The sequence below is a fragment of the Vulpes lagopus genome, chromosome 6, assembly GCF_018345385.1.
Source record: "Vulpes lagopus strain Blue_001 chromosome 6, ASM1834538v1, whole genome shotgun sequence".
Taxonomy (NCBI): Eukaryota; Metazoa; Chordata; class Mammalia; order Carnivora; family Canidae; genus Vulpes; species Vulpes lagopus.
The window spans coordinates 70,424,990-70,489,495 of NC_054829.1; the positions used below are offsets into that span (position 1 = coordinate 70,424,990).

At 48.8% G+C, this 64,506-nt stretch overlaps 5 protein-coding genes across 13 annotated transcripts; 3 read left to right on the forward strand and 2 right to left on the reverse strand.

Annotated features, from left to right (window-relative positions):
• Window positions 1–215: 215 nt before the first annotated feature.
• Window positions 216–5,411, forward strand: LMLN2 (leishmanolysin like peptidase 2). Its single transcript, XM_041757826.1, is given in 14 exon segments — window positions 216–519; window positions 1,046–1,130; window positions 1,220–1,271; window positions 1,575–1,812; window positions 1,894–2,105; window positions 2,316–2,400; window positions 2,547–2,692; window positions 2,768–2,939; window positions 3,276–3,345; window positions 3,421–3,517; window positions 3,621–3,893; window positions 4,120–4,349; window positions 4,513–4,686; window positions 5,204–5,411. Coding segments are annotated over 14 exon segments (2,346 nt in total).
• A 143-nt stretch (window positions 5,412–5,554) lies between these two features.
• On the reverse strand, window positions 5,555–8,708 carry C6H14orf119 (chromosome 6 C14orf119 homolog). 2 transcript variants are annotated; one of them, XM_041758163.1, is made up of 2 exons: window positions 8,454–8,708; window positions 5,555–6,894 (listed from the first exon to the last, which is right to left on the reverse strand). In XM_041758163.1, exons 1-2 carry the CDS (start codon window positions 8,696–8,698, stop codon window positions 6,465–6,467), a joined length of 675 nt encoding a protein of 224 aa, XP_041614097.1. In that variant the 5' UTR covers window positions 8,699–8,708; the 3' UTR covers window positions 5,555–6,464. The 2 variants fall into 2 exon arrangements, with proteins under 2 accessions (XP_041614097.1, XP_041614098.1); XM_041758164.1 differs by having other exon boundaries at window positions 5,555–6,910; window positions 8,454–8,634.
• A 73-nt stretch (window positions 8,709–8,781) lies between these two features.
• ACIN1 (apoptotic chromatin condensation inducer 1) lies at window positions 8,782–44,771 on the forward strand. Of its 6 annotated transcripts, none has more exons than XM_041758156.1 (19): window positions 8,782–9,108; window positions 10,529–10,594; window positions 12,423–12,534; window positions 12,938–13,057; window positions 23,007–23,095; window positions 24,776–26,026; window positions 26,501–26,716; window positions 27,666–27,781; window positions 35,211–35,352; window positions 38,892–38,934; window positions 39,800–39,933; window positions 40,031–40,183; window positions 40,700–40,841; window positions 41,365–41,510; window positions 41,909–42,016; window positions 42,155–42,262; window positions 42,504–42,828; window positions 42,940–43,040; window positions 43,836–44,771. In XM_041758156.1, exons 1-19 carry the CDS (start codon window positions 8,797–8,799, stop codon window positions 44,160–44,162), a joined length of 4,011 nt encoding a protein of 1,336 aa, XP_041614090.1. In that variant the 5' UTR covers window positions 8,782–8,796; the 3' UTR covers window positions 44,163–44,771. The 6 variants fall into 6 exon arrangements, with proteins under 6 accessions (XP_041614090.1, XP_041614093.1, XP_041614094.1 ...); XM_041758159.1 differs by having other exon boundaries at window positions 39,803–39,933; window positions 40,067–40,183; XM_041758158.1 differs by having other exon boundaries at window positions 8,903–9,108; window positions 40,067–40,183.
• An 861-nt stretch (window positions 44,772–45,632) lies between these two features.
• On the forward strand, window positions 45,633–55,782 carry CDH24 (cadherin 24). 3 transcript variants are annotated; one of them, XM_041757730.1, is made up of 13 exons: window positions 45,633–45,784; window positions 47,290–47,594; window positions 47,787–48,081; window positions 48,236–48,355; window positions 48,429–48,596; window positions 48,754–48,941; window positions 49,335–49,588; window positions 50,561–50,697; window positions 52,954–53,075; window positions 53,153–53,264; window positions 53,504–53,752; window positions 54,317–55,348; window positions 55,459–55,781. In XM_041757730.1, exons 2-12 carry the CDS (start codon window positions 47,394–47,396, stop codon window positions 54,814–54,816), a joined length of 2,346 nt encoding a protein of 781 aa, XP_041613664.1. In that variant the 5' UTR covers window positions 45,633–45,784; window positions 47,290–47,393; the 3' UTR covers window positions 54,817–55,348; window positions 55,459–55,781. The 3 variants fall into 3 exon arrangements, with proteins under 3 accessions (XP_041613664.1, XP_041613663.1, XP_041613665.1); XM_041757729.1 differs by having other exon boundaries at window positions 45,651–45,784; window positions 47,275–47,594; window positions 55,459–55,782; XM_041757731.1 differs by having other exon boundaries at window positions 45,651–45,784; window positions 47,275–47,594; window positions 47,901–48,081; window positions 55,459–55,782.
• Window positions 55,783–59,095: 3,313 nt separating this feature from the next.
• PSMB11 (proteasome subunit beta 11) lies at window positions 59,096–60,184 on the reverse strand. Its single transcript, XM_041757827.1, has one exon. It carries the CDS (start codon window positions 59,930–59,932, stop codon window positions 59,096–59,098), a length of 837 nt encoding a protein of 278 aa, XP_041613761.1. The 5' UTR covers window positions 59,933–60,184.
• Between the last annotated feature and the right edge of the window lie 4,322 nt (window positions 60,185–64,506).

Sequence of the window (64,506 nt, forward strand, 5' to 3'; positions counted from 1 at the left end):
GGCAGCTTTGGTCTTTGTGGTTTACAGCTGACCTCCTGGAGGGAACTGTAGATTTTGTCAACAACACTCCACATCTTGAAATCTTGAAAAAATAAGCAAGAGTGGTGGAGAGGGTATGGAGAGAGATAGTAAAGAGAGGGAAGCCAGAAGTGAGCAAGGCGGGGAAGAAAGAAGAAGACAGGATCCAGCGCAGGTTACGGAGGAACACTTGCAAGATGTTGCTGCTGCTGCTGCTCCTGGGGACTGTCGTGAGCAGATGCCTACATGATGAGACACAGAAGTCTGTGACCCTTCTCAGGCCCCATCTCTCCCAACTTGCCCCAAACTTCCACTCTTCCTCCCTCACCCTCCCTGGTTCCCGTGATCCCCAACCCCTGCGAATCCGAATCTGCTATATCAGAGATCCTGCATCAGCCGGAGCTTGGGATCCTGAGGGAGCCGAAATAAGAGGGGGACCCGAAGCCCTGGCCCTGGCTGCAGCCAGACAGGCCACTCAGCAACTCCAAGGGGTCCTCGCAGGTGATTGGAGAGTAGAAGGAGGCAGGGAGGGCTGAGAAGCAAAGGGCTAGGGGGGAAGACAACCAGAGAAAAGGAACTCTTAAGATGTTGAGGTGAAATTGACCACTTATCTTTTTTTTTTCAAACATTTTATTTAGGGGCAGCTTGGGTGGCTCAGGGGTTTAGCACCTGCCTTCGGCCCAGGGCGTGATCCTGGAGTCCCGGGATCAAGTCCCACATCGGGCTCCCTGCATGGAGCCTCCTTCTCCCTCTGCCTCCTTCTCCCTCTGCCTGCGTCTCTGCCTCTCTCTCTGTGTCTCTCATAAATAAATAAATAAAATGTTTTTTTAAAATATTTTATTTATTTACTCATGAGAGAGAAAGAGGGGGGCAGAGACATCAGGAGAGGGAGAAGCAGGCTTCCTGGAGGGAGCCCGATGTGGGACTCGATCCCAGGTCTCCAGGATCAGGCCCTGGGCCAAAGGCAGGCACTAAACCACTGAGCCACCCAGGGATCCCAACCGCTTATCTTTTTAAGTTCCTCCAGTGCAAGGCCCCCTGCTTCTGAGTCGAGACCCTGCACAGTACTGCCATGCTGTCTGGGGGGACCCAGACACCCCAAACTATCACAGGTGAGTTCATGCCCTTGAAAATGTATATACTGACTCTTTAGGGGCACAGAAATGTCTCCAGCTCACCTACAGATATTCATTCTTGGCAGATGCAGCCTCTTAAACCCAGAGTACAAGGGAGAGACTTGCCTGGGGGCAAAGGTGAGGGCAATTTCTCAGATTTGGGGATCTGAAGATCTCCAGCCTGCCTAGTCTTCTCCAAGACAATTAGCACCAAAGTCACTTAAAGTGCTTCCTAACAAATGTAAATTCCTGAGCCCCTTCTCCCCTAGGGAATTTATTAAATGGGGGGTGGGGGGGAGTGGCCAGGAGTCCCTATTCTGACCAGCTGCCTAAATGACCCTAAGGCCCACTAAAGATAAAGACTGTCCACTCCTCACTCCCACTACCGTTTCCTATTGTCCTCACCTGCTAAGCTAGATGTTTCATTTCACTCCGGGCCAGATCCCTGATGCCCATCTCCGTGGTTATGCATTGTGGCCAGAGCAGGGTCCCCCACAACTGGTCCAGCCAGATGGGCCTGGGGTCCGAGACACTGATTTTCTCCTGTATGTGTTGGTGGCCCACACTTCCAAATGCCATGGAGAGGTAAGACCCTAATCAAATCTTTTCCCCTGTTCTGCCTCTCTTAATCTTAAGTATCATGGGGAGGGGAAGGGAGCACAAAGGCAGTTTTTATTAAGTTGTCCTTATTTGAGGTGACTTGGTCATGTTGATGAAGTTCGGGTGGGAGCTAAGCCCCTTCAAGCTCATCCTTGCTGAGTCCCTGGGATGTCCACTTTCAGGAAGATCTCTTCTGTGTACCCCACTTCCCTGCTTCCCATCTACCTTGTCCTGGCCCATCCACAGCCCTCTGTCATAGCCTATGCTGCCTGCTGCCAGCTGGACTCAGAAGACAGACCCCTCGCTGGCACCATTGTCTACTGCGCCCAGCATCTCACCAGCCCCAGCCTCAGCCATCGTGACATCGTCATGGTGACTGCTGCATGATGAATAGGATGGCGCAAACAGGTTGGGGGAAGGGGGCAGGTCACTCAGCTTCCCATGGAGTGGAAGAATCTACTAAGGATTGGAGGAGAAGCTGCCTCAACTCTAAGAAGAGCTGATTGGGCAGAGGGACTAGAGAGTGGCTAGTCAATCTGCTCCATCCCCCACCCCCCTCACCCTGCAGTCATTTGTCCTTAGGTCACACTACACGAATTGCTCCATGCTCTGGGTTTCTCCGGACAGCTCTTCAAGAAGTGGCGGGATTGCCCCTCGGGACCCAGCGGTAAATGAGAGGAGTGAGGGCAAGCTTTCCTACGATGTCAGCAAGAGGGGATCACTACCATCCCACCAACTCCTTCCTTCCGGTGCTGCTCTACCCTTCCTAAGTCTTCCTCTTCTCATATTGCCTTCTTCGTTTTTTGTGCTCAGTTAGGGAGAACTGTTCCACAAGGCAACAAGTGACACGGCGAGATGAGTGGGGACAGCTGCTTCTAACCACCCCAACTGTTAGCCACAGCCTGGCCAAACACTTGGGAGTGCCAGGGACTTCAGTGGGTGTTCCCTTGGAAGAAGAGGTGAGAATGAGAACACCTGGGGGTGCCGGAAGGAACGGGGAGTAGACAGGTGGCAACCAGCTACCTCCTCCCTAGGGCCCTTTGTCTTCACACTGGGAGGCCCGAATGCTCCAGGGTTCTATAATGACCGCTACCTTCGATGGTGCCCGGCGCACTCGACTTGATCCAATCACTCTCGCTGCCTTCAGAGATTCTGGCTGGTACCAAGTCAATCACAGCGCTGCACAGGAGCTGTTGTGGGGCCAGGGTGAGAACAAGGAGAATGGCAGAGGGGCCCTCGTGACCTGAGTCAGTTTGGGGGCAGTGAGAGAGATTGGGAGGGATTATCTGCTGGTGTGAGGGATGCTTGGGGCTTCGTTTGTTCTTTTTTTTTTTTATGATTTTATTTATTCATGAGAGACACACAGAGAGACAGAGACACAGGCAGGGGGAAAAGCAGGCTCCTCACAGGGAGCCTGTTGTGGGACTCAATCCTGGAACTCCGGGATCACGCCCTGAGCCGAAGGCAGACACTCAACCGCTGAGCCACCCAGGTGCCCTGGCTTTGTTCTGAGGGTTCTCTCTCTTCCTGTCTCTCAAGCAGGAGCTGGCCTGGAATTTGGCCTGGTGACTACGTGTGGGGCTGGCTCCTCAGACTTCTTCTGTACTGGCAGGTATGAGCGCTGCATGGTTGAGGGGCTGTAGAGCTGTCAGGGACCCTAGTGTCAGATGCCATCCCTTCCCCACAGCGGAGTGGGCTGCCATTACCTGCATCTGGACAAGGGAAGCTGTTCCTCTGACCCCATGCTGGAAGGCTGCCGCATGTACAAGCCCTTGGCCAATGGGGTGAGATGACTAGAGAATAGAGTGAAACTGAGTGGGCCCAGAGCAGAGTCAACTTCCAGGGCATCTAGGCAAACATTTTTCTGCCTCCTGCCCCGCCCTTCAGAGTGAGTGCTGGAAGAAGGAAAATGGATTCTCACTGGGGGCAGAGAACCTCCATGGGGAAATCTACCATTCCCAGAGTCGTTGCTTCCTTGCCAACATCACCTCACCACTGTTCCATGAGGCCAAGACCAGGCATCCCTCTCAGATCCCATACCTGAAGGAAGCAGAGCTCACTGGCCGCTGCTACTTACATCAATGCACAGAGAGAGGAGCATACAAGGTGCAGGCAGAGGGATCACCCTGGGCCTCATGCCTTCCTGGAAAAGCTATTCAGGTGGGCATCGTAAGTGAAAAGCTATGCAGCACATTGGCAAAAGGAAGTTTAGAAGTGCTTGTACAGTAGTACTATCCAACCTATTTCGATGTTCATTCATTTTTTTTTTTTTTTTAACCAGGTACCCACTGAGTCCATGACCCTGACCTAGGCTGTACTTTTTCCTGGGAAGGAGGGCTTGAGCAATTATGATCAAAACTATACCCTGCTATGTATTTCCTTGCAGATACCTGGGTACTATGGTCTTCTCTTCTGTCCCCGGGGTCGACTGTGTCAAACTAACGTAGGTACCAGCGCTGTTACTTCACCACCTGTGAGTCTTCCGATCCAAGATGGGTTATTCCAGCTGTCTTTACAATTAGCTGGGCCCCCTGGCGACTCCATGGGGAAGGGAGAGCTCGAAGAGCTGACTGAAGCAGTACTACAGGCCCTGGTGAGCAGAGGCGGTGCCAGCAGGTAAAGGGATAGTACAGGCTGAGGATTCATACAGTGGGCCAAGGGAACTGCATAAGTGGGTTACTGAACAACTCTTCAACTCCCATTCCTAAGCCTGTACCTGTTTCAGGAGTTACTCTTCCAGGGACTCTACCTCCCTTAAGAGATCCAAATGTCTCTATAGGTGCTATTTCCACAGCCCCTCCATTACTGCTAGCCTAGTGTTCACCGTGTACATGTGGAAGTCCTCTGGCTGCCGAGGGCCTTCAGTTGGTATGCTACACAGGGCCCTGACCTTGACTCTCCAGAAACCCCTAGAAGTACACTATGGAGGAGCCAGCTTTACCACAGAACACAAGTAAGACAATATTCCAAGTAGTTTTCCTTCAAATCCAGGAGTCCAGATGTTTGAAATTGCATTAAGCACTCACTCCTATGTAGGTCCTAAACAGGGTTATTTCAGAAAACTAATGTGATGACCTCAGGTCTATCACTATGGGACACCCTTCCCACCACAGTAATGGAGTTCCTCACCTCTAGAACTTCCTTAAGTACTAATGGGGCACCATGTCTAGCTACCCAAACACCGTAGTCTAACTCTTCCCTTAAATCATTTCCCTCACCGCCAGGTTAGCTTCTAACAACTTAAGTTTGCTAGGAGACTCGGATTTTTTTTTTTTCCTCTTCTTTTCTAGGAGACTTGGATCTTGGTCTTTTTCCTACATTCAGGTTCTATATTCCTCTGATTTCCTTTGTAGCTTACCGATTGGATGAAGCAAGGTTTCATGAGCTCTGTGTATTATGATAAAGGTGAAGCCCTTCACCTCCCAAACCTGGGCATTATTCCAAGCCAAATATTACCTCTATGTTCCTAGGTTGCTGGCTACCTTGGACCATAATCCCTCCGTGACCCATCCTGCACTGTCCATGGGACTCTGCCTAACACTGCTTATCCTGGTGGGTGCACTGGGGACCGTGGCTTATCAGAAACGAGCTACTCTTCGGGTGGCACCATCTGCCCCTCACCATTCACCAGAGCTCCAAGACACAAGAGACCCAGTTGGAGGAATAAGGGAGGTGTGATGTTACCCAAAGCATGACAGGGTAGATAGGGCAGATCATTTCTTGGAAGACAACTGGATGCAAAGTCTACCTTTTCTCAGAATGCCTTTCTCTAGGTATCACCTCTATACTAGCCTTGTAATGAAAAAGAGCTAGAGACATGGTTCTGAGGATTCTTTATTTTGATACAAAAAATAAACCCTTTAACCTATAGAGTGTCACTTGTTTTCATATCACAGAGCAAAATTACAGAATAGGAATCTGTTACCAGCTCCAAGAATATCACATATACTTTAGAAGTCATTGCTATTTGGATTCAAACAAACATCAATGTGGAAGGAGTAACTAATTTTTTCCCTCTCCTGATTTTTTCATAATTTTACAAAATCATCACTAGGAAAGCTAATAGTTGGCATATCACACAATTATGCCAGAATCTGGAAAGGGCAGTGAAACCAACCATGTGAATCCAGTTAAACTATAAAAACATGACCTTTTATTGTCCTTCTCTCCTGCTTCTGGAGTAGGAAAGCTTTACTTAAGAGCCCCACGGGCCAGCAATATGCTTGAGTTATTTTTTTTTTTTATGCTTGAGTTATAATGTGTAGGTTCCCTCTCATTATACTTGCAAAAGAAGCCACAGAATTCTTCAGAGTCTGATATGTAGAAAGGAGCAAGCTAGGAGGCAGACTGGATTTACTTGGATGGAAAACAATTATGTGAGCAGTCCAGTTGATAGGCTGTTAACATTGAAATAACCAAGGCTTGGGGCACGTGGGTGGCTCCGTCGGTTAAGCATCCAACTCTTGATTTTGGCTCAGGTCATGATCTCAGGATTGTGAAATCAAGCCCGCTTAAATCAGGCTCAGTGCTGGGCATGGATCCCGCTTAAGATTCTCTCTCTTCCTTTGCCCTTCCCCCGCCCCCAAAGATATAATCAAGCCTGTACAGGTCAACAAGTTCAATCAGCTGATTGGAATACCATCCCTAGACCTTTAAGCGACACATTTGAAGTTCTCACAGTAAAGTTGTGGCTCCATCAGCTGTGATTATCTTCTTTGATTTTAATGTCCATCAGTCTTTACCAGCTGTAGCAGCCACTGCTTGGTAAAACTTTGCCACGAAGTCTGGCTCACTGACCTCCAGCTGCCTGACAAATTCATTGCGCTCCTGCTCAGCCCAACCTCGAAACCACTGATCCCAAAGACGCAGCTGGCACTCAAAGATACAAGGTGGTCGGTTTGCTCTAGACACACTAAGCTGCTCCAGCCCTTCCAGCAGTGGCTGTAATTTTCCTGGCACTGCCTTAGCTACCAGGTCCTGTAGGAAACGTTCACGCTGGGGACCTGACCAACTGGCAAACCAGTGAAGAATACACTTCATCTCCTGGGAAGTGATGTAAGACATTGGGGGTGGGGAAGAGTTAGTAATACTATCTGGTACTGAGGGTAAAGGAGGAGGGAAGGATAGTGGCATTGAAGAGGAAGATGATTCCAGCGGCATCCTGAAAGATAAAAGCACTGTTATATATTCTCTAGATAAGTAACAAAACACAACTTCCCAAAAAGGAATCTTATCACAATCAGCATCTACAGATAAAATTACTTTTCACCAATTTACAGGAACACAACAGGGTACTTCATACTGGTTATTATCCAATTACCTTAGAGAGGTCACTCAAGAGTAACTTAATTTCACATTTGCCAACCTTCCTCTTTTTGAAACCATCACTCTCCCCAAAGACTGCTTCTCTCCATTATTCTTATAAAGAATCTAAAAATAATCTACACATTTCTTGCTCATTCTCTCTGGCCTACTTTTATGTTCCAGGTTGAGTAAAGAAAAAAAAAAAAACAGTGATTAACATTGGTGCGTCTCATCTTAGAAAAAAGGAACACATTTTTAAATCTAGTACATGCAGCCAATCTGGACCTAGATGTTAATCATTCCAGAGCTATCAACAGTGAGAGAAGAAAAAAAAATCATACGTGATGGAAAGAGTGTTTTGTTTGTTTGTTTTGTTTTTTAAGATTTTACTTATTTATTCACGAGAGGCACAGAGAGAGAAGCAGAGACACAGGCAGAGGGAGAAGCAGACTCCCTGCAGGGAGCCTGATGCAGGAATCAATCCGGGTCCTGAGCCAAAGGCAGACACTCAACCGCTGAGCCACCCAGGTGTCCCAGAAAGTCTTCTTTGTAATGTGCATATAGCCTCTGAAATATGCCAAGAACTTCATAACATCCATTACTTCCTTACATTTCCAGTAAAGCACCAGGAAAAATTGAAGACCAGAGTAAGTGCCTTACCCAAAATAAAACACAGTGAGAAAAAATAGGAGAAGCCAGTTTATTCTAAACTGGAAAATGTCTAGTTAGTTTGGTAGCTTAGGACCCTAACAAGTGTGACACTACTGTAGATGTAGGACAATTGATGTCTTTGCACATTTTCCTTAAAGTTTAATGTAAAATACTCATTTATGCCCTGCCACTGATTTGCATCAGTAATGCAAATAGAAGGTGAGACGACTTGAATAGGTTTCCAGTTTGAATTTCTAACAATGAAAACCTTAAACTACTTATCAGTGACCTATTTTATTGTTCTGCGGCAATCTGGGAGTATTTGCAGTGACAAGGAAAGGAAACCCTATACTTAAAATTAACATCAATCAGTTCAATTCCCAAACAGTCCGAGACTGCCTTTTTCACAGCGGCCCTACAAGAAGCAATTCCTCCTTAAGGAACTTTATTCTCTTATTCGGGGTAAGGAAAAACTTTTGCCGAGTCTTGCGACATGGCCTCCACAGCAAGCTCAAGTTCAAGGATTATGACTTCGTTCACAGTCTGGGCCCAAAGACACGGTGCTGCCACTTGCCCGCTCTGGAGGCCAGGTAGCCTGGCATCCAAGGACCCAAAGAGCAACGTAGTCTTGGATCGGAGTGGCGGGGATGCGGAAATGGGGAGGCGGCAGCTGTACTGGCAGCAGGACGGCAACTGTGCCCTACCTGGGTAACCCGCAAACGCCGAGTCTGACCCGGCCCAGGGAGGGGCTTCTACTGCGCTTACCTCCCCTTTCCTCTCACAGGGAACCCGGAGACCGTCACAGAGATGCTTAAATTCCAACTGTCGCCGCCGCTTCCATGTTTCCTGAAAACCCTAAGCAGGGCCAGCCCGGCAGCCCACGCACTTCCGGCCGCGGACCAGCCCCAAACACCCAAGCGCCTCAGCGCCCCAGCGCCCCAGCCGTAGGTTCGGAGAGAGCCGAGCAACTCCGATTCTGTTATGCCAGAGTCGAAGGCTTCCGAATACATTCGATTCAAAGCCTCGGTAAGACGAAAATAACCGAGCTCTGAAAGCAGAGAGAGGGCGGGGGCGCGGCTGGGAGGAGGGAAAGAACTGATTGGTGCCGATGTGGAGACGGAAACACCCGAGCAGTTCCGGAGGAACCCGGGGAGTTTTGAGTGGTAATCGAGGGGTTGACTATGGCAGTGGGCGGGGTCAACTCGGTACGTTCCAAGGGCGTTGGCGGAAATTACCGAAGATGCCCGAAGCCGTCGGGACGGACCCGAGTACCTCACGCAAGATGGCGGAGCTGGAGGAGGTGACTCTGGACGGGAAGCCTCTTCAGGCGCTGCGGGTGACCGACCTGAAGGCCGCACTGGAGCAGCGAGGCCTAGCGAAGAGCGGGCAGAAGAGCGCCCTGGTCAAGCGGCTCAAAGGGGTGAGAAGTCGGCGTTGCCGGGGTGTCGGAGGGGAGCGGACCCGGTAGAGACGGGGCTCTGCCGCGGCGCAGGCGCAGTGTCCGGGCTCCGCGCGAGCTCGCTCAGGCCGCCAGCGCGAGCCTCCGGATCCGCGCGCACGGTGGTTGGTGAGGCTCGCGCTGGAATAGAGATAGCGCCGGTTCCCGCCTTAACGGCAGCGGCGCGAGCCCAAAATGGGAGGGTGCGCGCTACTCTCTCCGAGTGTCTTAAGCTCCTTCCTCCTTCCCCCACCCCCTCCTTGTTTGTGTCTGTGGTTTCGGCGCATGCGCTGCAGAAGGAGTTAAATCCCACTACTACCACCGGCGTAGCTGGCCTGAGGGGGGCGAATTGGGCTGGGTCGGAGTTAGGGGTACAGTTGGGCGGAGGGGTGAATGGGTTGGTTGTCGGTGTCCGGAAGAATAGGATCGGGATGTAGAGTAAAATGTCTGCCTGATTAGATCAGGAGGTGAGATAAAGAGAAACCTTGATTTGAAGGGACTCGGTTATAGAGGGGTGTATAATTTATAGGGCATCCAGAAGCAATTTGGGCGGTAAGAGTTTGGTGAATATTGATGAGAGAGGGGGCAGGTTGGTATATGATGGGCGTTTTGAATCGATTTGAGTAGCTTAGGGTTGGATCGTCATGAGGTGGGTGGATTTGTGTGTATAGATTTGGTGTAAATGGTGGGAAGAGGAGGATGTCTTGGTCTTAACTGGGGTTAATTAGGATACATGGCCTCTAGTACATATTAGTGCTGGGTTGGATCAAGGGTTAGTTTGACAGACCGTTGCCTCTACAGAAGCTGAAGGTTTTGTGTATGTAGTTTGAGTCAGCCATAATTTAGAGTCTGTGGTCATTTTGTTCTATAGCCTCCCTTTTGAAATTTTTATAGAGTTGATAAATCTACATGCCACTCTGTTGGAAACAATACAAGTTCATTCAAGTAGATCTAGTCCTGGGTAACTGAGCAAGTAATTCAGTCAAGCCAAAACCAGCAGCCCTATGTTGGTTTCCTGTATTTGAAGCTGACTTGAGTATTTGAAGTCATTTTACCTGCATGGCCAGATTTAGAAGGGGCATTAGTCAGAAGTATAGAAGATAATAGGGACTGTAGTGCTGGTTCTGTCACTGTAACTGATTTTATTACATAGCCAGGTCACTTGATTTTCTCCATGTGCCTGCATTTTACATTTGTACATTTGAGAGCAGTAATGGTGGCTACGTTTAAGGGTCTTCTGAAGATGAATGAGAACAGTATTAGTTAAAGGGCTTTTAGGTCCCTGGGAAAAGAGTACAGTTTAACCATGTATGGTTAGTCACTGCATTCAGTGAAGAGATTGGGGAGGGATGGGGGGGGGGGGTTTCCTCTAGTTTCTGACTTTTGCCCTTCTCTGTACCAGGCTCTAATGCTAGAAAATTTACAGAAACACTCAACACCCCATGCTGCATTCCAGCCAAATTCCCAGGTAAGAAAAAAGGTTCGTTAGCTAGGGTGGGCTCTTTCGATGCATAGACCTATTGAAGGACATAATGATGTATATTTGATGCTTAATTCCTCACTGGTGTTTTCCTAAGTTCCCTGGGTTGGAAATGTCCTCATACCAGGAACAGTTGAATTTTAATAAGGAATTCCAGAACTGAATTAGAAGAGCTGTTAGTTAATTTCTGATACTTGCAATGATGTATGCAGAAAGATGGGACTCCAGTTGATTAAGTATAGTACAAGAATCCAAAGTCATTTATTTGCCATTGATTTGGGGAAAGTAGTTGATGTCTTTGAATGTAGTAGATATGAAGTAGACAATCAATAGGGCAGTGTAAGGAAATACTTGCTGATCAAGAAGTCTGGTGTTGACGAAGATTTTCCAAGAATTCAATCCTTTGGAAATTACCCGCCGTTACCAGTGTTAATGCTAACTATGCACTTACTCCCAAACATCATTAATTCCTTGGTTACTTAGGGCAGAAATTTAACCTTTGGAGGTCCTGGGTCCTTCAGTTCCTATGTATAACACGAGAAGGCATTGGACTGTGTACATAGCTTTATACTCCCCTCTTAACTAAATTAGATCTATTTTTATCTGTTATGTATATTGAGTTTCAGCATAAGATTTCTTTAGAAATCATTCCACGGTTTAAAAAAGTGAAACTTTTAGACTGTGTGACCTCATAAGATCATTTTCAGCTCTTAAAATCGCCTCATTATAGTGTGTTACGTACATAAAGGAAAATCCAGGGCTTTGTTAGTGCAGTTTTGTGCAGTTCTGGAACTAGATGAAGTCCCAAGATACTGTGGAAAAACAAGAGAGCCTTCCTAGTCCCTTGTTGCCACTTCATTAAGCTATATCATAATCTAGTAAGTTTACAGATGTTTAGTTAAGAATAAGTTTAAGAAACTATATAAGTTAATCAGTTTGTCATTCTATTCCTTTTGTTCATCGCATTATAGTCTTTGAAGCTTTGCTTTTATTAACCTAGGATTTTTGCAGCAAATGCATATCTTTTCTAATACATGCAACCCATACTTCATCAATGTCCGTTGAGTACCAAGAGACCTGTTTCTATTTTAGATGAAAATAAACATTTACCTTGCTTGGGAAAGAGGACTGAAAACAAGCAATATGTATTCAGATTTTTTCTTGAGTTCTAGTAGGACTTGCTAAGCAAGAAGGCTCTGGGGAGGAGGACTTGGGAAGAGAAAACTGAAGGACAGAAGAATGCTGTGGGAATCTGTATTGCAGAAAAAAAGTTGGAAAAGGAAGTAAGCTTCTGGATTTTAAATAGTGTTACCTAGGATTTCTTCCCACCCAAAGAAAATAGAGTTAAAACTCTGAAAGCTGAACGGTCATCCCCTTTCTTAATCTCTTGCTTTCATCCTTTACTGTACTTCAATTTTGGAGACGTTTGACAAAATGGTTCCAGGATAGGTGGAGATTGACCATTTTTATCAACAAAAAATGACATGGTATAAACTAGTATTTTTTCTTGTTATTATTAAAAGGAAGATTTAGATTATATTTAGATAATTTAGATTTTAAGTTACTTGGGCATCACTGGTTGGGAACTAAATATTTAAAATAAGAAATTATGTGTGGTTCCTCTCTTTGCCATCCTTTATGAATCATAGGATTCTTTATTTTGGTTCAACAAAACTTAGAAGAGGGCCTTCAAACATTTTGATAATCCTTCTTGGATTCAAATATAAGAGGAAGACTTTTGCTCCGTGAAATTTTCTTCCCTGTGTTTTCCTGGTTTGCTTTCCTCGACTTTTCTTTTTCCATGTCTTCTACACAGATTGGCGAGGAAATGAGCCAGAACAGTTTTATAAAGCAGTATCTGGAAAAGCAGCAGGAGCTTCTTAGGCAGCGTCTGGAACGTGAAGCCCGAGAAGCTGCAGAACTTGAAGGTAAGCCTGGACTGTTAGAAGGAGTTTTTCATTCTTAACTCCTGTCACTGAGTAAGATAGGCCTGTTTAACTAGGCAATTTCAGGAATAAGTCAGGCTGAAACTGCTACTTATTTGCTTTGGTAGTTAAGCCAAGTGAGTTGTTTGTTTACCTTTTGTCAGGGAAGAAAACACTTAATTTAACTATCTGTTAGAAGAGGATTCCTGCCAACAGGATGAGTAAATTAAGCTACCCTTTAAATGAGGTAGTTCTTAATCCCAGGGAGTTTTTTCTGTGTACAGTGCTCTTTTTAGTATATGCTCTGTGTCCCATGACTTTGCTTGATTTCCTTCACTCCCCTACATATTCCCACATGATGAGCCCTTCACTCCCTCCCTGCCCCGACCCAATCTGTACTTTGCAGAAGCTTCAGCTGAGTCGGAGGACGAGATGATCCATCCTGAGGGAGTGGCTTCCCTGCTGCCTCCTGACTTTCAGAGCAGCCTGGAGAGACCAGAGCTGGAACTCAGCAGACATTCGCCCAGTACGTATCTCCCTCCCCACTGCGCTGTTTTGTCAATCCTGCGTAGTTGGTGGGGGGAGGTAAGTTACGCCTCTCATGCTAAGCCTCCACTGAAGTCCTAGAGAAATTCTGTGACACTGACACTTCACATCTGTTTGTCATGGGAATTATGTCCTTTTGGAAGTCTGCTTTCACCTCTGTGTCGTGTTAACCTCTCAGAGTGTTTTCTAAGGCAGTATGATGTTTCTTCTCCTCTGTACCTCTTGAACCTCCTGTGCCTCTGGATTGAGCAGCAGTCATAACTCTTCACCAGTTGTACAGATTACTTCTTGCACACTCAGTCATACCACCCAAATGGGTATCTGCTGTAGTTCATTAATTCATTCAGCAAGTTTTTGTTGAGTGCCTGTTGTATGGTAGGCACATGCTAGGCACCAGGAATATGGTAGAGAAAAGACAAGTTCCTGCCTGAATGAAATGTATAGCCTAGGGAGGAGATGGACATTAATCAAATTATTATATAGTTACCATTGAGCTGTGTGCTCTGAGAGGCAGTGCAAAATATCATGTGAGCATATTACAGGGAGTTCTAATGCATTGTGTGGAGTTGTTCAAGCAAAATTAGCTTTTCACATAAAAATTAAGCACCCAGTTTAGTATCTCGAGCAAAAATCTGTAAATGCAGCTTTTATCTTCTAAACTACCTAAGACAGTATACTTTTAGGAGAACATGTATATAAGATGTGAATGGTAGGTAGATATGTTAAATCAATGTGTACAGTAAAAGTATTTTGAATCTCAATGTTAGTGGTCATAAGGTAATCGTATCTAATATTTTTTAGAATGTGTAGAAGTAACTAGCTCTTCTAATTAATATAGAATTTGAACATAGATTTTTAGAAAATACTTAATGGTAGAAGAATAATAAGTTATTTTAGAGATCTCTTTTTTCCTCAAGTACAAAAGTAGCAGAGCCTCATTGATCCATTTTGCTCTTTGCACTCTTTTCCCCAATTGCAAAGCCAAGAGGAAGGGGAAAAACTCTTCTGAATTAGTTTGTTTCTTTTAAAATAGTCAAGAAAATATTTATTAAATTTCTATTATATACATATCTCCATGCTAGAGTATATGGGGAGTTAGCACATTGTAAAATCTTTTTGGGAGAGAGAAGATAATTGCACATAAAGCCAACAACTGAAGGTGATGTGTTTTGTTTTATTTATTTATTTATTTATTTATTTATTTATTTAAGATTTTTAAGATTTATTTGTGAGAGACAGGCAGAGGGAGAAGGAGGCTCCCTATGGGGAGGCTGATGTGGGTGGGACTCAATACCAGGACCCTAGGATCATGACCTGAGCCAAAGGCAGATGCTCAACGACTGGGCCACGCAGGTGCCCCTGAAGATGGTGTGTTTTAAAGCGACATATAAATAGTGCAAACACACAGACCATAAAAATAATAGAATAAGGGGATCCCTGGGTGGCTCAGCAGTTTGGCACCTGCCTTTGGTCCAGGGCGTGGTCCTGGATTCCTGGGATCGAGTCCTGCATCAGGCTTCCGGCATGGAGCCTGCTTCTCCCTCTGCCTGTGTCTCTGCCCCCCCCCCCCATGTCTATCATAAATAAATAAATAAATAAATAAATAAATAAATAAATAAATAAATAAATAAAAATTTTTAAGGGTATATTGGATTAATATTGCAAAGGGTTTTGAATATCAAGAATGAATATGAAATTTTTTATTTTAAGGGGGAAACCACTGAAAATACTTGATAGCATGATTTGATAAGCAACTCTCTTAAATAAGCCTCTCAAAAAAAAAGTTCTCTTTCAGTTCTAAATGTAATTTGAAATGAAAATGAGAAATGGATCCTGAAATAGAAATAAGATTTCAGGGGATCCCTGGGTGGCTCAGCGGTTTCGCACCTGCCTTTGGCCCAGGGCGTGATCCTGGAGTCCAGGATCGAGTCCCGCATCGGGCTCCCGGCATGGAGCCTGTTTCTCCCTCTGCCTGTGTCTCTGCCTCTCTCTCTCTCTCTCTCTCTCTGTGTGTGTCTATCATAAATAAATAAAAGTAAATCTTTAAAAATAAAAAAAATAAAAAAAAATAAGGTTTCAAAAGCAAAGATTTAAAGGATAACCAGTCCTTTCAATGTTTTTTATCATCAACCAGACTCTTTCTATGGTGGTAATTAATGAAGGGGGTGGGGGGGGACAGTAAAAGAGGAGGAAAGAGAGAAGCAAAAAATATAAGAGATGAATGTAGTAAATTGTAGAGTACAGCTAACAGTTGCCACTTCTGTTCTTCTTTGTACTCTCTGCCATAAACTCTCTTACCTCTGATCTTGGCTAGAATGTGAATCTCATAGATGTGGTACAAATTTGGTCAAGGTCCTAAATGGAGTGATGATTGGGAGTTCTAGTGGTGTTTAGTTGGATCAGTTGCAATGCCTGGAGTTTGCCCAGAAAATTAGGTTCTTTTAAGATGTGCAGTGTTAGTTTATTAGTAGGCCAGTAAACTATCGGGATCCCAATTTATTTGGATGTTTTGGGGGTTCTCTCTTTAATAAGATTTTTTTTTTTAAGATTTTATTTATTTATTCATGAGAGACACAGAGAGAGAGAGAGAGAGAGAGAGAGAGAAAGAGAGAGGAAAAGACACAGGCAGAGGGAGAAGCATGCAGGGAGCCCGATGTGGGGACTCGATCCCGGATCTCCAGAATCATGCCCTGGGCTGAAGGCGGCGCTAAACCGCTGAGCCACCGGGGCTGCCCTCTTTAATAAGATTTAATCAAAGATTTAATCAAAATCTATTATTGTTAGTAATAATAGTTTGCTAATCAGTAGTGGCACCCACCTTTTGGGAGGGTATTACTGTTCTTAAGAATATGACTTCCTGGGCCTACCTACCCCAAGAATCTCAGGAAATGTGAGTCCAGGGACTCTGCATTTTTTAAAAGTCCACTAGTAGTTCTGTTAATCAACTCAATTTGTGAATGACTAACTCAAAGAATAGTTTTTCAGTTTTGTAATTAATCAGGATCTTTGGCTTATATTCCAGCAACCTCCTGTTTGTGTGCTGTAGACAAAACCCTAAATAGGGAGAGGAAGAATTTTTTTTTTTTAAAGATTTATTTATTTATGATAGACATAGAGGGAGAGAGAGGCAGAGACACAGGCAGAGGGAGAAGCAGGCTCCACGCACCGGGAGCCCGACGTGGGACTCGATCCCGGGACTCCAGGATCGCGCACTGGGCCAAAGGCAGGTGCTAAACCGCTGAGCCACCCAGGGATCCCCAAGAATTGGTTTTTAACATCCTTCCTGGCTCTTCTTGACTACTCTCTTCACTACTTTCTTTAGAATTTTCTAGGGTTTTGGGAGACAGTATCCACCTTCCATAGTCAGAGTTGTCTGAGTTTGCCTCTAGATCATGATTGGGTGTACTAAAATCCTTATTGCTTAAGTTAATTATTTCAAAAAGAGTCCCAATCTAGGAAAATAGACATTTAAAAATGGATATCAGGGCAGCTCGGGTGGCTCCGTGGTTTAGCTCCGCCTTCAGCCCAGGGCGTGATCTTGGAGACCTGGGATCGAGTCCCACGTCAGGCTCCCTACATGGAGCCTGCTTCTCCCTCTGCCTGTGTCTCTGCCTCTCTCTCTCTCTCATGAATAAATAAATCTTAAAAAAAAAAAAAAATGGATATCAGGATACCGCTTCTTTAACAAAGGTATAGCTCCAGGGAGTCTTAACCAGTCTTTTGCTTATAGGGCATATAGTCCTCATTTATTTTTCTCATATTAAATTTGGAAGCTGAGATTCTAGAGAAATGCTAGTTAAGTTACTCAGCTAACATGAGTCAGATTTAGGTTTGTCGTCATTGCCAGATCTCCATTCTCCTAATTCCTCCTTCTTATTCATACCCAGATACCTAGATTCCCTTTGTCCACAGGCTTTGCTGTTATCTCTAGCTACCTTACTTGGGTCCTGCAAATCCTGCCTAGGATTTTTCATAATGAAGAAACTACTTTGCTATATGGCTCTTATAAACATTCTTCGCTTTATTGTCTAGCGGCCGAAGGCTTCTGATTTTGGAATCTTGGGAATCTACATTTACCCTTGCTTTTTAGCTCCTGAAATACATTTTTTAGTTGCATTGGCTCCACCCTTTGCTAAACATACTCAGTTTCTGCACATATTAACATCTGGCTTAAGATACTTAGGTGACTATGTGCCTGTAATAGATGTCCCCTTTCCCAGAAGCTTGTATGCATCATGTCAGTTCTATACAGGGAGCTAGAAAGTGAGTCCTCGTTCTCTTTTATCTTGTTTTTTCTTCTTTATATTTTGTATTGCTTACTAATTTCCTGTTTTTATGTCTGAGGGTCCCCTCCAGTTGCCATTTTTTTTGCAAAACAGTCATAACCAAAACTTACTGAACAGCCTACATCTCATTGGTGACTTATTACTTAAGTGCTTCCAGAGAAGTAATCATCTAGAATTCTATCACTGCAGTTTTACAGCATCAAAACAACATTATGATCCAATGGAATAGCATTTAGCTTTGAGTAGGTCGAAAAAGAGGCTCTTTGCTTGTACATACCTAATTTTATTTTATTTTTTTATTTTTTTATTTTTAAATTTTTATTTACTTATGATAGTCACAGAGAGAGAGAGAGAGAGAGAGGCAGAGACACAGGCAGAGGGAAAAGCAGGCTCCATGCACCGGGAGCCCGACGTGGGATTCGATCCCGGGTCTCCAGGATCGTGCCCTGGGCCAAAGGCAGGCGCCAAACCGCTGCGCCACCCAGGGATCCCCTAATTTTAAAATCATAACTCTAAAACTTTTTTTTTTTAAGTTCCAGGATTTTTGTTTTTTTTAATTTTTTATTTATTTATGATAGAGAGAGAGAGAGGCAGAGACACAGGCAGAAGGAGAAGCAGGCTCCATGCACCGGGAGCCCGACGTGGGATTCGATCTCGGGTCTCCAGGATCACGCCCTGGGCCAAAGGCAGGCGCTAAACCGCTGCGCCACCCAGGGATCCCGGATTTTTGTTTTTTAAATAGATTTTATTTATTCATGAGAGACGCAGAGAGAGAGAGAGAGGCAGAGACACAGGCAGAGAGAGAAGCAGGCTATCTGAGGGAGCCCGATGTGGGACTTGATCCTGGGGCTCCAGGATCATAGCCTGAGCCAAAGGCAGACCCTCAACCACTGAGCCACCCAGGTGTCCCGTCTAAAACTCTTTGACCTGTTTTAGCATATTTATCTCTGACCAACTTTACAAAACATGTCTTTTTCCCACCCCTTAATTACATTTATTTATTCAGAGCACACAGGTGCTTACTGAAAGCTGTTAATCACCACACAGCATCTTTTTTATTTTTTTAAGATTTTATTTATTTTTATTTATTTTTTTAAGATTCTATCTATTTTTTTAAGATTTTATTTATTCATGAGAGACAGAGACACAGGCAGAGAGAGAAGCAGGTTCCATGCAGGGAGCCTGATGTGGGACTTGACTCTGGGACTCCAGGATCACGCCCTGGGCCGAAGGCAGGCGCAAAACTGCTGAGCCACCCAGGGATCCCCAACAGAGCATCCCCAAAGATGCATATATGCACAGTTATATGTGCATATAACTCCTGTTTTTAGATTAAAAAGAAAACGAAGGGAATGTTTCTTAGAACTTGGATCGATAAAAGCCAGTACCTGAGGTAGCTAGACCTATGAATTTTAGCTCTTCATAGGATTTGAAGAGTATGTTTTTCTTCCAGAGGATGGGATTTTATCCTTTTGAAAATATTTATTTTCTTATTACAAAAAGTAGTAGGTAAAAAAAAAATTTTAAGTAGTATGTGTTTATTAAAGAAAATTTGGAAAAACTAGAAAAAAACTATTTTTTGCATCATCCATAGTCCCACAAACTAAAAAACCTGTATTGATACTTTGCTATATAATTTTCATCGTCTTTTCTTTGTCTACGTAAAGTTTAAAATATCTGCAACATTAAGATCTATATTATTCCTTTGACCTGGTTAACTTTTTTTTTGAGAGTACGCTAGGGGTGTGGAGAGGCAGTAGGAGAGGAAGAAAATCTTTAGCAGGCTCCACACCCAGCATGTAGCCCAAAGAAGGGCTCAGCTCCATCTCACAACCCTGAGGTCAGGGTCTAAGTCAAAATTAAGAATCCAGTGCTTAACCAGCTGAGCCACCTTGGTGCCCCTCTCCTTTTTCTTTTCTAATTCTTAAGCATCTGGATAATTTTAAGACTTATTTTTAAGATTTTATTTTTAAATAATCTCTATACCCAACATGGGGTGTGAACTCACAGCCCTGAGATCAATAGTCACATGTTCTACCAACTAAGGGAGCTAGAGAAAGGTACAGAGATTTTCTGTATGCTTTCTACTCCCACACCTGCATAGCCTCTCCCATTATCAATATCCCCCACTATTGTGATACATTTCTTAAAATTGAAGAGTCTATGTTGACAAGTCATAATCACCCAAGATGTATAGTTTACCTTAGGGTTCACTGTTGAGTTGTACATTTTGTGGGTTTGGATAGTTGTATAATATGTACCCATAATTCCAGTGTCATGTAGGGTATTTTCACTGTTCTAAAAATCCTTGATACTCTGCCTGTTGGCCTGCCCTCTCCCCTACCCCAGCCTATACCTTTTTCTCCTATTTAGTTAAACTACAAAAATAACTTCATTTTATATTCGTATAGGACCTTTATCTAAAATTAATGGAAAACAGTTTTCTTTCAGTTTTACTCATCTTGTAGTTTAACCTATTCCAGTTATTTAATTATGATATTATTATTGATTATTACTATCACCACATTATTTATTAACTTCTTAGATTATCCCTCAGTATTTGTTAGAGAATCTGGACTGCCAGCATATGTCCTAACCATAGATCCTGTACAGACATCCATAATGCAAGTCATTATTCACTAAGATATGAAATGGCATATTTTTAGAGATCCTATTAGTGAAGTGATCATTGAGTAAAGTTTTATAGAATATGTGCAATGTCTTAGTTCATTTTATGTTTTTTTCTTTTAAATTTTTATTTATTTTATTTTTATTTATGATAGTCACAGAGAGAGAGAGAGAGAGAGAGAGGCAGAGACAAGCAGAGGGGGAAGCAGGCTCCATGCACCGGGAGCCCGACGTGGGAATCGATCCCGGGTCTCCAGGATCACGCCCTGGGCCAAAGGCAGGCGCTAAACCGCTGCGCCACCCAGGGATCCCCGTTTTTTTCTTTTACTTACAGAAGCAAAGACAAGTTCATTTTAAATTGCTGGGATATAGAATTAAGACCTTGGGTTAGAGCTCACACGTCTATTTTATTTGCTCTGATTTAGTATAGGACTGGGTTTTGTGGATCATTAAAGCCTTTTGTACTATATTAAAATCGAGCCCAATCTGAGTTAAGTATCTGGAATATAATCATATTTAGGCTGTTTTCTTTTTCTTTTTTTTAAATATATATATTTTTAGATTTTATTTATTTATTGAGACAGACAGAGAGAGAGAGAGAGAGATTGGCAGAGACACAGGCAGAGGGAGAAGCAGGCTCCATGCAGGTAGCCTGACGTGGGACTCGATCCCGGGACTCCAGGATCACACCCCGGGCTGCAGGCAGCGCTAAACCGCTGTGCCATCGGGGCTGCCCTTTAGGCTGTTTTCTAAACTGGTTCTCATCAATATTTGCATTCCTATTCTGTGTAATATTTTAATACTGGTAGGAAACTCAGAAATCTTTCAGTCCATCTCTGCCTTTTCCTTGGTCAAGACATTGAGACCCAAATTTGGTTGTGTCTGTGTGTGTGGGGGGGTTGTTTTAGAGAGAGAGCACACTTGCATGAGAGTGGGGATGGGGAGAGGGAGGAAGAGAGAATCTCAAGCAGGCTCCATATTGAGTGCAGACCCCAGTGCATGGCCCGATCTCACAACCTTGATATCACGACCTGAGCCAAAATCAAGAGTTGGATGCTTAACTGACTGAGCCACCCAAGTGTCCCAAGACCCCAGTTTTTTTTTTTTTTTTTAAGGTTTTATTTATTTATTTATTTTATTTATTTATGATAGTCACAGAGAGAGAGAGAGAGAGAGGCAGAGACACAGGCAGAGGGAGAAGCAGGCTCCATGCACCGGGAGCCTGACGTGGGATTCGATCCCGGGTCTCCAGGATCGCGCCCTGGGCCAAAGGCAGGCGCCAAACCACTGCGCCACCCAGGGATCCCTAAGGTTTTATTTTTATTTGAAAGAGAGCAAGGGCACTCATACATAAGCAGGGGAAAAGCAGAGGGAGCAGTGGGCTCCCCACTAAGCATGGAGCCTGACATGGGGCTCAGTCAATCCCAGGGCCCTGGGATGATGACCTGAGCCCAAGGCAGACACTCAACTGACTGAGCCATCCAGGCGCCTGGGCCCCAATTTTTTTTTTCTTTTTTTATTTATGAGAGACACACAGAGAGGCAGAGACACGACACAGGGAGAAACAGGCTCCATGCAGGGAGCCTGATGTGGGACTCGATTCTGGGTCTCCAGGATCACACCCTGGGCCGAAGGCAGGTGCTCAACCGCAGAGCCATCGGGCGTCCCTGGGCCCAAATTTTTTAAGTGATTTATGCACAATCACCTTTTCTTATGGAATGTGAACAAAATTTTGTTTCTAGTTTTACATGGAGTTATTATTTGAAATGACCTAGATTGGTGGTTTTCAAGCTTTCTTGAACTTATTTTTCCTTTCAAAAAGAATCCCACCTTGAGCACTTTATATAAAAACATAATTAAGGGGTACCTGGGTGGCTCAGTCAGTTAAACATCTGCCTTCAGCTTACGTCATGATCCCGGGGCCCTGAGATCAAGCCCCACATCGGGCTCCCTGCTTTGCGGGAGCCTGTTTCTCTGCTTATGTTGTACTCTCTCCCTGCTTGTACTCTCTCATTCTCTCTGTCAATTAAGTAAATAAAAGTCTTTAAAACAAAACTAAATAAATAAAACAGTAATTGAAAGGGCCCATTTCTGAAGCCCTGTCCAGTGGCTTGAAGTAATTTCTAGGAATATTAGGGCCCAAAAACAATTCATGTAAGTACTTACTTCATGAGATTATTTTACAAACTGGTCTGTTAATCATTATATTTTGTTCAAAACTAGTGGTAGCGGGCAGCCCTGGTGGCGCAGCAGTTTAGCACCTCCTGCATCCCAGGGCGTGATCCTGGAGACCCTGGATCTTGTCCTGCGTCGGGCTCTCTGCATGGAGCCTGCTTCTCCCTCTGCCTGGGTCTCTGCCTCTCTCTCTCTGTGTCTCTATGAATAAATAAATAAATAAATAAATAAATCTTAAAAAAAAAAAAAAAAAAAAAACTAGTGGTAGCAATAGGCAATCCAGAAAAATAGTGATAAAACACTTTATAGAAATAAGCATGTTTTGTATTTGTACATTCCTGCTAAACAGTTTGAAGCCCCTAGTAGTTATTTTACAGTTATTTGAGTTATGTCTAATATGTGAATTGTCTTTGGGATATTGAAAATACTCCAGACATGCACAGTAGGAATAATCAATAAGACCCTTAGAACTTTTTTTTTTTTAAGATTTATTTTTTTTTTTGGAAAACAAGTGCATGTGAACAGGGAGAGGGGCAGAAGGAGAGGGAGAGAGAGAACATCCTCAAGCCAACTCCCCACTGACTGCAGAGTCCAACTCAGGGCTCAGTTCCAGAACCCTGAGATCATGACCTGAGCCAAAGCCAAGAGTTGGCTGCTTAACCAACTGAACCACCCAGGCACACACCCCTCTTAGAACTTTATATAGTATTCTCCGTAGAATTTAAAGAAATGAATATAGATACGTATTGACCAACTCATATGCTATAATTGAATTTTAGAAAGCGTCTTCAAATGAATGTTTACACCATGAATCTGACTTGATTTTCTTTCATTTGATAGGAAAAAGCTCCTCTATTTCTGAAGAGAAAGGTGAATCTGATGATGATAAACCAAGGAAAGGAGAAAGACGATCATCCAGGGTCAGACAGGTAACTCAGATACCTGTTAAAGCTTCTGTCACCTCTCTGGGTACTGCTTTGTATATCTCCTTCCATCACTTTTTCAGAGTTGGTGTCTCTTTAGATTTCTATACTTCTCTCTCATTCTCTCTCTCTCTCTCTCTCTTTTTTTTTTTTTTTTTTAAGATTATTTATTAGGGAGTGCATAAGCAGAAGGAGGAGCAGAGAGGGAGAAGCAGGCTCCCCATTGAGCAGGGAGCCCAGTTGGGGGCTTGATCCTAGGACCCTGGATCATGACCTGAGCCAAAGGCAGACGCTTAACAGACTGATCGACCTAGGTTCCCCTGTAATTTTCTTCTTTCTCCTCTTTATCTCACTTTTTTGTGTGTTATTGGGAGGAGCGGTGATTTTATTTTTGTTTGTGTTTTTTTGAAAAGCACTTGTTAGCATTTAATGAACCTCCCTCTACTTGGCTTCAAGCTAGTAGGATGCAAGCCTCCCCCCACCCTTCATCTTCTCAGCTTTTCTACTGAACAATGACCTCATGACAGGCTGTTTGGGGAGCTTTCCCTTCTTCAAAACTTTGTCATAGCCTGACTACACCATGTCAGTGATAGGAGCAGCTCCAGTCTTGTTTTTGGCAGTATTTACCCTTGTCTGCTCACTAACTAAAGTCCACAGTGTGTTGGGGTTGACAGATGGGCAGAAGCTCTGACTTCTCTTAAGTGGTAATGCCTCATTACCAAGGTGACCTAGGTAATATTTGTCAGAGTTGATCCCATGTTGATGCATGCCACCAGCATTACCTTGGCTTCCTGGGTGTTTCCAAGGACTTGCCAATGTGGCCGTGGCTCAGGTGGCCGAGGTCTTCCTCAGTTTAGATGGCATATGGGCAGCCCAGACAAAAGAGTTGTTTTTTTGTTTTCTAATTAGGTCTGTTCAGGTTTTTAAGCAAATATATGAAAACTAAAACTTAATTATGAAAGTTAACAGGCTGGTCTGTATTTCTAAAGTACATTATTAGAAAAGATAAAATTACTCAATTAGAACTTTAAAGCCAGGGACACCTGGGTGGCTCAGCAGTTGCGCATCTGCCTTTGGTTCAGGTCATGATCCGGGAGTCCCGGAATCAAGTCCCACCCATATCAGGCTCCCTGCATGGAACCTACTTCTCCCTCTGCCTATGTCTCTGCGTATGTCTCTGCCTGTCTCTCTCTCTCTTTCTCTCTCAAATAAATAAATAAATAAATAAATAAATAAAAACAAAAAACTTTAAAGCCATATGATACAGTGTTAAGTGAACAGAACACAAAAGTGTATCTGTGGTGTGGTTATGACTATGAAAAGAAATGAATAGGGAAAAAAGTCAATATACCCAAATGATAAAAGATAATTATATTAAGTGATGATAGATCAGTTCCCCCACCCCCTTCCCTTACTACTTTCTAGATGTTCAGTGTGTATTTATTTTTAAAGTTTGAAACTAGAAAATGAACTAGTAGCAGTTTCATAAATTGTATTCCTTTTGTACTCTATATTGATTCCCATAACAGCTTGACAAGTCATGCTTGTTTACTGCCACACTTGTTTGTATGGATGCAAGCCTGTATCATTGAGTTTCTCCTTTCTGTGTGTATCTTCTGAGATACTTTTTTTCCTGTGTTGATAGAGGCAAATATACTTGGAACCATTGTATATCTTTTCTTTCAGGCAAGAGCAGCTAAACTCTCTGAGTGTAGCCAGGTGACCGAGGAGGAAGAGGATCAAGAAACACCTTCCAGAAATCTGAGGGTCAGAGCAGATCGAAATTTGAAAACAGAGGAGGAAGAAGAGGAGGAGGAGGAAGAGGAAGAAGAGGAAGAGGAGGGACAAAAATCTAGGGATGCACCACCTGTCCTGAAACAGTTTAAGGAAGCAGAAGAGGGGGAAGAGATGCCCAGAGTAAAACCAGAGGAGGTGATAGATGAGAGACACCAAAGCATAAGATCCCCGGAACAGGAGGAGCTAGAGAGAGGAGGAAGAGTTACAAGGTCCCAGGAAGAAGCGAGAAGAAGTCATGTGGCCAGATATCAGCAGGAAAAAGAGATGAAAACAGTTTCTTCCCTTGAAGAAGAAAAACAAACAAAAATTTCAAAAGGCTTGGAGGAAAAATCAAAGTCCCCTTCCCCTCCTCGACTGACTGAAGATCTGGAGAAGGCTCCTCTTGTGCTACAACCAGAGCAAAATGTTGGTGAAGAGGAAACTCCTCCGCCTTTACTTATCAAGGAAGCATCTTCACCACCACCTAATACACAACTCCAGAGTGAAGAAGAAATAGAGCCCATGGAAGGCCCAGCTCCCCCTGTCCTCACTCAGCTATCTCCTCCTAATACAGATGGTGAGGCCAGGGAGCTATTAATATCTCCACATACTGTTCAGTTGGTGGGACGCCTGTCTCCTTTGTCAAGTCCTGCAGACACCAAAGCAGAATCTCTAGCAGAGAAAGTGCCAGAGGAGAGTGTCCTGCCTCTAGTTCAGAAAAGCACACTAGCTGAATGCTCAACCCAGAAGGGTCTTGAAACTGAGTCCGAAAAATATGTTCAGCCATTCCCTTTTAAAATTGAGGAATTAGCACCAGCCAAAGGGATCACCGAGGAATCTCTGAAACAGCTGTCTTTGGAACAGAAGGAAGGTAGAAGGGCTTCTCATACTCTTCTTCCAAGCCACAGATTGAAACAGTCAGCTGACTCATCCTCAAGCCGATCCTCCTCTTCATCCTCCAGTTCTAGATCAAGATCTCGCTCTCCGGACAGCTCAGGCTCTCAGTCTCACTCATCTCTAAGATCCAAGCAGAGAGATGTATCTCGGGCACGTACTCATACCAACCCTCGTGGTAGATCTGAGATGGGCTCCCGATCAACATCAGAGTCTAGGTCACGTTCCCGTTCCCGTTCTCGTTCAGCTTCAAGCAACAGCAGAAAAGTAAGTGTGGGAGAATCCTGGGTGCATTGATGTTTTGTCTGTATTCCAGTGTTTTTCAACCCTAGGAGAACCTATTATAATTTCTGGCAGGAATGGGAAAAGCTTCCTTTATTCCCCAGGTCAGTGATTATGTTCCCATTATTTCTGAGTCTAATTTTTAATTCCTTGATCCCTACATAGAGTCCTTTTTCATTTTTTTGAGTCTCTTTGATTCTAAAGTTGAATCATTTACCTATCTCCCTCAGTAGACTGTAAACTTGAGGATATGGACATTCCTTTTTATGTGTGTATCCTAGTAACCCAGCATCTAGCTGAGACTTAATAATTTGCCAATAATCTAGGAAGTCAAGGAGGTCACGGACTCAAACAGGAATAAACATAGGGACAGAAGGGTCCAGCGGAATTGGGAAACTCAGTGACATATTGAATATATACCATATAAAATAATTTGCCTTATGTGCTTCATTTCTTTAGTCTCTGAGCCCTGGAATCTCCAGGGACAGCAGCACCAGCTACACTGAAACCAAAGATCCCTCTTCTGGGCAGGAGGTTGCAACTCCACCTGTGCCACAACTGCAGGTCCTTGAGCCAAAGGAGAGGACTTCCACCTCATCCTCTATCCAAGTGAGGCGTTTGAGCCAACCTGAGCCAGCTGAAAAGCATGTGACCCAGAGGTTACAACCTGAGCGGGTAGGCTATTATGTCCCCTCCATAGGAGGAGATGGAGGATTAGGCATGATTTTCCTTTTTGTCTTAGTTATAAAACTGAAAGGTCAGTGTAGATAATGTTCATTGGAAAGGTAGATGGTTGGGGATACCTGTAAGGTTCCACTGAACTCAGTTCCAACTTTCTGGTTGATGAAAGCTCTGTATGAGGCTAGGCAGCAGGGTTCTTATCTCCAGGGCTCCCAGGGTCACTTCCACAGAATGTCTCTTTTTTTTCTGCCCCAAAGGAAGCCTTTTCTCAGTTTTCTCAAGAAAAGAATTCTAATAAAATAATTGCTGGCATAGAAATTCTTTAAGCAATGCTGAATTAAATTCAGTTTTTGAATTTGTTATTCCTAAGTAAAAGTACTTCTATAAGTTTCTTATATTTCTTATCTTCAGGTAGGTCCTTAGAATTTCATCTTACTTTTCTGTGCTTTGTTGTAATTTAGGAAGTAGAGTGTTAGGATGATGAAAACTCTGGAAATCCTAGCCTGGTTAGTGTTCATAGGAGAAGAGATTCAAGTATCTGAAGGAGGGCCAGTCATACTAGGCCCCATCACTTCCAAGGCCTGTTCAGCCTAAGGATTCTAGTCTTTCAAAAAATTGTAAACATATTTAATTTTTCTGAGTATGTGTTAAAGGGGAGTTAAAATACTTTTAAGTATTTAGTTATATGTTCTTAATTTAAGGACAAAGTGGTTTTTAGTGTCATTGGCCTAATAAAGTTATATAAACCTTAAAAAAAAAAAAGAAATTCTTTAAGCATCATTCTATTCCACTTTCTAAACTAAAATAACAAAGATATATAGGGCTAAGTGTGGAACTACTACTGTGTAAGTTCTAATCTGCCTTACCAGCTCCAGGTTAAAGAAAAGAACCAAGCAGATTTAAGTATGTTGCTATGGGCATTTTGCTATGTTTGTCCTGACAGGGGAGCCCAAAGAAGTGTGAAGCTGAAGAGGCAGAGCCACCAGCTGCCACACAGCCCCAAACCTCAGAGACCCAGACTGCTCACCTACCTGAATCAGAAAGGATTCATCACACTGTGTAAGTAATCTCTCTCAACTAGGGTATAACAAGGAACTGGGAATATGGAATAAATAGTTCTTTGCTCCCTGGGCTTCTTTGACTAAGTAGTCCTCGTTTCCTTCTAAAACATAAAGGCAGAGCTTTATCTGGACAGAGGCTAGGCTTCAGTGGTTCTGTTGAGAGGTGCCACCAGAATTTTTAAGGTAGTCTGAAAAGTGGTGGTTAGAGCATATGGAAACCCAATTGGTCATCTGACCAAAATAGTTCCTTTAAGGAGCAGGTAGCGGAGGCTTTGTTTTCCAAACTCAAGACAGTGTAAGGGAGTTGACTCGGGGCATCTTAACTTATAACTCACATTTACTAGCTATATCTGAGTCTGGGAACAGTTTAATAAAGCATACCAGGAATCTACCAAGAAAGACACAGGAGAGTGTTGTGTTTGATTTCTGTTTTCCCTAGTTGTTAGCTGTTTTTTTTATTAAGCACAGTCTATCTTAGTTCTTATTAGATATACAGCAAAATATGAAGCGTGTATCAATCAAGTCAGAAGTTTGTTTTTGGACCCCTAAGGCCCTTGGTTTGATTTTTACCATTTTCATAATTAATGTGAGCTTTTTGTTCCTTACATTTAATTCTAGAAAAATACAGGTAAGAACACAGGTATATCATTCATGCATTATTCTGAGCTAGGTACTGAGCTAGGTACTATTGCGTTAAAAAGCCATTGAACCCAAGTTCCTGGCTTCAGAGTGCTATGGGAAATGAAAAGCAAAACATTGCAGAAATACAATTGCTTACTTTAGTCATCAAGAATCCTGTACTGCTTTAATGAACATCCAGTGTAGACAGTTGACCGAAAGTTGTTCTGTGTTGGTTTTATGTCATTTTAACACTAATCCTGCCAGTATGATTTTCCCCTTTATGTAAAAGTCTAATAATTTACACTCTTCTGAGAGCTTCAGACTATCTTTCCTCTGATTTTCGAGGGTGGTGGGCAGGTGACATTTATTATCTCATTTCTTTTTGACTTTAATACTAGTTTTATTCTTCTTACTATCTATGTAGCTTTCGCCTTGGGACATACCCTTGCCTTGTCTATTCTAATGGTCTTGCCTCTGCTGCCATCTTGTGGCTGTTATTTTTTTGGTTTGAAAGTCAAAAGTTCACTATACTTCCTTTGAAAAGTTTTTGTTATTTCCCCTTTGGGATGGGTACATTATCCTTTGGAAGGGGGTTTTTCTTCTAGGACCATAAAGTGAAAACCCAGCGGATTCTGGAAAGTGTTCAGGATTCCCCAACTACACCATCGATGAGGAAATGGGGTGACACCTTGCCTTCCATATCCAGCAACCAGAGATAATACCTGCCTTCTCCTAACCCATCCCAAGGGGGTACATATCCTTTGTATAAAGGCAGTTTTGAAGTAGGTGTTGACAACCTACTACTAATTGGGCCTGAGGAGCTGCCTCTTATACACTTTAAGAAGCAAGTAATTTTCTAAAAAGGTTTTTCTTACCCTAAAATTCACTTGGTCTATGAGATCCTGGCAGCAAAACAGCACTTGATGCTATTTTGAAACATCTTTATTTCTGGACTTTTTAGCATGCAAGTCCAGGACAAATGAAGCCTGGAGTCATGTACAGAGTTTTTCTCCCCACATAAACGTGCCTTTGATCTTCCATTTTATGACCGAGGTAATCTAGTCATATTTATTCCAACAAGATGATAGGCAAGTGACACCTTGGGCTAATACTGAGACTGTCCATTGTTGCCTAGGCAAGCTTCAGTGGAGCAACGTATAGATGAGAAATGCAATCTGAGCTCAGGAGTAGCTCACACACATCGCCTTTACCTACTTTCCCTCTGCCTGGCTTCCAGATGGCCTGTTCAGCAGCCTAATAAAAAGACATGCCCCAAAGCCTAAACTCATAGGCTATTATGACACTGGATCTGGTAAATGAATCTTTGAGAACATCGCCTACATTTCTCAAGGCCCTGCTGCATCTGATTCACAACACTCCTAGTCTTTCACCCCTCTAGAGTCCTAGTTTTCAGCCTGGTGACCTCTGGAGCCCCTGGCCAATTAAGTGGAAATGACTGTTTGTAGCTTAACCTTGGTTTTCCTGTCTGTCTCAACAAGACATAGAGCTAGGCCCTGTTGATTCAGTAAAGTGTTTAAAAAAAAAAAAAAAAAAAAAAGATTTCAAAGACCTGTCAGCACCTGGAAGAGATTGCTTAACTTTTTCTGTGCTTTGTTAAATCCTTTCTGATTCTGATTGTGCCCTGAGGAATTCTAAATTTATGAGGTAAGGTATCTCGTCATTGGTTGGAGAAGGAATTTGTGAGCCCTCAGTCTTGTTTCAGTTGAGCATGTTCTAAAACCCAGTCTTCTGTCCACTGTGGATATAACAAAAGTGTCCTCATACAGCAGAAAATAATGCTACTCTGTTTTTATGTTTAAAAAAAAAAATAGAGGGGGGAAGAAAAGAACTTTTATGTGAGCAACTGTATCATCCAGCAGTAGTTAATTCAAACCTGAGTTTTTCTAAATACAACCTTCCTGAGTATCCAACTCTCGCAGGCAATAGTAACTTTGGGCTTTTGGCTTATGCTTATTGTCCTTTTGCCTGAGTACAAATAAGGAAATAGTCCTTTAAGCCAGTGTGACAATGTAATGGTTACTCTCTAGAGGACTTAACAGTGCCAATATGCCAAATGATGCATCATTTTTAAAAGCAGAATTTATTATCATCAATAGCGTTTGTTTACTGAGAAATTGGAATTTAAGGTCATACTCCCCAAATCATATTGTCCTTGGTCATCTTAGAACTAGTATACCCCTGCAAATATTCTATATTTAAGTCTCACTGCTTGAGAGTTGTCATATCTCACTATTCCATATCAGATCCTCAGCTCATCCTCATGAATTTTCTACAATAACTAAAGTTCAAACATAAAACATACATGCCTGTAGAAATTTGCTTTTCTATTAGTTTCTCTGATTCTTATTTAGATATGAACTATAATGTGATGTTATTAGTCTCCAAGTAGTTTTGTCCTTTTCTCCTGAGCTACAAATGTTTTGTGTGCTGTTCAGTTATGGATAGATATCTCCCACCCTCAAGTCCCCATGCAATTTCACAGTTTTTTCAAAGATACAGAAATATTTGTGCAAGAACTTAAGTGTGGGAAGGGAGATGCCAGGATGGATGCCTTTTGTTTTAAAAGGGCTGCAAAGAAAAGCTTCATGGGGCTCTGACAAGTAGCTAACAAGGCTTTGGGACTGGTCCTGCAAATAGATTGAGTCCCTTTCCAGGGCAATTTTAAGGATTCCTCTTTTTCTTATGAAAATAAAGTCTTAGGAATCCTGGATTCCACAGAATTGTTCGTAGGGAAATAGATGGCACAAACTCAGTGTGTCCTAAAGCCAAGGATAATGTGGTAAAATTCCTATTCTTGAAAAAGAATTTCCAGTGAAAGAGAAATTGTTCCTCTAAGGAAGCTACTTCTGGAGAGGCATATTTGGCAGCTGAAACTATTTTAGGACAATTGATGGGCGGGGAACATTTATTTGAGGATGTTAAAAGGTAATATCCTCTGTAGGGATTCCATCTAAAAAGAATTTTAAGAAAACTTTGGGGGAAAAAAAAGAAAAAACTTTGGGGCTCCTTTCTGGCTTAGTTGGTAGAGCATGCAACTCTTGATCTTGGGGTCATGAGTTCAAACCCCACATCAGGTATAGAGCTTACTTTTAAAAAGAAGAAAACTTTTAGTTCAGCAAGCGATTATTACAGTGTCCACTTGGTACACACAATGATGGCCTAATTGAGAAATATTTACTGAGCATTTCTTTGTGTTAGGCTGTGGGCCAGGGACTAGGTAGGGTACGTAGTCCCTGACCTTGAGGAATCCTGCAAGGTGGAGGTGAGAGGCAAGTTATCCAGCGGTTATTATACAAAGTGAAAGGCCCTTGCTGAAAACCTGTCAGACCAACTACTGAATGCCTTCACATCAGAGAAAGCTCAGTCTACTCTTTAAGAAACCTCCCTAAGTGGTATCAATGAGATAATGGTCTATTAAATGTACATGTGTTTATGAATATCCTTATCCTGACTTGGAGTGTTGTCCAAGCCAAACTCTTAAAGGCAAAGCCTTATCACATTGTTCCATGAGATCAGTATTGTTTTGATTCCCACTTTACAGATAAAGTAATAGATATACAGAGAAGACCAGAGAGACTTGCCCAGTATCATAGAATTTATATGGGAGCACGGTTGGGCTATGATTGGGCCATAGCCAGTTTGACTGCAGAGCTCTGTCTTATTAGCAGATGGACCACAAGTGAAAGGGAGCTTTTAGAGTAATGTGTAAACATGACCACTTTAACATGTAATTGGCATGTACAAGATTTCAGTGGGGAGGCAATTTTATTCCTGGCTGAAAGCTCTGGTATTACAAATAGGATAATACCAAGCTTTTGATTAAAGACCCAGGAGCTTGTCTTAGCTTTAGACCTCTGCTGCCACTGGGGTGTAAAAGGAGCACCTTTGCAGTCAACAAAGGAGTCTTTGAGCATCTGCTGAGGGCTTTTTTTTTTAATGGTTAGAGTCAGCTTCGTATTTCACATTTAGTCTGGTGAAAATGCCCATGATTAATAATTTCCGTTTAGTTCCCAAACACTTTGGGCCCAGCAGACCTCCCCCAACCCCCAGCCATGTGTAACAGCTCTCACTTCAGCTGCTTGTCTGCTTTGGAGCCCCCACCTTGGAGCCCTTGCTCCAAGAAGTGGCCTTCATGCTTCAGCTACCAAGGTCCCCTTGCTCTGTTTATCCTTTTCCTTTCTGGCTCCAGTGGACCCTGGAGCAGGGTGACCTTATTAAAGACTCTGTGAAACAAAGTTGTCTGTCATCTCTTCAGAGACACCTCTCCCCCTCTCTGCTGGTAATTCAAAAAAGGAACTCTGCTCTGCTCTCCCGCCATCCCTGGAGAAAGGACAGGTTGGAGTAATAACACGTGGTCATTGCTTGGGGGTGAGCAGCCAGCTAGCTGCTGTAGCGATTGGATAGTGCCAGTTCTCATCCCACCTCCCTGCATGAGCAGCTGACTGGCTTCTAGGATAGAGGGAGGTGGGCACATAAAAAATTGCTCATGGCCGTCCATTCTGTGTCTCTTTCAACTTTGGCTTTGTTGTCTTCCTTCTTTAATCATTTTTCACTCCCAGCTCTGCTGTTTCCCTTCTTTCTATTCTCCGGACTCTTCCAAGCAAGCAGCTGTAACTTTGTATGTCCTCTCCACCCAGCCCCCTCCCCCGCCCCTGGGATAAGGAGAGCGCACCCTCTCCCTGCGGGCTTAGGCCTCAGTGGCTGTTGTAACCTGAGAAAAGAAGGAAAAAGGCCAGGCCTATTGAGCCAGCAGTGAGCTCCCTGTGGCCTGCCGGAGGATAAGAACCTTGCTCACTCAGCGCCCTCCCTCTTCTCTTTTCCCCTCCCCTGCTGCAGCAGGGCCCTCCCCCATCCGCACACACGGGCTGCTGGGTAAGTGGCAAGATGGCTCCCCTGCATGTCTCCGGCTGATCGCTGCCGCTCCGCCAATACAATAGAGCCAGCCACTACCAGCAGCCTGGCCCTCTTCCTCCTCCTTCTCCAGAGAGACCAATCCAGCCGAACTCGGGGTTTGCCGTGAGGACTTAACGCTTATCTCTTAAAAGCCAGATCTATTTTAGCCTCCCCTCACCACCACCACCTCCCCTTCCATTTACCATTTTTTGGATCCCCAGTTGCTGCATCTCGATTTTCTCTCTCTGGATCGGGTGGCTGGGGAGGAGGTGGTGGGCTATTGGGACAAGGAAGGTGTTGTGGGTTCTTTTTTTTTCTTTTCTTTTTTTTTTTTAGGATTTTTTTGTTTGGTTTTTATTATTTCTTCCATTCCAGAAAGGGATAAACAGCACTTCCAGGGGGAGAAAAAAAATCATGTTATCAGAAAGCAAAGAAGGGTGAGAGCTTCACATTTCCATGTATCCCTCTTCCCCACCACTCTACCTACCTCATCTTCCTTCTCTTCCCCATGGCTTTCATTCCGTCTTTCGTTTTGGTTTGTTTTCAGTCATTCTGCTTTCCCCTTTGTCCTTCCTGCCTGATTTCTAATTGGCCCAACTTGCCCTCTCCGTGTGGGAAATAGGTATTTTTTAGATAAGTCTTTTCTTTCCATTTAGGCAGTTGAATCGCGTGTTTCTGTGGGGGCCGATTAGCTGGGGGCACAGTTCCGATTTTCCCCTCCCCCTTCCCGTGCATCCCTCCCTGCCTCGGGGAGGCTGTTCTGACCTCTGAGTGTCAGTCAGCCTGTTGGGAATGCTGAATTTTCTAGTGGTGGTTATCAACGTGTGGAGGCTTGGTTTCCCCTCCCCTGGGTCTTAGGCCCCTGATTATCTTAATTTGATTTTTTTTTCCCTCCCACTGTTTGGGTGGTAGTGGGAGTGAGAGTAGAGATAGAAGTTAGGGATGAAGACAGAAAAAGGAGATGAATAGTTTATCTCAAGTGAATCTCAGGGATTCGTTGCCTGAAATGGAAGCTAACTTGTGTGATTCAGAGTGGGGGTGGGAGGATTCAGTATTTGTAGTTGGTGGAGGGGATGTAAGGTGGGCTGGAGGGTGTGTCCTGACTGGGAGGCCTGCTCTCTTTATCTCTTGGAAGTTGGAATGAGGGAATGGGAGAAACTGGGTGAAAGCCGAATGTAAGAACAATTCCTACACCTCTGAGCAGGTAAAAGTGGCCTGATTCTTCTCTGAGCTTTCAAACTCCAGCAGTTGTAGTTTTTTCTTTTGGTTGAGAGGGTCCTCATTGAATTTTGAACCTTCACCAGCCCTACTGTCCCTGCAATCTCCCTGCCCCTCCTCGCCCCACAATTTCTCCATTCCTGTTGTTTCCAGATCCTGTAGGTCAGTAGGCCTTATTAAGCAGTTGATTATAAACACAAGGTTGGGATCACTTGCCACGGCCATTCTTCCTCGTCTTAAGCAATCAGGCTTCCCGTAATTTCTCATGCAATTTTGTTAAAGATGCCTGTGGCCAGGGGATAGGGAGGCTACAGGGTTGTGAGCAAATCACAGTCACTTTTGAGGGACTGTGTTTAGAGTGGTATGTTTTTCCTTTCCATGTAAGAGTACTCTGGTGAATTACCTAAAAACAGTTGGGAGTCCTGACCCCACATGTCACAGCTTTATCCCATCTGGGCAGTGGATGGATGCGGTTGCTAAGATCTGTGCTATTTTCCCAAGGAAAACTGTTTTCCTACTTTTCCTGTGGGGGCCAGGTCTCTAGTCTCCTCTGAAAAGAAGCCCACCCAAGTGATGAGGCATGGGGGTTTCCTGACCCAAAACCTAATGTCTTGCTCTCTCTTCCCCTTGGTTCTTTCCTGCCCTTTCCTCTCTACCTCTCCCCATACTATCAGTGAGGAGAAGGAGGAAGTGACCATGGACACAAGTGAAAACAGACCTGAAAATGAGGTTCCAGAACCCCCCGTGCCTATTGCAGACCAAGTCAGCAATGATGACCGCCCAGAGGGCAGTGCTGAAGATGAGGAGAAGAAAGAGGTAAATTTCCAAGCCACCTGTTGGAGTGGGTGGGCAGGAGTGGACCTAGGGGAGAGAGTAGACACCACTTTGGTGATCCCTCTTACACCGTGGGATAGCTTAAAGAAGGGACTAGGCTGACTTGGATCAGGATAGGGCCAAGGGAGAATTCGCTGGTTTAGCAAGGGAGACCCCCTTGTGATGGGGACAGGGCTCATTTGTTCCCCTTTCTTTGTTGGGGAAGTAGTGCAGTCCAGACTCTGGGAAGTTTGTAACTAAAGGAAAAGTCCGTTAATGGCCCTTTATCCAAGACCCAGGCCCAGCTTTCCCCTCTCAAGCTGCTTCTCCCTGTGTGGTAACTGTTGAAGCTTTCCCTCCTTTTTAAAAGCCTGTGGGAGCTCAGCGCCACCTAGTGGGCTTTGGTGGTTCTGAGCTGACCAGCCGCGCTGAGGAATTTTTGTTCCTCCTCTGCCCTCTAGTGGTCATATTGCAGAGCTATAGCTACTTAAACCAGCGCTTGGGGTGATGATCCCAAAGGCCCCTTCTCCATATCTCGGGCCCCTCTTATGTCCTTTTTTTTGGCATATATATTATCTTGTATCCTGCACCCAATTCAGGGGGCTCCCCCCATCGGAGCCAGCGAAGTCTTCTTGGCTCTTAAAGTAATAGAGAAAGAATTAGCTGGGTTTGGGAGTGGGGTAACAGGATGGGAGGGACTGTCGTGTGTGTAGCCTTTCTTTGGTGTGTGTTGCGGGGGTGGGGGCCGGTGAAAGTGATTTGATGTGCAGAATATTATTTATTACAAGGTCCTTCTTCCCCGTAAAACTTTGTCCAAGTACCTCATGTACGGTAATCCGCCCGTAAAATATAACCCTGCCCAACTGGCCAATCGCTGATGCCGCCTCTTCCTCTGGACCCACCCGCTGCTACTGAGCTGCCCAATCAGAGCCGAGTCTGCTATCCCGGTGTCTTGGCCAGAGGGGGGCATGTATATGGGATCCTGTGATGGGCCCCCTTTTGCCTCCCTGCCTTGCTTACGTCAGGGGGCCAAGAAGAGCACTGTTCTGGAGAGACTTGTATTGAGAAAGCAAAAAGCATTTGGAAAGGGGTGGACTTGCATCATCTCCCTATTTGGGACACCCCAAGAAGAGCTTGTGTCAGTGCTGGGGCGCCTGCCCACATGCCCTTACCCTTTTGAGGACTGTGGGTTGCCTTGTTTGCTACAGACTGTTGGGATCCCCATCTAGGGCACCAAGACCTCCTAAAGAGTCAATGCTTGTGATCACAGTGCCATGCTGTAAAATACCAAGTGGAGGCTCTCGGCTTAATCTGTGACGACTAGGAACCCTGCAGAGAAGTCTAGGGTTTGAGCCCAGGGATTTAATGCTGATGGCAGCCCAGCCATGTTTCACCACTTGCTCATCAGATGGACTTTCCTTTGGTCCCTGTTGTCCATGGTGAAGGGCAGCATGTTGGTTGCTCCAACTTCTCCTCCATCCCTGGAGGCAGGGGTCATCCATCCACCTGACTGGAACCACTGTCTCAGCTGGAGTCCCTGAGGAGATGCCACACACAACTCTCAGAAGAAAAGTATTCTGACCTTGCTGCTGAATGTGTGCCAGGTCCTGGGGCTCTCCACCTACTACCCCCAGGCTGCCTTCATCAGAGGCTCCATGATCCCACTCGGTGAGAGGAGCCCCTCCCCATTTACAGGCAGAGGAGAAAGGGACTCTGGAGTCATCACCTGGATTCCAAGTATTGGGTGGTGGTATTGCTGGATCTTACCACTGGTGGACATAGGGTCCTGCCTGCCTCTCACAATAAAAGGCCAGGACCATTCCTGCTACTCACAGGCCATCTCATCAGGGACTGCAAGATGATGCCCCTACAGGGCTGGGACTGATGTCTCTGCCCCTTTTCCCCCCGTACCCCTCGCTGAGCCTGGCCACCGCCAGTGAACTGTCTTGACATCATGGAAACTGGGCAGCGTCCCCCCACACGTTTTCCTCCCGCCCCCCCTGCGCCCCTGGGAGGACTCTGGCAGTGCCGTGCTGACCACCACGCCGTGCGCCCACCTTTTTTGCCAACCCAACCCCCCACCAATTGCACAGCGCCTAGCAGGGAGGGCTCATTCTGATTGGACCGGCGGTTGACTAGATACAGTACACAGTGAGGTGCGATTGGCTGAACTGAAGATCCCAGGTGTGAGATGGTACCTGGAACATTTGTCATATTCCTAGTTATTTTCTTCTTTATTTTCTTCTTCCTTTTATTTAGTCTTTATTTTGATTATTTTCTCTTTATTTTTCTGATTTCTTTATTGGATTTATTTATTTATTTATTTGGTTCATGTTTTTCCTGTTTTAATTAAGACCTTTTTCCTTTTTTTTTTCTTTTTCTTTCTTTTTCTTTTTTTTTTTTTTTTTTTTTTCTTTTTTTTTTTTTTTCCTTTTTCCCTCACTAACTTACCCATCGAGAGTGGTCCGGCTAAGGGTCAGGCTGGCCCTTAACGGAGACCAAGGAGACTTGGTTAGATGACACAAACGGGGCTGGGGGCTGGATGGGGAAAGGGAATTCCATCTAGAGGGTCCTGCCCTACCCTTTAGAAGGGTGGTAGGTCTTAGTTTTTCCAGAAATAAGCATTGAAATCTAAAAATGCACTAATCCCCTTTTTCTATCTCTTCCTCTTTTTGCTCTGTCCATAGTCTTTCTCCCACTGAGTGGGGCAGAAACTTGCTCAAAGGCAGGTTTGGGAGTTTCTGGTCCTTGGCAGAGCCCCTAAGGCTTAAGCCCTGGTCAGAGAGGAAACAGTAAGGCTCTTTGCTAGAGCTTGTACAGTGGTTGGAAAGTCGGAGGCTCCCCAGGGGGCAGTCTGCCCCCTCAAAAAAGACCTTCCTTTATCAAAGGCACTTTTAAATTCTTTTCTGCTGGCAGTTGGCTTAGGAGCCTCATCTCCGCTGGATCTAATGCTGCCATGTAGGAGTGTGGACAGTCCTAACTTTCTGCTGTCCAAGTGACTCAAAGCCACTGTCAGTGGATGTCAGGCTGGACATTGAGAAAAGGAGGAGGCTTACTTTGTTGCAGTGATCATCCCAAAGTTGGTTTTCCTTGTTTCCTCGTGTTTTCTGAGAGTTCTCAAGGAGACCTAGAAGGGCTAGATGACCCAGTTCTGGGCATATCTTGTTGGCTTGGCATCCTCTTGGCCCATAGACAGTGGAAGAGGGCATGACCAATGCCTTTAAAGGGCTGGGAGGCTCCTGAATTCCCCTTCCAGCTTATTTCTGGTTAAGCTAATACACAGGTGTGGTATGGACTAGATGACTTTTCCCTGCTGTGATGTTTGATTTTATTTTTTTCTCTAACTTGCATTGATTCTGCTTCGTTTTTGCCGTTTGCCGCTTCTGTTTTGGTCTCTGTCTCTGTGTCTCTCTCTCTCTCTTTCTCTCTCTCTCTCTCTCTGTCTTTGGAGCCTGTGCTAAGACTGCCCCATCTAACCTCCTTCCCCCCTCTCTGTGGGGTGTGTCTCTTTCTCTTCCCCCCCCCTTTTCTTCTCTATACAGAGCTCGATGCCCAAATCATTCAAGAGGAAGATCTCCGTTGTCTGTAAGTCTAGCCCCAAATACCTAATAAAGGTCAAGAGTACCATAAAAGTTCATAGAGAAATAGATTCCTGTTCTCTCAGGGGCGTTCTTGGGTCACTCCTTCCAACCCCATTCCCTCCACATATATCATCTTGGCATATGTAGGGTTCCATTTTGAAATTCAGTGACAGGCAATCCCTGTCATTTTTCCCAGGTCACATTTCTTTCTTAACTAATGACACTGTGAGATATCTCACCATTTCCTATGTAGCCCTACATGTGTTTCCTCTTTCAAACATCTGAACCCTCAGAACCAGCAGTGAGTTTGAGGGACTCCTCTATACTGTTTATCAGTACATCCTTTATTCTGAAGGAGTGTCTAAGGAAATGAGAGTGTTCACACCTCAAAGAGTAACATTTTCCCAATGAAGAGCTCTAAATAGAAGCATAACAGATCTCTATAACTTAATATGAAGTCGTAGTGTGGAAATGAGCCTAAAACATGATCAGATCATGTCACGATCTTAAATTAACTTTACTTAGATACCGGTGTCACATAGTCTTGTTTTTCTGCATTCCTGTGTCCTCCTCAGTCCATCTTCCCTGGCACTTTAGTTATTTCTACCACTAAAAGTTTAAACTACTCACCACCCTAGTTACCTACCCATCCCTCATTGCCTTCATTGATTAGTTTTTATTGGTCAGGAAGTGGCTCCAGTTCTTTTATTGGTCTCTCTGAAGCATGGTTTCCCCAGTCCCCAAATACAATATCCTTAAGTTAACCTTTTACTGAAATTCCAGTTGAAGGCTATCTGTAGGTGTTATGGTGTGAACCAGCAGAGGACCCTAAGACCATCTAACTGTTCGGTCCTATTTCTTGGGGACAGCAGCTACCAAGGGGGTGCCAGCTGGAAACAGTGACACAGAGGGGGGCCAGCCTGGCCGGAAGCGGCGTTGGGGAGCCAGCACAGCCACCACACAGAAGAAACCCTCCATCAGTATCACCACCGAATCACTCAAGGTGAGGTGGGAGGAGCCAGGGAGGGGAGGATGAGACACATTGAGGTGGGAATAGACACGGGCCCAGTGTAACGGGGTGGGGGGTATCTGTGTCCCAGAGCCTCATCCCCGACATCAAACCCCTGGCGGGGCAGGAGGCTATTGTGGATCTTCATGCTGACGACTCTCGAATCTCTGAGGATGAGACAGAGCGTAATGGTGATGATGGAGCACATGACAAGGGGCTGAAGATATGCCGGACCGTCACCCAGGTGAGGCTCTTGCACCCCAGTGTAAGGGGAGTGGGCAGTAGACTCAAGAGCAGGCAACTAAGGTAGAGTTCTGGAAGGAAACTGCCATGTGTGCAGAGGGTTGGGCTAATTGCCCTTTTAGGGGTCAACAGACTACCAAATCCAACCTGTTGTCTTTAATAAAGAAAATTTTATGAGCACACAGCTATACCAGCTCCTTTACTCTTATCTCTGGCTGCTTATGTGCTCTAACGTCAGTGTTGGATAGTTGCAACAGAGACTGTATGACTCACAAGGCCTAAAAATATTTCTCATCTTGCCCTATACAGAAAAGATTTGCCCATTCTTGCCTTCATTCTCCTCATGGCAGAGTTGAGGCATTAATCCCAAGATCCAGTGGAGGAGAATGAAATCTTTCCCCGAGCGGAAGGAACATTCTAGGTTGACTGTACCACCCTCTCTTAGGAAACCAGAGGCAGAAAAGCATGTGCCAGTTAGGTGTTTTAAGAATTCTGCCCATTATATGATACCTTACAGGTAGTACCTGCAGAGGGCCAGGAGAACGGGCAGAGGGAAGAAGAGGAAGAAGAGAAAGAGCCTGAAGCAGAACCCCCAATACCTCCTCAGGTGTCCGTAGAGGTGGCTCTGCCCCCACCTGTGGAGCATGAAGTAAAGAAAGGTAGGTGAAGCATGTGGCTCCCTGTATTCCCATAGCACTTTATTTGGATATCTCTCTCTCTCTCTCTTTTTAATTTTATTTATTTATTCATGAAAGACAGGCAGAGACACAGGCAGAGGGAGAAGCAGGCTCCATGCAGGGAGCCCAATGTGGAACTCGATCCCGGGTCTCCACGATCAGGTCCTGGGCCAAAGGCAGACACTCAACTGCTGAGCCACCTGGGCATCCTTGGACCTCTTTTTAAAGGGTTTCATGTTTCCTGCTTTTTATTATAGTATCTTGTGTATGTTTTACCTCCCTCTCCTAGTTATTAAGCTTCTTGAAAGCTAGTTAAAATCTGTGAGGCTCCATAATGAGGAGCTTTGCCTAGACGGTACCTTGCACGCTGTAGCTGCTGAACAGTTAAATGGAAGAGTAGATGGAAGAGTGACTGCATGCTAGGGAATAAGAGAAAGGCATGGCAGAGGGAAGAGAGCCAGTACTGCTCCCTGCTGAAAACTTTCTTGTGTTCTCTTTTTGATAGTGACTTTAGGAGATACCTTAACTCGACGTTCCATTAGCCAGCAAAAGTCTGGAGTTTCCATTACAATTGATGACCCAGTCCGAACTGCTCAGGTGCCCTCCCCGCCCCGGGGCAAGATCAGTAACATCGTCCACATCTCCAATTTGGTGAGCCAAAGTCGTTTCCCACAGCACAGCCTTGTTTAGTGTTTGAGAGTTTGAGCTTTGGATTCCTGTTACTTAACTTCAACTCCTAGATCTGCCAGTTATTTACTTACTGAGTGACTGGCTTAATCTCTCACAACCGGTCTCCTCATCTGAAAAATGGGGACAGAGTATCATTGTGCAGGGTCATCTAGAGGATTTGCAGAGGGCCTGGTGCATAGTGTCAGTTAGTGTTACTATTCTTCACTCTTCTCTCATTCCCATGTGAGAGTTCTGGCCCCTGTGCACCCAGACTTTGAGGCTGTACTCCTGTACCATATACTTGGGGAAATCTGAAGACTAGTTACAGGGGTATTGTTCTTACTTTTTTCAAGACTCTGAAACTCCATTTTCCTTGGCAGGTGCGTCCCTTCACTTTAGGCCAACTAAAGGAATTGTTGGGCCGGACAGGAACTCTGGTGGAAGAGGCCTTCTGGATTGACAAGATCAAATCTCACTGCTTTGTAACGGTGAGGGGAGGAAGTTGATTCTCTGGGTTGTGGCATATATTTCCTTTTGTAACAATGTGGGCAGGTTTGAGGGCCTTGTGGCAAGTGGGAGGGATTGAGGCCTGTTGTGACCCTCTGCCTTCTCCCTTCCTCCACCAGTACTCAACAGTAGAGGAAGCAGTTGCCACCCGCACAGCTCTACATGGGGTCAAATGGCCCCAGTCCAATCCCAAATTCCTTTGTGCTGACTATGCTGAACAAGATGAGGTGAGAAACCTAGGGAAAGGAAGGAGGGGAGGGGCAGGGGAGGCCATTATCTGCTAGAATCCAGCTGAGATCCTGGCCAAACCTGCAGTCGTTGAGATTCCTTCTCCCTCTTCTCCCTACCCCTTGGTTCCTTTAGTTGAACCATGGGACTCCAAAATCTGTATGCCCTGGTACCTGGGCTCCTTCAGTGGGAGTGTTCTCCTGTCCATCCTGACTGTCCTTGTCCCTCCTCTACCCACAGCTGGATTATCACCGGGGCCTCTTGGTGGACCGTCCCTCTGAAACTAAGACAGAGGAGCAGGGGGTACCACGGCCCCTGCACCCCCCGCCCCCACCCCCAGCCCAGCCACCACAGCACCCCCGGGCAGAGCAGCGGGAGCAGGAGCGGGCGGTGCGGGAACAGTGGGCAGAGCGGGAACGGGAAATGGAGCGGCGGGAGCGAACTCGATCAGAGCGTGAATGGGATCGGGACAAAGTTCGAGAAGGGCCCCGTTCCCGATCACGGTCCCGTGACCGCCGCCGCAAGGAACGTGCGAAGTCTAAAGAAAAGAAGAGTGAGAAGAAAGGTACTTAGCTGTGGGGACACACATACCTGCTAGTAGGTGGGAAAGGGACCCAAATGGGATGGGACACAGGGTCTTCGGGCGTAAAGACTGACTCCTTTGCTTCCACCTCAGAAAAAGCTCAGGAGGAACCACCTGCCAAACTGCTGGACGACCTTTTCCGTAAGACCAAGGCAGCTCCCTGCATCTACTGGCTCCCACTGACTGACAGCCAGGTGAGTGCTCACCCTCCTGCTGCACTCAGAGCAGGGCCCAGGCTTGATGGCAGTGTATAGGGGGCAAGTCATGTGACTACTGGAGTGAGTAGGCCCAGGCATTGGCTTAGGACAGTAAGGGAAGAAACTTAGCATCACCGAAGGGCAGTCTTAAGAACCAGGTGACAGTATGCCACAGAGAGGCCAGACCCAAGAGTGCAAATGACACAAGACAGGAACTGGAGTTGTATATTTAGGCAGCTGGCTATGCCAGCCATCCTTGGAAGTTGATTTCAGTTAGCTGAGAAGTCCATTTTATAAACTCAGCAGTTTCTCTTTCATTTCTCTACTGTTTTTTTTTTTTTCAATTTTTATTAAGTAATCTCTACACCAGATGTGGGGCTCGAACTCACAATCCCAAAATCAAGAGTTGCATGCTCTTCCCGCTGAGCCAGCCAAGCGCCCCTGAGATTTTTTGCTTTTTAAAATTAAGTTTCTTTGTAATGGACCTTTTGGGAATTGGAGGTTGATGGACTCAGCTAAAGAGAAAAGTCGTTTGTTCACCTCTAAGTAGCTAGGGAAGTACCAGAGGTCAGGCATGGACGGTGCCACTGCCTGTTGTGGGTATAAAAGGTGAACACGTTTGTGTTGGGACCCTGAAGCAAAGAGCAGTGTGATTGCTGACACTTCTCCCTCTTCCTGCTTAATTGCAAAGCTGGCAGTGATCCTGTGTAGGGTCTGGGTACATAGAGACAAAGCAGGACTGGCATGAGTGGGGCTGAGATCCCTGTTCTCTGCCCTTGCTGCCTGCTGCAGATTGTTCAGAAGGAGGCAGAGCGGGCTGAACGGGCCAAGGAGCGGGAGAAGCGGCGAAAAGAGCAAGAAGAGGAAGAGCAAAAGGAGCGGGAGAAGGAAGCAGAACGGGAACGGACCCGACAGCTGGAGCGGGAGAAGCGGCGAGAGCACAGCCGAGAGAGGGACAGGGAAAGAGAGAGGGAAAGGGAGCGTGACAGGGGTGATCGAGATCGGGATAGGGAGAGGGACCGGGAGCGAGGCCGGGAGAGAGACCGCAGAGAAACCAAGCGCCACAGCAGGAGCCGGAGTCGGAGCACGCCTGTGCGGGACCGGGGTGGGCGCCGCTAGCTGGGAACACACGAGGGAGAGCTGCAGGCATCAGCCCCTGGGGGGGTTCAAGGCCACAGAGGGATAGGTACAATCTCCACCTCCCCAGAGCCAGGGGTCTTTCACACCATTTACCCAGTGCTGAAGTATGGCTGCCACCTGTCCCCACATACCAAATGGAGCAGTGGCCATCTTTCCCCCCAAAGCCCCACCCCCATAACCTATCTCTTGGGAGTTAGCCGTCTCCTCCCTCTCATTTCCCATTGTTAAGTTTGAGAGGAAAGAGCTAGGTTAGGGAGGAAGGTGGTTGGCCCAGAGAGGTGAGGAGCAGCCAGGAGCCCCAAACCTCTCATTTTTCCTCCATCCTGCTCACCACCTCCTTTGGGTACTCACAGCCCCCTCCTGGGAACAGCCGGGGCCAGGACTGGGTCACCTATGAGCTGAATCAGCATCTCCTCCTGAGTCCCAGGGCCCCTGCAGTTCCCAGTCTCTTCTGTCCTGCAGCCCTTGCCTCCTGCCCACAGGTTCCACTTTATATCCACCTTTTCCTTTTCAATTTTTATTTTTATTTTTTTTATTATTAAATGATGTGGTCTATGGAAAATAATAAAAATCTGACTTAGTTTTAAATAGTGTGTGCGACTGGCTTTCCTTGGGCGGGGCCTGGGGGAGAGGCGAACTGACTTGAAGAGGAAGGCTGTGGCGTGCACTCGGGCCTGCAGCCCGGACTTCCCGCCCGCCGTGCGTGCCTTGGCCCTGCGCGCCTTGCCATGGAGGGCCGAGGGAAGACCGCTGGGCAGAGGAGGGTCCCTTTCCAGTTTCCAGTCCGGCGGTAGAGGCAGTTGGTCACCTGCTCGCCACCTTCAAGGCGCCTTCCACAGCGGCCGCCAGGGGGCGGCAGCCACTCGCTCAGTGGGCGCCTGTAAACGAGCTTCCCCAAAAGGCTCCACTCCCCACCGCCGTCCCCTCCCGCCGCCGTCGTGCCTCGGTCCCTGACCTGCTCCCTGGGCCCAGCCCGCGGACTCCCTTGGACCCGGTGCCGGCCTTCGCCGCCCCGTCGGCCGGCTGTGCTGCCCCGCACGGACTCCCCAAATGCCGCCGCCTTGCGGCCGGCTTCGCAGCAGCCCCGAGGCGGCGCCGGAGCGGAGCGGAGCGGGAGCCGGGCCTCTCCGCAGCCGGTTCCCAAGTCCCCGCCTCACCGCGCGCTCGCCCGTCGCCCCTTGCGGGGGGCGTGCGGGGCCGCTCGGCGCTCCCGGCTGCACCCTCCCCGCAGCCAGCCCTTGGGAGACGCCTGGCGCCGGGGCCTGGACGTCCTCCCGCCCGAGTGCCCCGCCGGCCGCCGCATCTGTATGCGCCCGGCGGCCCGGCAGCGCCGCCCCCGCCCGCGCCGCGCGGGCCCGGGCTGGCCGGGGAGGGTCGGAGGCTGGGCTCTCTCCCGCGCGCCGCGGAGCCGCCTCGCTCCTCCGCAGGCGGAGCCTCCTTCCCCCGCCCCCTCCGTCTCGCTCCCTTGTTCTCGCCGGGGCCGCTCAGACCTGCAGCGGAGCCGCGGCGCCCGCTCGGATCCGCTCGGGGCTGCGCCCCCGGGACCGGCGGCGGGGGCGGGGGGAAGCTCCCCGCCGGGCTGGGCTGCACAGCGCTGCCAGGTAAGGGCGCGGGCCCCGGGGTCGGGGACCCGCGGAGGGGCAGCAGGGGGCCCGCAGCCTGCGGGTGTGCTCGGAGCGGTGCGCTCCGCGGCGGGGAGCCCTGCCGGCTCCCTTCTCCCGCGCTCGCTTTCCCTTCTCCCCTCGCACCTCTCTCCCTCCTTTCCCCATTTTCCTCCCCGCCGGTTTGCCTCTCCTCTGCCCCTTCCGTCTCCCTGTTGCCCTGTCCTTCTCCACCTCCTCTTCCCCTTTGCCGTCTCCTTCCCCTACCTTTCCTTTCCGTCTTCTCTTTGCCTTTTCCCGCTCTCCCTTCCTTCCCCCGTCCCTCCCCTCTCGCCTCCTCTCCCCTTTCTGCTATCCTGTTTCCCACTCCTCCAGCCCTTTCCTTCTCCTCCTCCTCCTCGTCCCGCCTCCCGCTCTGGTCCCCGGCTTCCCTCGGGCTTCCCCTCTTCTCCCCCCGGAGGGCAAGGACTGGCAGGTGTGTGTCTGCTCCAGGGAAGGAGGGGCGGCAGCACAGCTGCCTGAGGGGTCCCCGGGGGAGAGGGTGGACCCGCGGTGCGAAGGGTCCTCTCCCCAGCCGCCTTCCCGCAGCCCCTCCTGGCTTGCCTCCTCTCCCAGATTGAAGTTCCCGAGGCCTGCTCTGACCCCCGGAGCTCAGCGCTGCCCCCGCCAGCCCATCACAGGCAGGAAGCCCTCCCACCCCCGCACCCCCAAGCCTGTCACCTGTGACTCTCTGCCTGTCAGACCCCGGGCTGCCTCCTGGGGTCCCTTTCCTTGTGTCTCGTGCTGCCATTCTGTCTCAGTCTGTGCTGGACAGTGCCTGAGCCTGGGTCTCGTCAGTAACAGGGAGTCTGGAGTCTGCTCTCCCCTCCCAGCCTCCTGGCCCTGCCACCCCCCCCCCCACTCTACCCCCTCTTCTTTAGGCTCCTGCCCCCTCACCCCACTCTGCCTCCTGAACCCAATCCCCCTTCAAGGACTTCAGCTGGCAGTGTGGGCTGGGGGCAGCACCCGGAGAGGTGGGGTTCCCTGTGGAGGAGGGACTTTCGCTGGCTCTCCACCGTGTCTTAAGCTGCACTCCTTATCATCGCTCAGCCTGACCCCAGACACCCTGAGACCACACCTCCTCAAGTCCCAGCCCCTGGATCTTCAGCCCTTTTCCTGGGAGTCCCCAACTCCTCCAGCCCCCCAGCTGGCTGCTTACCCAGCCTGGGAGAACAGGGGCCGGATCTGGGGTTCCATACCCTCTCGGCATCCCACCTTCCTGTTTTCTTCCCCAGCTTCTCTGCTCAGAGTTGACTGGCTAGAGATTTATCAGCTTGTAGGGCTGGAGGTGAATATAGGCAGAGCCTGGGTGAAGGGGGGGATCAGATTGTGTGCTCTGTTTCAGTCTGGGCTCCAGGCAGTGGGGTGTCTGATTCCCTGGAGGGCTGATCTTCAGCATCTAATTTGGGTTGGGGGTGGGGAGAGTCAAGGGCTTCCTTGACCCTGAACAGCTACCTGCCCTACAGGTGTGGATCCATGGGATAGCCCCAGCACGTCCACCCTTCCACCCCGGCCGGCTCATGCCTCAGTACCCAGACACAGTGAACAGAGCCCTGGCTGGAGCCCAAACATGTGGGGCCTGGTGAGGCTCCTGCTGGCCTGGCTGGGTGGCTGGGGCTGCATGGGGCGCTTGGCCGCCCCAGCCCAGGCCTGGGCAGGGTCCCGCAGGGGCCCAGGACCAGTGCTGCTGCGGAACCGGAGGAGCTGGGTGTGGAACCAGTTCTTTGTCATTGAGGAATATGCCGGTCCAGAGCCCGTCCTCATTGGTAAGGTAAGGACCAGCCCTTCCCGAGTCTGCCCTGACTCTCTAGGCCCTTAGGCCCTGCCCTGCAACTTCACCACTTCTTCAATGACCTTGGGTCCCTCAGGAGTCCCAACGCTCCACCCAGTCCTAGACTTAGACTCTTCACCCTTCCTGTCCCTGTGCCTGGAACCTGCTGCCATTTTTCCCTGACCCCTACAGCTGCACTCGGATGTGGACAGGGGCGAGGGCCGCACCAAGTACCTGCTGACCGGGGAGGGGGCAGGCACTGTATTTGTGATTGATGAGGCCACAGGCAATATCCATGTCACCAAGAGCCTGGACCGGGAGGAGAAGGCACAGTACGTTCTGCTTGCCCAAGCCGTGGACCGAGCCTCAAACCGGCCTCTGGAGCCCCCGTCAGAGTTCATCATCAAGGTGCAAGACATTAATGACAATCCACCTATCTTTCCCCTCGGGCCCTACCACGCCACGGTGCCCGAGATGTCCAATGTCGGTGAGTACCCCAACTCTGACCGTCCCAGGCCCCGTCTCCCAGAGCACCCTCACCTCTCCTCCCCGCATTGCTCTCGTGTCTGGGTCCCCCTCATGTGCTGTTCTTTCCCACCTGGCCCTGCCCCTGCTGAGTGGGGTGCCGGGATGCTCCACAGGGACATCAGTGATCCAGGTGACTGCTCACGATGCCGATGACCCCAGCTATGGGAACAGCGCCAAGCTGGTGTACACCGTGCTGGATGGACTGCCCTTCTTCTCTGTGGACCCCCAGACGGGTAAGGAGAGAGCTCGGAGCCAGGTGGGGCAGCCATGCGGGCAGGTGGCCCCTGATCCGTTGTGTCTCCCCAGGAGTGGTGCGCACTGCTGTCCCCAACATGGACCGGGAGACCCAGGAGGAGTTCTTGGTGGTGATTCAGGCCAAGGACATGGGCGGCCACATGGGGGGGCTGTCGGGCAGCACTACAGTGACAGTCACCCTCAGCGACGTCAACGACAACCCCCCCAAGTTCCCTCAGAGTAAGGGGCCAGGGATGCTTGGGGAGCCATCCTTTGACCACCCCCACCCCCTGCAGCCTTGGGAGAAGCCCTCCCCCCAGCCAGACCCCTGGATATGGAAGTGCTGGGGACCTAACAATGTCTCCTGTCGTTCCCCTCCCCCCGCGCCCCCGTCAAGGCCTCTACCAGTTCTCTGTGGTGGAGACAGCGGGGCCAGGCACCCTGGTGGGCCGGCTGCAGGCCCAGGACCCAGACCTGGGGGACAATGCCCTCATGGCATATAGCATCCTGGACGGAGAGGGGTCTGAAGCCTTCAGCATCAGCACAGACTCCCAGGGTCGAGATGGGCTCCTCGCTGTCCGCAAGGTTAGCCCCCTGCCCCCTGACACTTGCACACGCGTGCTCGTTCCTGCCTCCTGCCCCACGAGGCACACTCCTGACCGGTCTAGAACAGACTCAGGACCACTGCATTGGAGATTAGAGATCATGGTCATCTCGTCCTCTTTCAGATGAGGGACTGGGGCCCAGCAAGGGGGAGAGACTGGTCCAGGACTTCAAATGTAGCCAGGCTCTGATGGAGCTGGGGACAGACCTAGTGTCACAGACTAAGTAATCTGCCTCCCCCTGACCACCACGGCCACTGGCCCTCAGTGCCCACCTCTCCTCTCAGGTGGGCCGAGCACTGGATGCATGGGGAGGGGACCTCTCACCTTCCAGGCTTTCCACGTGCCTCAATCCCTCCCACTCCCTGCCCCCTAGCCCCTAGACTTCGAGACCCGTCGCTCCTATTCCTTCCGTGTGGAGGCCACCAACACCCTCATCGACCCAGCCTACCTGCGGCGAGGGCCCTTCAAGGATGTGGCCTCGGTGCGTGTGGCTGTGCAGGACGCCCCAGAGCCACCTGCCTTCACCCAGGCTGCCTATCACCTGGCAGTGCCTGAGAACAAAGCTCCTGGGACGCTGGTAGGCCAGGTCTCAGCGGCTGATCTGGATTCCCCAGCCAGCCCAATCAGGTGAGCTGGGGTGTGGGCCAGGGAAGGGCCAAGGGCCGGGCCTCAGGGAAGGAACAAGGATGGGCCCCCTTCACTGAAAATCCCACTCACCTCCTGGCAGAGGTCTCCCTCCCTGCAGGGCTGGGGGCTGGGAAAGGCCTGAAGGACCCTCCTCCCATCACCCAGTTCCACCCATCCCTCTGGGAGGATGGCGGTGGTGCCTCCCAGTGGCAGGGCAAGCAGATTGCAAGCTCATCTGATGATGCTGTTGCTGGGTGCCTGGATGGCTACCACTCTTGGTCACTCCCTCAGCCCTGCACATTTCACCCACTTGATCACATTCAGTTCTCACAACAGCCCTGTGAGGTAGGCACGCTCATCCCCAGTTGTTTTAGAGGCCCATCCCTGAGACGTTAAGTTCTTTGCCCAAGGTCACATGGTCAGTAAGCAGCAGAGCTGGGACCAGAATCCAGATTTGTCTGCCTTGAGTAGAGCCCACTCTTCCCACCTTTCGGCTTCCCTGTCACAGGAATGAGGCAGGTGCTGGTGTCATTCCCATTTTGTAGTTAAATAAACAGGGGTTAAACCACTCACCCCCGGTCACACAGCTGGCCTGAGGCAGAGCAAGACTGGGGTCCCTGGGTCCCCAGAACAGAGCCCAGAAGTAAAAAAGACAGGCTGTTTATCCCCCCTTCCACCTCTTTCTGTCTCTCCCCCACCATGAAACCCAGTCCCCCCGAGTCTTTTTTTTTTCCCCCGAGTCTTAAGACAGGCGTTTAGTGTTGGTGACTCCTCCAAGTGGTTTGTCTTTTAAGGGGACCCTAATGTGAATTATGGCCCTGGGTACCCGGGGCAGGCTAAACCCAAAGAGTTCAGGCTCTCTGCCCAGAAGAGCCAAGAGGCCCTGCAAGGTGAACAGAAGGGAGGGAGGAGTAGCAGGAAGCTTTGGCCCTGCCCCCAGATCAGCCCCCAGCTCCGCTCCATCTTCCCCAGATACTCCATCCTCCCCCACTCGGACCCAGAGCGCTGCTTCTCTATCGAGCCGGAAGCTGGCACGCTCCGCACGGTGGTGCCCCTGGACCGCGAGTCTCGAGTCTGGCACAACCTCACAGTGTTGGCCACAGAGCTCGGTGAGGAGCCCTGGGCCCCCAGGAGAGGGAGGAGGCCACAGTCACCTGGAAGAGGAGCTGTCCCTGAGCCGGCAGGGGGGAGGTGGTCACTGCCACCACGCCTCACCAGGGCACAGCACTGGGTTCCCAGCCTGGATCATCACCACCAGGCAGGCCTCCCAGTCTCTGAGGCCGGGCTGGCCTGGGCACGAAGGATCTGCCTACACATTCCCTTGACTTGAAATTCACTCCCATACCTGACTTGCCCCAACCTCAAATAGCTCCCAACCCCTAGGAAAGCCCAGGCTGCATCCTGGCAGACCCTGCCCTGCCCTGCTCACTGGCCGCTTCAGGCTGAAGCCAGGAGCCCGGGCAGGGCTGGGCCCCTCCTCTGGAGGCTGACTTGGGGGGCTCCAGCAGCCCCTCCCAGGGAAGCCATGCAGAGAGCCCTCAAGGTGGAAGAGAGGGGCCAGCTCCTTCCCCTGTCAGCTACCAGTCACCAGCAGCTTGGTTTGGCTGCCTCTGGGTGGCCACGGCCCATGGAGGCAGGGAGACCTTCATCCCCTCTGTGAACCTACCCTTATCAGTCCTGCTCACGCCCCAGGGTCTCCTACCATTACTGCCTGTGTCCCGTCTATGAGGACTGTCATTGTGTGCATAGATGTCTGTGTGTGTCACTGAAGAGCCGTATGTATGTATGTGCACATGCAAGTGTGAAATTCCATGTGTGTGAAAATACACATACACACGTATGTGTGTCTCAACTGAGTAGAGTATTTGTGCTTGCGTGTAATTAGCTGTATGTGATGACAGGTACTTGTAGCTGTTGTATATATTGTTTTGTGTATGTCAGTGTGCGTGGACAGAGTATTTATTGCTTATTGTGTACCGGGTACTGTTTTGAGTGCCAAATGTGGACTAAGTAACGTAATCACCACCACAACTTTATGAGGAAGGTATGCTTATGTCCCCATTTGAAAATAAGGAAACTCAGGCAAAGTGAAGTCAACTAACTTCCCAAGGTCACGCCAACGTTAAGGGGCAGAGCCACCAGATCCTGAGAGGCTGCAGAGTCACAGCCCTTATCTCCTCCACCACCTTGCCTCTCATGTGTAGAATTTTAAGTGGACGGGTTTCTGTTTATGTCCATGTGGCTGTGCGTGACATGGCGTTGCATGCATGTCTGTGGTGTGGTGTGAATGTCCCTGTGTGTGTATATAGTGTGTTTGTAGTTGCCTGGGTGTACATAGCCAACCATCTACATGCATGCGTGCTTGTGTGTGTGTGTTTCCCTCCTTGCCTTCTCACCGTCCCACCAAATCCTGCACTCCAGCAAACCCGATATCAACTAGCGGGCCCTGGGCCCTTCCTGCAGAAAGGAAGGGAGCCCCAAAGCCCTTGCTGGGGGGCCCACCCAGCCGCCTTTGCCCAGGCTGGGTTCCCAGCCCCTCCCCCAGCGCCAGCCAGCTCTCTCCCCACCTGGGAGAAGACTAACAAACCTGGGGGTTTCAGCCAGGAGAGGTGAGCAGTAGGGTGGGCAGGGATACCCGTTTTCCATTCTTTCTTGGGTGGCATTGGCAGTGAGGAGCTAGTCACGGTAATGATGGGGAGCCACCTAATGAAGGGTCGTGGGAAAAAGGGGGCCTGTTTATGGCGGTGGCACCCAGGCTGGTCTGGCTCCCAAGGCCAACTCTTAGTCCTACTCATTGCTATACCGGAGCCTCCCAGACCTCTGATGGAGCATGTGTGTGTGTGTCTGTCTGTGTCTCTGTCTGTCTGTCTGTTTGTCCCACTAGTGCTGTGTATGAATATGTGTTGTCTTAACTCTGGAGTGACACTGAATGCACTGGGTATCTCGAACATCCACTTCATATATGTTGTATTTGTTTTAAATGCTGAGTATACATCGAATCTATGGTATGAATGTGTTTATTTCAGGCCTACTGTCCGTGTGCCTCCTGTATGGCACCTTCTGTGCACCTTTCATTTACAAGGCATGTGCCCTGCATGTGGGTTACTATATATGTATCTCATGGGTGCTTCATGCCTGTTGAATGTATGTTCCACACTGCATATATCTCAGCTCTTATGTGAATGTTGCATGCTTTTGGTGGTGTTCCATTCATTGCACAACACTGTTGCTTGCATATTGCATGCATATACCATGTGTTGCATGTGCATGCTGTGTGCCACATGTGGCACCCCTGCACATGCACCATGTGTGTTGTGTGTAAACTCTGTGTGAGGGGGGTGCATGTGTTCATGTTCTGGCTTCAGACAGCTCCACACAGGTCTCCCGTGTGCAAGTGGCCATCCAGATCCTGGATGAGAATGACAACGCTCCCCAGCTGGCTGAGCCCTATGACACCTTCGTATGTGATTCTGCAGCCCCTGGCCAGGTGAGCTGCTGAGGCAGAAGGCTTGGCTTAAGACCTCCAGCTGCCACTCCATACAAGGCCTCTCTTCTTCCTCCCAGCTGATTCAGATCATCCGGGCCCTGGACAGAGATGAAGTGGGCAACAGTAGCCGAGTCTCCCTTCAGGGTCCTCTGGGCCCCGATGCCAACTTCACTGTACGCGACAACCAAGGTGGGTAGCCTCCTACAACTGTGCCCGTGCCCACCTCCCTGCTCTTCTCCTCCCCTACCACGCTCTGGCCCAGCCTGCCTAACCCCTTCCCACACATCTGGGCTCCCTCCACCAAACAGAAGGCAGAAGTGGATTTGCACACCTTCCCCATTGGAAGCTGTCTCCCTAGGCTACACCCACCCTCCTGGGAAGGTGTCTCACAAGGGGGCCCTCTCCCACATACCTTCCCTCTCCCACAGATGGCTCCGCCAGCCTGCTGCTGCCCTCTCGCCCTGCTCCACCCCGCCAGGCACCCTATCTGATTCCCATAGAACTGTGGGACTGGGGTCAGCCGGCCCTGAGCAGCACTGCCACAGTGACTATCAGCGTGTGCCGCTGCCGGCCCGATGGCTCTGTGGCCTCCTGCCGGCCCGAGGCTCAGCTCTCACCCACAGGGCTCAGCACGGGGGCCCTGCTTGCCATCGTCACCTGCGTGGGCACCCTGCTTGGTGAGTCAGGCCACCTTAGGGCATAAATTGGGGTCCAAGCCTGTAGGGGATGTAGAGAGGAGCCAGGCCCCCGGAAATGGGGAAATCCACCCTAGGGTTTAAAGGATTCTCCCACTGCCTTGTGTGTCCAAGAGAAAAATTCTAGCCTCACTTCCCTGACATTACCAATCGGCAAGGACAGCAACAAGCCATAAAAAGTGTTTATTGAAGCCTGACTCGGGACCTTGTGTGATGCCCAGCACCCCGCTTGTGCTATTTCATTTCATCCTTTCGAGAGCCCTGAGGGAGACTCTTTCCGTGTTTTCCACACAAGCTCTCTAAGGGGCAGAGAGGTTCAGAGAAGCAAAGCTATGGCCCACAGTCACACGGGGAGTCCGGGGTGCAGTCAGGACTCAGACGAGGGTTTGCCAGATGTCAAAGCCGGGTCTCGCCACCCTTAGGCCTCCCTGTGTCCTCTGTCTTCAACCTGCTCTACCTGAGAGCAGGATGGAAGGGAAGGAAGCAGGCTGCCCCGCCCCCGGCCCGTGGGCTTAGAGGCCTGTGTGCACCCTCCCCCCCACCCAGCCCTGGTAGTGCTCTTTGCGGCCCTGCGGAGGCAGAAGCAGGAGGCACTGATGGTGCTGGAGGAGGAGGATGTCCGTGAGAACATCATCACCTATGACGACGAGGGCGGCGGCGAGGAGGACACGGAGGCCTTCGACATCAGCGCCCTGCAGAACCCTGACGGGGCGGCCCCGCCAAACCCCGGGCCGCCAGCACGCCGCGACGTCCTGCCCCGGGCCCGGGCACCCCGCCAGCCCAGGCCCCCCGGGCCCGCCGACGTGGCCCAGCTCCTGGCACTGAGGCTCCGTGAGGCGGACGACGACCCCAGTGTGCCACCCTACGACTCCGTGCAGGTGTACGGCTACGAGGGCCGCGGCTCCTCCTGCGGCTCCCTCAGCTCCCTGGGCTCCTGCAGCGAGGCTGGGGGCACCCTGGGCCCTGCTGAGCCGCTGGACGACTGGGGGCCGCTCTTCCGCACCCTGGCCGAGCTGTACGGGGCCAAGGAGCCCCCAGCCCCCTGAGAGCCACCCCGGCCCTGCCTGCCGCGTGGTGGGGCAGCCCGCACAGGCCCTCTGAGTGAGCCCCCGGTCCACCCCAGGGCCCAGGCAGGCGGCAGCAGCCCGCGGGAGAGCCCCCCAGGCCTCCTCTGGCCTGTGTCCCTCCTCCCAGCTTCCCCAGGGCAACCTCCTTCTTACCTCCCTCCTCCTGAGTGGTCTGTTTGTCTCCCTCCAGGATCTGTCTCTCTCTGTAGCACTCTCCTGTCTAGGTCTGGATTGTGTGGCTCAACTCTGAATCTCTCTGTTCTTTCACTGTGATTCCACTCTCTCCGTGACTCTGTGTTCGTCTGCCGGATTCTAAATCTCTCACACACCTTCTCTCTGTTTCCCTTGCCCACACACATGCTCTGTGTCTGTCTTTTGCCCACATCTGCCTGCATTCTCTCCGGGTCCCTATGACTGGCTTTTTCAGTTTTTTTCTGTTGTCCATCCCAAAAGCAAGAGAAACTTCCAGCCACTGCTGCCCACCCTCCTGCGGGGGGATGTTCGGCCCCAGGTCAGTGCCTCTAGATGATGAGAGGGGAGAGAAGAGGGTGCAGGCTCAGGGATGGCCTAAAGCCCTCCTCCACTCACAGCCTCCCACCCCCGGCTCTCCTGTTTTTCCAGACCTGCCCGCATGGTTCCATCCATCACTCATGGCCTCATCCTGGCTCCACTGGCCTCCAGCAGAGAGAGGATGCCAACCCATCTCCCAGGGCCAGAGCTCCAGCCCCCCACATGGCCGCCTCCCTGGAGCTCTGCCCGGCTGTTGGCCTGCCCTGGGCATCCCAGCTCTGGGCATTGTCTTGTGTGCTTCCCAGGCCCCAGGGGGAGGGGTGGGAAAGGAAAGGGGGAGGCAGCTGGGGAAGGGGAAAAAAGGGAGGAATGGGAGGGGCCTCCATCTCTAATTTCATAATAAACACTTTATTTTCTAAAGCTGGAGCCCTATTTCCAGTTCTGCATGCAGGTTTCTGTACAGAGCTTCACTGGAGCTTCACTGTGCTGAAGGGCGGGAGGAGAGGCCCAACCCGACCCCTCTGGCTCCCTTCTTCTTAGAGGGGCAGTCCATTCATGTCCCTCTCCATTCAGGGAGTTGTTGGTACCCCCACTACCAACTCTCCTATCCCTTATTGATCTCAAAATCAATAAGGGACTGGGGAAGCTAGCTATCCAGGGGGCAAGGAGCCCAATCAAAGTCAGCTGGGGTGGGAGCTGAGCAGAGGGCCATCATTTCTCAGTGTACACTCCCTGAGCAGAGAAGGGAGGTCCTAACTCCAGGCAGGGCTCCCAGTGATACAAGGAGGTGGGTCAGGACAGGTCCTCATGACCCTCCCCTTCCAGTGTAGGGTGCTGCCACTCCGGGGAAGCTACTCCAGTGGGAAGAGGCCTTCTCTCACACTTTCCATGCCTGTTTGGTTAGGGCAACCAGATAGCAGGAGAACAGGACCCCTGCCCTAGGGCTGGATTGGCATTTACTGTTTAGAGTGGAACTGGACCCCTGACTGGCCAAAGGCCTGTGCAAGAGCAGACCAGCTGTCCCTGGTGAAGGAGCCGATGAGAAGGCAACACCCCAGGCATGGTGTCAGGACAGGGTTTTCCAGTTCAGGGCAGGATGGGCAAACTCTCTGCCCCTTTGGCCTCACCCCAACATCTGCATCAAGCCTTTGGGAGTAAGTGGAGAAAAGGGAGAGACTGACCCATGGGTTGCTCCCAGGTGGCGAGGCATGCAGGGGCATGGGTTGCTGCCCTCACCTTCTCTCCCAACCTCCCTACCAGCTTTCCTGAGGTCTGCCCCGACTCTGACTACATTAAACTTGGAGGGACAACAGGGCCCATCAGCAAGAGCCCTGGGCTTATCTCTGGTCTCAAATACTTCATCATCTTGAAGGATAGTATCAAAGGGAGTGGAGGGGGGCAGGACCGTGGAAGGAAAGGAGAGGGAGAGGAGGGGCACGCAGACAGGAGAAGAAGGAGCTCCCTTCTTCCTATTCTGCCCTCGCTGTGGGTTCAGTCCACCCCACCCCACCCCACCCTGGTTATGGGGAGGTGCAGGGCACAGAGCATCCCTGGGGAGTTAGCTGCAGGCCATTCCAGAGCCTTTGACAGGGCTCAGGTGGCAACCCCAGGCACATACCACTTTTCCTCGTTCCTAGCGCTTTAGGATAGGAGTGGGAAGATGCAGCCATGGGGAATGAACAGGATGAGCTCTGCCCCCACTTCGTCTCTGCTTTGGACCATTTCTCCAAAATAAGTGACAAGGCCCAGCTTTCTTTTGGATCAGAGCCTGGCTGCTCTCCTTATCCAGGTGTTACTTTTTCTCTCCCAGTCTGTTTCCTGTCTCCCTGGACACCTACCACATCTGGGTGCACACAGAGCTACAGGGTCACTCACTGCCACCAGGACACAGACCCTCATACAACTCTGTGCTTGTATGTATGCACCCTCTTATGCCTGAGTCAATCTCGTACTTGAACCCTGACCAGATTCCTGGACGCTGCCCCGAATGCCAGCCCTCCTGTATGAAGCACCTGTCAGCCACTCCTCCTCCCTCTGCCTCCAGTGCTTTCTTTCCTGAGACTCCCTGGCCTTTCTTCCCTCCTCCTAATCATGCCCCGAAGGCCAGAGCCTGAGGGTGTCCTCTGTCTGGCCAGCTCCAGCTGGAGGAATTCCTAGCAGGAAGTGCAGTGTTAGAGCTTGGGGCTCAGAGGTGGGCTGGAGGCTGAGAGGAGGGGTGTGCAGCGGGGAGGGAGGAAGGGGACTGGTAATCTTGGGCCTGGAAGTTGGGCAGGAGCCGATTGAGAGAAAGAAGGTTCAGCAACCTTCCTCCCAGCTAGTTCTATGTCTTGGTTGACTGTGCTTCCCCCCCCCCCCCTTGGGCTTTGCCTGGAGAAGGGCAGGGCAGGGAAGGCGTCCCTCCTGGAACTGGGCACAGGCATTGCCCAGTCAGGGCTTCCATGGGAGCTGGAGACGGGCAGGAAGAGTGGGAGAGGATGCGCCAGCCCAATAGTTCTGTCTGGCACAGCCACCTCCCTCTTCTCCTTTCTTTTTTTTAAAAGATTTTATTTATTTATTCATGAGAGACACAGAGAGAGAGAGAGAGGCGGAGACACAGGCAGAGGGAGAAGCAGGCTCCATGCGCACGGAGCTGGATGTGGGACTCGATCCTGAGTCTCCAGGATCAGGCCCTGGGCTGAAGGCGGCAGTAAACCGCTGAGCCACCGGGGCTGCCCACCTCCCTCTTTTCTTCATTCCCCAGAGGGAGGGGCAGGAAGGAAAGGCTGGAAAGGCAGCAAAAGGGAAAAAAGGAAGAAGGGGAAAGAGGAAAAGAAGTCTGGCAGCCACAGTGACAAGCCTGAAGACCTGAACTGAGCTCCCTCGGGCTGTGGCCTTGGCTCCAGGCCCTGGTGGTAGTGGGGGCCCGGCAGCCTGCGGCCCTGGGGCCCTCGGGCTCCTCACCCCAGTCACTCAGCAGGGGTTTGGCCTGGCTGTTTTCTCCCCCACCTCACTCCCAGGGGCCTGCAGAGCCCTGGGCAGAGAAGGAAGGCGAGAAAGAGGACGGAGAAGGCCAGGCTGTGCTAAAGGAGCGCAGCTCTGGAGAGGAAGGCCGAGCTCTAAGCCTCATCTCTGCCACTTACTGTGCGACCCCAGGCAAGTCACATAAGCCTTTGAACCTGTTTCCTCTTCGGTAAAGCAAGGATCATTTTTACCTCAGAGTTCTCATGAGAAGGGCATTCTGCAGGAGCTGGGACTGTTGTCATTAGAGTCCCTTGAGGGCAGGGGGGGAGGCCGGGGAAGAGCAGCCCGGAGAAGCCCCTTGCCACCCACCACACGGTCCACGCTGCCCTGCCCCTCCACCCCTCTCCCCCTACCCCCACTCCCCACTAGAGCCTGGGCACCCGCCCCACCTTCTTCCACTCCCAACTACCCTGACCAAAGCGACAAAGTGACAAAGACCAGCATAGGTGAGCACGGGAATGGGAATGAGAAGCCCAGAAGGTGGTGAGGAGGGTCTCGCAGCCAGCCCCGTGTGTGGTGCCTGCGGGCCTGTGGGGAGGGTCTGCCGAGAGGGGAACGTGGTGGTGGGAAGGAGGCCGGGCACCCGGAGGAACATGCTGGACCAAGCTGTCGACAGCGCTGGGATGTCGACAGGCCGAAAGGGATGGGGACTTGGGACGCAGCTGGGGACAGTCGGAGCCAGATGCTGTGAGGCGGCTCCCCCGGTGCCCAGCCCCCACCCCCAGGTCCTGCCACTTCTCACAGCATCTCAGTCCCCGCGGGCATCCTGGAGTCTCTGCAGGGTGGCAGGCTCGGGGGGGTCCTCCTCCTCCGCCTCCTCCTCCGGCTCCGGAAGCTTCTGCAGTTCCGAGTACAGCACGCAGGCATCGTCGCGCGACACATACTCCCATCCATTCTCCTGCACGTGGAAGAGGTCTACGGAACCCCCGGAGTAGGCATCGCGGTGGGTGGCGTGGGCCACGGCGCGGCGGGCCAGGGCGTAGGCCTCCCGGGGGCTCAGGTCGTAGCGGTAGCCGCGGTCCAGCACGCCGTAGGCGTACGCAGACCCAGAGCCCACCGAGAAGACGTTCCCCGGCAGGCGGGTGCCGTCGCTGTACACGTAGAAGAGCGCAGGCCCGGAGCGGTCCCAGCCGCACAGCGCCGTGGCCACGCACAGATCCAGCCCCCGGTAGCAAGACATCATGGCGGCCAGGAGCCTGGCGGCGCCCGCCACGCTGGGCAGCCGGCCCTCCCTCAGCGCCCGCAGCCGCAGTTCCCGCCGCAGCACGCGGTACCAGGCGGCGCAGTCGGCCGAGGTGCCGGAGGTGGTGCCCAGGAGGTGCTGGTGCACGGGGATGATCTTTCGTGAGGCCGGACACGCCACGTAGCTGCCACAGGAGGAACGCGTGTCAGCGGCAGCGATGACTCCGTGCCGGAAGCGGAAGGCCAACGTGGTAGTGCCATGGGCCAGCCGGGGGCCGTGGAGCCGCAGGAAGGTCTGAGGGTCACAGCCCAGGGGCACGGACCAGCCACCGGCTGGAGGCAGGTGAGGTGATAGTCCCTGGGTGTCGGGGGCCTGCCACTTGCATACGTCCTGCAGAGCCATCCCTGGGGCCGAGTGACGGCTGGAAGGAAGAGGGCAGAGATCTGGGGGCTGAAGCCAGGTGAGGGAGAAGAGACGCTAAGGGGAAGTTGGGCTGCAGCCAGAACCTGCGAGGAAGGCACATGATCTATGGCTTCACTCCTGGCTACCCCCAAGTCAGGCTTCGGGACTGGCTCTGAGGAGCAGACTCCTCCTCCACAGAGGACTGCTGACAGGAGAAAGACGAGGCCAGTGAATCTCCACTGCTGGGAAGACGCTGCTCGTGACCCACCTGAGCGTCACCCAAGGAGTCTCCTGTCTGTCATCCTCCGAGCAGGTGGAGTGGAGTGAGGGCCAGGGTAACCTCAAAGGAAAGGAGGCTTGAGTGGAAGGAGCACAGCTGGGTCCCCCTTGTTTCTCCTATAGGGGGTATTGGGCATACAAAGACAAATAAGGCTCTGTGTCTGCCCTGAAAGAGTTCCCAGGAGGTGAAGAAAAGTTGGTGCTATAATGCAATCAGAATAGAGTGCTATGAGGAGCGCCTGGCTGGCTTAGTGAGTAAAGCATGCAACTCTTGGTCTTGGGGTTGTGAGTCCAAGCCCCATGTTGGGCATAGAGATTACTTAAAAAAAAAAAAAAAAAAAAAACATAGAGGTACGTGGGTAGCTCGGTCAATCAAGTGTCCAACTCTTGATTTTGGCTCAGGTCATGATCTCAAGGTTGTGAGATAGAGCCCTACACAGGCTCTACACTCAGTGTAGAGTCTGCTTGAGATTCTCTCTCTCCTTCTCCCTCTGCCCCTCCCCTGGCCCATTATTTACTCTCTAAATAAATAAATAAATAAATAAATAAATAAATAAATAAATAAATAAAATATTTTAAAAAGTGCTGTGGACCCTTCAAGGAAGGAGCCTTTGAGGTTGGTTTTTCTCTTAAGGAGTTTGGGGCCAGGACACTATAATGCTCAACTCACACATTCACTTTCTAATCTGGTGGGGGAAAAGAAATGGACTTAGAGACCAGGACAAAAGAGCAAGAGAGGGACGCCTGGGTGGCTCAGCAGTTGACTGTCTGCCTTTGGCTCAGGGCGTGATCCTGGAGTCCTGGGATCAAGTCCCACATCGGACTCCTGCATGGAGCCTGCTTCTCTCTCTGCCTATGTCTCTCTCTCTCTCTCTCTCTCTCTCTCTCTCTCTCTGTCTCTCATGAATAAATAAAGAAATAAAATCTTAAAAAGAAAAAAAAAGAGCAAGAGAATCTTTTATGAGGAGGAGGGGAGATCAAATACCTTCCAGAAAGGCAGAGTATAGAGGAACCAGAGTGAAGGGAAACTAGAAAGTGAAGCTCTCTTTCTGCTTTCGAGGTGCATATGAACTTCCATCTGCATGAAGACAGCATTCCTGACAGTTCTCTGGAAGTATAGCTCCTCTCATCTCTGTGTGAAAGTTCTGAGGATGTGGCCAAAAGTATCCAATGGCCTGGCCCTCCCCCTTCTGCCCAGTAGTTCACAATAGCAAGAAAGCTGTTTGTAGTTCCAAGGCAAGAGAAACAACTGACCTTGTCCCCATAATACTGACTCTAAGTCTTGCATCAACCAGGGGCGGGCCAAGGGGTGGGGTTAGTAGACCCTGACAGCTGGCCCTTCAGAAGGATAAAGTAGACTGGGGCCTAGTGACAAGCTGCAACTACTTTCTGGCACCATCTGGAGTATATTTTACTAAATGCTGTAGCTCAGAGGGGTGCAGTGGGAATTGGTTTAGTCCAACAGACTCATACACAAGGGAGAGAGCCTAGACCCTCCAGATACTGTGATGGTGGCACAATAGAGTCAGTACTAAGGGCAGATGCAAATATGTCATGGGAAGACTGGAGAAACCAGGAGGTCACACTAAAGTCCAACCAGTCTTTCTCCCTTCTTTTGCACAGGACCACACGGGAATCTTATTGGAGAGATAAGTATGTCTCCTGTTTTTAAAGACTAAGCCTTAGATGCTATGTTAATGGATGGATTGTCATCTCCCTAGGTCAAACCATTCTCAAGTCAGATCTGGACAGTTGAATGGCCTTCTAGTTGGCCACCCCCTAGACTCCCCTCTAATCTTATCTGACATGTTTTCCTAAGGTATCATTCAAATCCTGTGTCCTCTACTAAAAACCCTTGAAGGGCTACAAGATTAAACCCAAACCACCTTCTTCCCAGGCTGACATTTAAGGCCCATATACTCCAATCCTGATCCACCCACCACAACCTCTTTTCACACTATTCCTAACACATCTCACACACCTCCCCTTCATGTATTTCTTTCATCTATATTTTTTTAAAGATTTTATTTTGAAGTAATCTCTACATACAATGTGGGATTCGAACTTACAGCTCCAAGATCAAAAGTCACACATTCTACCGACTGAGCCAGCCAGGTGCCTCTCTCCTTCATCTATTTGAATCCTGTCCTACAAAGCCTGGCTTATGTGCCATCTATTCTGAAAACGCTTCCCGAGGATGGTCTGAGAGAAGAGGCGGCTGTTGGTTTGAGGGACGATGGGACCCAAGTGGTATTTAGGGATATGAATCCACACCTCCTTAGCAAGGCTTTCCTGGTTTCCCCACCTCACCCCAAGCTATACTGATCTCTCTCACCTCTGAACCACAACACTGATCATTCCCCTACCACACCCACTTTATTGAGATAAAATGGAAATATGACATTGTGAAAGTTTAAGGTATACACTGTGATGATTTGATACATGCATATATTGCAAAATGTTTACCACAATAAGGTTAGTTAACACAACCTTCACTTTACATAATTAACCGTTTTTGTGGTGGTAGTGGTAACATCTAAAATCTGCTCTCGGAACCCTGGGTGGCGCAGCGGTTTAGCGCCTGCCTTTGGCCCAGGGGGCGATCCTGGAGACCCGGGATCGAATCCCACGTCGGGCTCCCGGTGCATGGAGCCTGCTTCTCCCTCTGCCTATGTCTCTGCCTCTCTCTCTCTCTCTCTCTCTCTCTCTCTCTCTCTCTCTGTGACTATCATAAATAAATAAAAATTAAAAAAAAAATAAATAAAATCTGCTGTCTTAGCAACTTTCAAATATACAATAGAGCATCATTAGCTATTGGATCACAATGCTACACATTAGATTCCCAGAACTTATTCTTCCTGTAACTGGAAGTGTGTATGTACCCTTTGACCAGCATTTCCCCAGCTCCCCTACTCCACAGCCCCCAGTAACTACCAATCTCCTCCCTGTTTCTATGGAGTTTAGCTTTGTTAGTTTTGACATGTAAGTAAGTAAGATCATATAGTATTTTTCTTTCTCTGTCCGATGTATATCTATATATACAGATACAATACGTATAGATAGACGATATACATATATCTATCTATCTAGAGAACTAATACAAGGTAAGTTGGAAACAGATTAAGGAAGGCCTTGAATGCTATGCTGAGGAGCTAAATTTTACAGAACATTTTAAAGCAGGCATGTGATAAGATTGAGAGGGTGTTTTAGGGTGCTGTGCAAAATAAATTAGTACAGTTTGAGCCCAGAAAATCAGGAAAATATTTCAGTAATTCAGGAGTAGGAAATAAGAAGTCAAAGGTGGTATCAGTTGCAATGAAAAAGAATTTCAGAAGCATTATAGAGGAAGAATCAACAGGACTTGGCAACTTACTGAATGTGATAGAAAAGAAGAGGAGATGTCAAAGATGGCTTCAAATCTCTGCAACTGGAAGAACATTGTTGTCATCCTCTCATGGATTCACTTGGCAAGCATTTACTAAGTATACAGTGGGCACAAAGATGAATAGTAGAGAAATACCTGTCTTTAGAAACTCATAATCAAGTAGGAGACAAATGTACACTTACAGCCAGGCAAAATGTGAAAGTGTCTTAAGAAAGGTACAAATGGGATGCCTGGGTGGCTCAGTGGTTGAGCGTCTGCCTTCGGCTCAGGGTGTGATCCTGGGGTCCCAGGATCAAGCCCCGCATCTGGCTCCCTGCATGGAGCCTGCTTCTCCCTCTGCCTGTGTCTCTGCCTCTCTCTCTCTCTCTGTCTCTCATGAATAAATAAATGAAATCTTAAAGAAAAAAGAAAGGTATAAATGCTATTAGTAGCAGTGTGAACGAACCACAGAGAAAATTCAGAAGGAGGACTAGTTGCATTGCAGGGGGGACCATAAAATAATACCTGCTCTATAAACAAAGGCATTCTGCATTTTCCACACCATCCAAGTGTGAGACGCAGATAAAGATCTTCTGCGTCATTACATTCTGATGGTTGGGCTTGGAAAAGGTTGCCAAATTTCAGTATTAAAAATACAACATATGCAGAGTCTGCTGGGGAAGAGGAGGGGCTGAGTTGGGCATCAGAGGAAAGTGGAATTTAGATATTGATGGATTTTGCTGCTGAAATCCAACAAGGAAGGCCAGACACTAACTTCATAGAACCTTAAAGCAGGACGTAACATTTCATACGTTTGTCCACTTCCTTGTTTGTTATGGGTCCTAAAAGGGTTGAAAAATGAAGATGGGAGAGACAAGGATATATACCACATTCCTGTATTAATAAAGAGCTTGTCTTAGCAAGCTTAAGT

What these genes read in the sequence shown, in the direction of transcription:
- CDH24 (XM_041757730.1), top strand. Translation starts at nt 47,394, where the DNA reads ATGTGGGGCCTGGTGAGGCTCCTGCTGGCCTGGCTGGGTGGCTGGGGC. An exon ending in CCCCCCCAAGTTCCCTCAGA is followed by an intron (nt 48,597 to 48,753) that starts GTAAGGGGCCAG and finishes GCCCCCGTCAAG; the next exon opens with GCCTCTACCAGTTCTCTGTG. An exon ending in TCCCCAGCCAGCCCAATCAG is followed by an intron (nt 49,589 to 50,560) that starts GTGAGCTGGGGT and finishes CATCTTCCCCAG; the next exon opens with ATACTCCATCCTCCCCCACT.
- PSMB11 (XM_041757827.1), bottom strand. Translation starts at nt 59,932, where the DNA reads ATGGCTCTGCAGGACGTATGCAAGTGGCAGGCCCCCGACACCCAGGGA.
- ACIN1 (XM_041758156.1), top strand. Translation starts at nt 8,797, where the DNA reads ATGTGGAGACGGAAACACCCGAGCAGTTCCGGAGGAACCCGGGGAGTT. An exon ending in ACTCAGCAGACATTCGCCCA is followed by an intron (nt 13,058 to 23,006) that starts GTACGTATCTCC and finishes TTCATTTGATAG; the next exon opens with GAAAAAGCTCCTCTATTTCT. An exon ending in TATGCCGGACCGTCACCCAG is followed by an intron (nt 40,184 to 40,699) that starts GTGAGGCTCTTG and finishes GATACCTTACAG; the next exon opens with GTAGTACCTGCAGAGGGCCA.
- C6H14orf119 (XM_041758163.1), bottom strand. Translation starts at nt 8,698, where the DNA reads ATGTATTCGGAAGCCTTCGACTCTGGCATAACAGAATCGGAGTTGCTC. An exon ending in CCTGTGAGAGGAAAGGGGAG is followed by an intron (nt 6,895 to 8,453) that starts GTAAGCGCAGTA and finishes TTTATCTTTCAG; the next exon opens with GATGCCGCTGGAATCATCTT.